General features: G+C 33.8%; 6 protein-coding genes and 1 pseudogene across 12 annotated transcripts; 3 read left to right on the forward strand and 4 right to left on the reverse strand.

Moving 5' to 3' along the window:
- The first annotated feature begins 13,933 nt into the window (after positions 1–13,933).
- Positions 13,934–15,536, forward strand: LOC123908483. The gene is made up of 3 exons (XM_045959136.1): positions 13,934–14,303; positions 14,399–14,544; positions 15,151–15,536. The coding sequence occupies exons 1-3, from the start codon at positions 14,009–14,011 to the stop codon at positions 15,271–15,273; spliced, it is 564 nt and encodes a 187-aa protein (XP_045815092.1). The 5' UTR covers positions 13,934–14,008; the 3' UTR covers positions 15,274–15,536.
- A 2,205-nt stretch (positions 15,537–17,741) lies between these two features.
- Positions 17,742–21,158, reverse strand: LOC123910012 (succinate dehydrogenase subunit 7B, mitochondrial-like). The gene is made up of 4 exons (XM_045961034.1): positions 21,000–21,158; positions 20,829–20,897; positions 19,216–19,318; positions 17,742–17,957 (listed from the first exon to the last, which is right to left on the reverse strand). Exons 1-4 carry the CDS (start codon positions 21,054–21,056, stop codon positions 17,899–17,901), a joined length of 288 nt encoding a protein of 95 aa, XP_045816990.1. The 5' UTR covers positions 21,057–21,158; the 3' UTR covers positions 17,742–17,898.
- A 1,977-nt stretch (positions 21,159–23,135) lies between these two features.
- LOC123905411 lies at positions 23,136–25,463 on the forward strand. The gene is made up of 2 exons (XM_045955010.1): positions 23,136–24,593; positions 24,852–25,463. Exons 1-2 carry the CDS (start codon positions 23,136–23,138, stop codon positions 25,461–25,463), a joined length of 2,070 nt encoding a protein of 689 aa, XP_045810966.1.
- Positions 25,464–30,737: 5,274 nt separating this feature from the next.
- LOC123909791 (uncharacterized protein At5g50100, chloroplastic) lies at positions 30,738–33,790 on the forward strand. The gene is made up of 8 exons (XM_045960693.1): positions 30,738–30,940; positions 31,022–31,164; positions 31,278–31,385; positions 31,787–31,843; positions 32,332–32,397; positions 32,559–32,619; positions 32,998–33,041; positions 33,570–33,790. The coding sequence occupies exons 1-8, from the start codon at positions 30,784–30,786 to the stop codon at positions 33,606–33,608; spliced, it is 675 nt and encodes a 224-aa protein (XP_045816649.1). The 5' UTR covers positions 30,738–30,783; the 3' UTR covers positions 33,609–33,790.
- A 1,880-nt stretch (positions 33,791–35,670) lies between these two features.
- Positions 35,671–38,901, reverse strand: LOC123910976 (glutamate receptor 3.6-like). Of its 7 annotated transcripts, none has more exons than XR_006810356.1 (7): positions 38,365–38,901; positions 37,669–37,977; positions 37,314–37,534; positions 36,951–37,104; positions 36,474–36,723; positions 36,124–36,273; positions 35,671–35,901 (listed from the first exon to the last, which is right to left on the reverse strand). XR_006810356.1 is itself a non-coding variant. In XM_045962274.1 (2 exons), the coding sequence occupies exons 1-2, from the start codon at positions 37,973–37,975 to the stop codon at positions 37,443–37,445; spliced, it is 399 nt and encodes a 132-aa protein (XP_045818230.1). In that variant the 5' UTR covers positions 37,976–38,358; the 3' UTR covers positions 37,111–37,442. The 7 variants fall into 7 exon arrangements, 1 of the variants encoding a protein (XP_045818230.1); XR_006810354.1 differs by having other exon boundaries at positions 37,669–37,870; positions 38,365–38,900; XR_006810358.1 differs by lacking the exon at positions 38,365–38,901 and having other exon boundaries at positions 36,951–37,075; positions 37,669–38,358.
- A 513-nt stretch (positions 38,902–39,414) lies between these two features.
- Positions 39,415–46,116, reverse strand: LOC123905412 (annotated as a pseudogene).
- A 13,379-nt stretch (positions 46,117–59,495) lies between these two features.
- On the reverse strand, positions 59,496–69,357 carry LOC123905413. Its single transcript, XM_045955011.1, has 2 exons — positions 67,600–69,357; positions 59,496–60,182 (listed from the first exon to the last, which is right to left on the reverse strand). Exons 1-2 carry the CDS (start codon positions 69,355–69,357, stop codon positions 59,496–59,498), a joined length of 2,445 nt encoding a protein of 814 aa, XP_045810967.1.
- Positions 69,358–72,089: the final 2,732 nt, after the last annotated feature.

Consider the following 72,089-nt stretch of genomic DNA (forward strand, 5'->3'; position numbering starts at 1 on the left):
TTTGAGAGCAACGCAGGGGCCTAAAAAGTAATTTTCTTCTTCTTTTGTGACGTAAACACGATTAAAAGCTCAAATGCGACACCTACTCATTATTTGTCCTCTCACTATTTTGGTGACGGTCTCCAGGCCCACAAACGTACTAAATAAAATAAAGTCTTTCACATTTTCAATGAATACTAGTAAATAAATAAGATTTGTTGTACCCGTGAACTTAACTCAATAAGTAATGACATCGCACGTGTAGAATCCGAGGTTCAATTTCTAGCCACTAATTTTTTTAAGGGTCTCGTATTAATTGTATTTTTTCAATTCACATTTTTTATTCGAGGTGTCAAATTTGTTGGAAGTGGTGACACATTGAGATATTATTTGAAATAAATTTGTTCATGTAAAGTGTGATTATTTGTTGTTTTTGAATTTAGGAAAATTCAATTTTAAAAATTAGCCACTGAAGATATTACCAGGTCAAGTCGCGGACTAGGTCACTGTCTTGAAGACATTTTGCGGTACCCAAAATTGTGCAAGACAGACTATCAGACTATCATTACTATGAACCACTCAAATATTGATTCAAAAATCAATTCCTCAGGGCAAAGCCAATCTTTGTAACAACAAGAAAACAAAAATATTTAGATGAAGTGAGTAGAGAGAGAAGAGAGATTTCGAAATTTAGAAATATCTGGAGTGAAGAATTCTGAGAAGTGAAGTCATCTGTTTATAGAGGAAGTCTAGAACTGAAAAGGAGAGAATTCAGTGAGACGGATTAACACGGAGTTTGATCAGATCCGTAATTAATTTGGCAATTGATAGGAAAATGTGCGTTAGAGGATATGTATTAGAGATATCCGATTATAAAATTGGAAATGAAGTGAAACGGTAAGAACACATTAAAAACACGTGCACTAATTCTTCATTAATCCGCACACATTAATTAATTAAAAAAAAATTAATTGTCCTGATGAGCATATTGCATAATAAAAAAAACACGTTACACCTTAAGAGTGGAATTTCTGGCCATTAGGCTACTTAACAAAAAAAATTTATTAAAAAAATACTATATCACCAAGGCGGCGGCGGCGTGCACGCGTGATTGTCAACATTATGTGTGGAGGGCCCGTTTACAAAACTAGGTAAACCTTGAGACACACCCCAAGAAGTCACTCTATCATATATAAAAACTGTTAAGGTGAGTGTTTCCTCCGATGTATACGACTTATTGAAACTTGTTTTAATTCACACTTTTTACTTCTCTACTACTTAAGTAATGAATTGAATTTGCTACTTAAGTAGCAGACAAAAACATTTTAATAATTTTGTAAAACACGCGAGAAAATGGATAAAGTAGCAAAAGAAAATCTCATATTTTAAAACTTGTAACTCATATGCTCAAGGAACAAACTATTAAGTATGAGAACCATGAAAGAACAAAATATTCTACCCACCCCTTCACTATTATACCTTAAAATAAAGTAACAATATTGGTCTCATATTCAAGGAATTTAGGAATATTGGGTAAGTACCATAAAGACAAAAAGCAAAATATGTTAGGTCGATTTTGAATACAAAATTCAAACCCCATTTGTTTATTTTTGGTAGTGAGTGAAAGGGATACCAAATTCATTTTCTTTGCAATTAGATTGATATTATCATTTCATTAACAATGGATTGAACGAAGTGGTAAAAATTTCTAGTCTCTTCCTGATTACTTCGAAGCTTCGTACCTATATTTGCAAAAAAAAAAAAGGAAAAAAAAATTTGTACCTATAAAATAATAATATTAAATTATATTATTATATATAAATACAAAACTTATGTGCATTTACTTGGATATTTTTCGTATGAATCTTAACACAGTAAAACAAAAGTGCTATTTTGCTGGGGTTTTTAAGCTGTTTTGCGGGAGTTTCTAACCTTGGCCGAATATTTAGTGGGATTTACAAAAACTGCTGGTATCCTGTGTTCAAACTGCCGCGAATGTTGCTGAGGTTCAATTTCCCCGCAAAACATGAAATATATGTAAAAAAATTAAAAGTCATAATACCAATATTCATTAACAATTTTTTTAGAATATTCAAATAAAAATATAATTATTGATTCATAGTTTTTTTTATACGATTATTGATTCATAGTATATACCTCAAAATTCCTACTAACATTATACCAAAAATTAGGCTTTAAAAATTTATATAAAATAAATATATAAATTAAATAATATCAGTATTGTTTTAGTAAAAAAAAAATCAGTATTTTCGATGAAGAAAAACCAAAAGATAGAAATTAATTATTATAAAAAATTAAATAAAAAGATAGAAAGTCATTGTTTTATATCAATGTTACTATTATATTTTTGAAATATCCCTTGAGGCCAAAGAACTAGAAGAAGTAACAACACAATCCTTGATAAAAGAAATGAAAAATCCACATCTAATTCTTAATTGACTTGAGAGTTTACAAAAATTAGGCTTTAAAAATTTATATCAAAATAAAATTTTATGCTAAATAAATATAAAAAAATCAAACATTCTTCAGCACTAGATGATCATCCACTTGCATCCAATATAAACCAGGCTTAATTTCTCCATGGCAAAGTTAAACAAACTTTAATCAACAGAAAGGGCGCCACTACCACAGCCCCTGCAACCATTGAGCCCACCACAATAAGAAAAGCTTCATTGTTTTTGGCTTATAGTAGGAAAAAAATTGAAATAAATAATCAAACCACCAAATTCAATTTTCAAAATATAGGCACTCTTCAGCTAAGAAATCATTGTTTTTCATAGCAGCAACTAATACATCAATATTACTCATGGAATCCTCCCATATCTTTGGCCCTGTAGTTTCGAAGTGGATCTGTAATTTGTCTTGGAGTCGATTGTCAAGTCCTACATCGCCTAATTTCTTAAATAAAGGAGGTTAAAAAATAGTTAGGAGAAGTCTCACATCGCTTAGAGTGGTGAAGCAAGGGGGAAATCAAGGCTATATATATATATATATATATGGAGAATGTTAACTTGTGCCCTTAAGGGCACATGTTAAGAAGATAAATGTGGAAAAAATTTATTGAACTTGTGTTGTATTCAATTATCTAAACATTAAATTATTTGTATCATTAAATGCTATATTTCTATTATATATATATTGGACCTAAGTTATTTGGTTTTAGATCCACCGGTCAGTGACACTTTAAGCTTATATCTGACTTTTTGTTTTTCTCTTATACTCTTTTATTAGAGTGTGAGTGTGTTCTTTTATTTTCTCTATGCCTGTTTTCCCCCAACAATTTGCAGACATAAATCTTAAAATCTTAATAACATGTAACTAAATGTGTGTTGTAACTTCTATCTTCGTACAAATCATACCATAAAGTTTAAAACACGGAGAAATATGGCACCTCAATCTCGGATTAGGATCACCTGCAGTTGAATTCAATTGCAGGCCCACACAGTAGAGTAAAAATTTCCATTATTATTTAAATAAATTATAAAATAAATAAAAAAACACTCTACAACATTACCCTGAAGTTAAAATTTAACTGCAGGCAATCCACACGCCTCAATCTCAGTCTCTCGTAGCTCCTCCTCATACCTACATTGTCATCAATCACCATCGATTAAATCATGAGTAGTTCAATGAAGCACAACACTCTAATGGTTTTGATATTTAGGTGACCTGATATTTTACAGGTAACAAATAAAAACTAAAAATCAAACATACTTGTGGTAATTGATTGGAATATGGAAATTGAAGAGGAGCAACCCTAAACTCGAAGAATAAAATGAAGCGGCACTGATGGCTCAGAGGTTGCGCCTAGGGTTTCACGATAATGAACGAATCTTCAGCAGTGAACGATTTTGAGAGTGTCGAACAAGGAACTATTGAATCTTCAGTTATGGATGATTACATAGAAGAGCTACGAAATTTGAGGTGGAGCAGAGAAATTGAGGAATCGTGTACGTATTCAAGGTGACACATTTGAGAGAAGAAATTAGGGATGAAAATAAATGAAAGATTGAGGAAAAATGAAAAAAAAAAAAAAGAGAGATAAAAGATGAAAAGTGTTCGATGGTTCATGCTGAAAAATTGAACGAAATGAATTTTTTTTGGAAAAAGAACCGCACTGAATGATGGGGGTTTAAACCGCCTCTAAATTAACAGGGTGTTTTCTTAAAAGTTCTTTTGTCACACAATTTTTGGGGGTTACATTAGGCGGATTCTAGTGGGGAGACCATGATAGGTCTCTCACCAATGAGTCATGTGTTTTGTGGACTGGATTGAATGTGTACATGATATTATGATGTGCTGTTAGTATTATTATTATTATTTTGTGAAAAAAAGTTTTTGATATTTTTTCGGGAAAAAATGATCGATTTTTTTTTTTTTCCAGAAAAAAGTTCCCAATTTTTTAGGGAAAAAGTTTTGATTTCAGATAAAAACAATTCCGGAGTTTTTCTGGAAAAAAAAAAAGATACCGTTCTTTTTTCGGGAAAAAAGTTTCGGATTTTTTCTGAAAAAAAGATTTCGATTTTTTCTGGAAAAAGTTCCGATGTTTTCCGGAAAAAAGTTCCCGATTTTTTGGGGAAAATAGTTTCGAAATGTTCATCTGAAAAAGTATTGCTGATACAAAAAAGAGTGAAAAAACAGAAAATATTTAAAACTTTTTTTCGAATAAAATATTAGAACTTTCCCAGAAAAATATTGGAAACTTATCGAAAAAAAATTTCTGAAAAAATCAGGAAATTTTTTTCAAAAATAATAAAAAAAAATAATGCTGACAGTACACCATAATATCACGTACACATTCAATCCGATCCACAAAACGCATGACTCATTGGTGAGAGACCTATCATAGTCTCCCTCCCTAGAATCCCCGTTACATTATACATCCTAAAAACGGCAATAGTTAATGGGTCTTGCTAACGAGTGCCCCCGGGGCATTCTTTAAGCATTCCATTTAAAGAAATTTTTCTTATGTATAAGCCTTTTCTTATGTATGGTGCATAAGTCATTCACAGCCATCAGATGATTTTACATGTGTAATAATCATAACTGAAGAACTTTCTATTTTTGCTTGCTCAATTTCGGCAATATTTTATATGCGATTCGATCACCGATTTCGAAAACTAATATCGGAAACATTCATAAAATTGAACGACGATCAAAACAGTATAAAGAACGTCGATTTTCGTTGATTATTGAGGGAGAACGAAACGGGTCGACGAACCAGGTCGTCGCGACCCGTTTCTGCAGAAAATGGGTGAGGAAGATGATGAACAGTGATGCGCCTCCACGCCCACTCTCACTGGCGGCGCGTGGGGGCGCGTGCAGTGCCAAGGAGACTCCAAATTTTTTATTGTTTTTACAGAAAAATAGTAAATAATTTTTTGGGAATTTTGGGACCAGTTGTATTTTTCTGAGACCTGAAACTATTTTTAGTTAATTAAATGAGGTAAATATGCTTTTATAAATATCAGATATTAATAAAATTTTCCCAAAATTTTATTTAGAGTATTTTGAATTATTTGGAACGGTTGGGGATACCTCACTCTCTCCGGTTTTATATCGTCTTTAATATTTAAATTTATTTCACAATTTTTATTAAGGGTTAAATATGTTTTTGGAGAACAACTCTTTGAAACCATTCTACAGCAAAAATGGTTTCATACCGTTATACACTGAAACCATTAGTCTAGTTAAATGGTTTCATGGCGTTATACACCGAAACCATTATTATAGTTAAATAGTTTTATATGAGCATTAGTGTCAAGATGTTATACACTGAAACCATTAGTCTTGTTAATTGGTTTCAAGATGTTATACACTGAAACCATTTGTCTAGTTAAATGGTTTGATACTTTTATACACTGAAACCATTATTATAGTTAAATGGTTTTATATGAGCATTAGTGCCAAGATGTTATACACTGAAACCATTAGTCCTTTTAATTGGTTTCAAGATGTTATACACTGAAACCATTTGTCTAGTTAAATGGTTTCATATTGTTATACACTGAAACCATTATTCTAGTTAAATGGTTTCATAGCGTTATACACTGAAACCATTAGTCTTGTTATTTGGTTTCAAGATGTTATACACTAAAACCGTTAGTCTAGTTAAATGGTTTCATAACGTTATACACTGAAACCATTATTTTAGTTAAATGGTTTCATATGGGCATTAGTGCCAAGATGTTATACACTGAAACCATTGTTATTAAGTAAAACATCACATAACCATTTTACAAAACCATGCTACATAAAGCAAAAAAACATATAAAGCAATTATTAGGGTTAGTTTAGTTGAAAAAAATTTGGATAGTATGCATGAGATATTGGATTCGATCATTTTTTTATTGTAAAGAAAAATCGATATATATATATATATATATATATATATATATATATATATATATATGTAATTAATGTATGAGATTTTATTTATATTGTGGTTATGATTGATAAAACTTAAAATTAAATTGTATGTTTGACAAGTATGCTTTATATATACATGAACCATTCGTTATTATGTTGGGCTTCGAGGGGGTGTATGATGAAAATTAATTAAAAATGGATTTTTATAATATATACTTCAAAGGAACAAAAATTATTATTTAATTGGAAACGGGGGGCGCGCTAGAAATTTGGGGGGAGTGCGCTAGAAGTTTGGAGGAGGGAAAAAAATTGGGGGCGCGCTAGAAATCTAGGGGAGGAAAAAAAAAATGGGGGGCTCACAAGAAATCTAGGAGAAAAAGGAAAAAAAAACTGGGGGGTGCGCTAAGCAAAAGGGGGGCGCGCAAGTAATGAGATAGTATATGGGGGGCGCGCGAGTAATGGATTGCCTAATTTTGGGCTTGGGCTGACTTTTGGTATAGGAAGCAAATTTATGCATGGTGCATAAATTTGGGCTTATGCACCATAACTACACCCCCTAAAAACCATCCGCTATTTGGCACGTCTTTTTTTGTAGTGACATAATCAATCATAATTTTTTCAAAATTTATTATAGCAGTGTATGTTATATTTTTTTTTGCCTGTTGGGAATTAGAAAAAGAGAGTCAAAATCCTCTTTATTTTTTATTCTATCTATTTTTGTCATTTTTAATGTTTTAAAAATATAATAATGTGATATTTGGTAGATCCGATTATTTAATATTCCCTCCGGTCCTTTATTATAAGAAAAAAATTACTTTTTAGATCCATTGAATGTTAGATGTATCTTATCTATATTATAGACTAGTAATACACCCGTGCTATCGCACGGGTCGTAACGTTACAGCCGATATTTTTTTTAAGTTACACTTTACTAATTAAAATTAAGAAAATAAAATATTGCATTAAGACAGTCATTTGGAAAAAAAAAACATAAGACTTTCATTAATATTTAATGATTTATTTAGTATATATAATAGCAATTTTGAGATTTTTATAAGTTATAATTTATCACGTATGCAAAAGCATATTTTTTTACCAATGTATATATATTTTGAACTTATAAATATTTAAGTATAGATTAATGTAAATTTTCATATTAAAGTTATCCAGTATATGTTACTTATCCCGTGTAAAATAGTTTTTTTTTTTTTTTTTAAAAAAAAGAGTTAAAATTTGTCTCACATATGATAATTGTTTTGAATTTTTTTTCAGTGATAATTTGTCCTGTATATGATGGTTATTTGAAAATTTATGTCAGTTATAACTTATCCCGTGTAAAATAGTTTTTTGAAATTTTTATTAGTTATAACTTATCTCACATTTGATAATTATTTTTAAATTTTTATGAGTGATGGTTTAAACCTTATATGATAGTTAAAAGAGAGTCAAAATCCTCTTCATTTTTTATTCTCTATTTTTGTCATTGTTAATGTTTTAAAAATATAATAATGTGATATTTGGTAGATCCGATTATTTAATACTCCCTCCGGTCCTTTATTATAAGAAAAAAATTACTTTTTAGATCCACTAAATGTTAGATGTATCTGATCTATATTATAAATTAAGTATATCAACCATTCTATAAATCTGAAAAATTCAATTCTTATAATAAAAACTAGAAGGAAGTATATATTTTAAAAATCTGTTCAAAAAATGGATCGAAAAATGGAGAAAACCTCAACTAAAAAACTAAACCTAAAGCACCTAAGCTGTGTCCTAATTAAATATATTAATATTAATAAGTACATGTTGTCAATATAATATGCCATGCAATATATTAAACCTTATCCTTTATATTTATATTATTTTCACTTATGTCGATTCCATTTCCAAGCAAGCATGATTATATAAAAACATGGAAAATAGTCTCTAAAGTCTAAACAAGTAGTGATGAAGTTCTGAATCCTCATGCAATCCAAGATTTAGTGATAATGATTGGCAATGGTGGTTGTGGTTGAAAAACATGGGATGCAACTCACGGCTGATTATAACTATTTGACCACTGATGCACCATCCTTGTTCTCAAGTTTATGAGACCAAAAGCATTAAGGAATTGATAGTGCCAATATTTTATACATCCATGTTGGAATCTTTTGAAAAACTATAATACTACTAACAAAGTAACAACTATATAATTGAAAATCTGAGTTAAATCAAAATCAGCCCCATCAATTACATCTCAAATTACGTGCAATTGCCTGTGTTCCACAGGACAAAATAAATATTTCACCTAATAAAAATTACCAATAGTATATATAATATATTAAGGAAAATGCTAAACAGTGCCCCGGGGTATTGTTTAAGGAACCAAATATAGTAATATCATATTAAAGTTTGTGCAGTCAACGCCTCGAAAGTCTAAAAAGTGTTATTTTCAATTTTAAAATTTCCTTTTTTGGTTTCCTTAACCACGGGGGCACTGGTTAGCATGACCCATATATTAATTACATATCATATATAATTTCAGTCAATTCTGATAAAAGACGTATCTCAAGATCTAACATATATTACTATTTGATACTAATACGGGATTATATATATTAAATTATATTACTAGTAGTATATATAAAATATATCAATTACTTGTAACCAAAAAAAATAAATATCAATTACATATTATATACGATCTCGGACACTTCAGATCGAAGGTGTATCTCAAGACCTAACATTCATTAATTCTTCTTCAAGCATAGTCTAGAAAGTCACCCTTAAATAAAACTATACTTTCCCATCCCAAATTATAAGGGAAAATTGGTCAAAGAAAATTGATGTATTTGGTTAAAAATTTGGATTAAATACATCAATTTTTGTTGACCAATTTTTTCTTATATTTTGGGACGGAAGGAATATATCGTAGGAGTTAGAAATTTTGAATTAAAGATGGTATGTGGTAACAAGCACCCATGGAAAACATGATAACTTCGTAACGGAACCGACAACAAACAGATATCTTAGGAAAATGGGATGATCACATGCATGACAATATATATTACACTTACACATACATATGGGTCGATATATCATTTACTTAAAACATGGTGGACCAAACTTAAGGGAATGTAACATTTAAGAGGTGCACATCACATCACTTCAGCCACCATGGTCCCACTTTTGTTCCCTCACTTCATCATTCATCCAATCCATGTCTGCCACGTGCACCTACTTTTGGATATCGTGCTAGTTTTCTTCCTTCTTTGTCTTGGTCAAATTTGTTACTGTAATTGACATACTACACCCATGTCTTTCTGTTACACAATTTATCACATTGTCTAACTGTTTCTTTCGACTTCTATATCAAAGTGAAAAAAAAAAGCTTCTTATGTCATGACATATTAATTAAAATTTAAATATTAGGACAACTTATGCATTAAATCATCATTATTATCGGTCCACAGTGGACCGGTACATTAAAGTTGTTTAAAATATTAAAGATGAGTGCTTTTAGAAGTAGAAGTTTACGAGTGTTATTAAAGTAAAAAATAAAATAAAATATCTCTCTGTATTAAAATATAAATAAAAAGGGATCATAAAAGTGATGTATTTGAACTAAATTTTAAACTAAATTCATCAACTTTTGTTGACCACTTTTTGCTTATATGTTAGGACGGAGGGAGTATGTACAAAAAAAACGTAAAAAAAAATAAAAAATTACAACCTTTTTATTTATATTTTATCTATGAATTTCAGATTATATAACTCTTTTTTTTTTAGAATTGGAGGGTTACTATAAAAAAAAGGGGGCTGCTAATTTAGACCCAGTTGGGTCTAAATTAGCAAGGTGCACCTTTTGAGTTGGACAAAAATATCCATTTTTTTAATTTTTGAAACAATAAAGCAAAAGGGGCACTTCTGTAATTTTCCTCTATTTCACACGCACCCCCATTTCTTTTCCCACCCCCAGGACACGTGGCAAGCTGTAAGCCACAAAAAACAGGCGCGTGCAACACACGCGCGGGGGGAGTGAGAAATTTTTTTGCATTGCATGGGACACGTGTCACTTCCTGGTGGCTCGCCTATTTTTTTCCATTTTATACTTTAAACTCGATTATTTCGTCGTAAATTAATTTTTTATTTTTTAATTTTTATACCAAAATTCATAATTTTTTTTTCTCTACAAATAGAGACTTGGTTTGTTTGATTTGGACACCGAAAAAAAAACACAATTTTTCACTACTTTAAACTCGATTATTTCGTCGTAAATTAATTTTTTATTTTTTATTTTTTATACCAAAATTCATAATTTTTTTTTCTCTTCAAATAGAGACTTGGTTCGTTTGATTTGGACACAGAAACAAAAAACTCAATTTTTCACTACCTTAATCTCATCAAATAACTAATAATCAACTTACTGAAACCATTTTACCAGCAAAATGGTTTCAGTTTACAACTCTCTGAAACCATTCTACCAGATAAATGGTTTCAGAAGCAAACACAATTAAATAATTACTCACTGAAACCATTCTACCAGTAAAATGGTTTCAGAATACAACTATGTGCAACCATTCTACAAGGTAAATGGTTTCAGAAGCAAATAACTAATAATCTACTTACTGAAACCATTCTACCAGCAAAATGGTTTCAGATTACAACTCTCTGAAACCATTGTACCAGATAAATGGTTTCAGAAGCAAACACAATTAATAAATTACTCACTGAAACTATTCTACCAGTAAAATGGTTTCAGAATACAACTATGTGCAACCATTCTACAAGCTAAATGGTTTCAGAAGCAAATAACTAATAATCAACTTACTGAAACCATTCTACCAGCAAAATGGTTTCAGATTACAACTCTCTGAAACCATTGTACCAGATAAATGGTTTCAGAAGCAAACATTAGTTTTTAATTATCGTTTTATCTCATTTAATTAACTAAAAATAGTTTCAGGTCTCCAAAAATTTCATAAAATATACCAAAAGTTCCAGAATATTATCTACTATTTTCCTGGTATAATGGTTTCAGTGGGTTGGTTGAGTTTAGAACACACACGTAACGTATTTAGTAAACAATAAAATGAGATTAAGGTAGTGAAAAATTGCGTTTTTTTTTTCGGTGTCCAAATCGAACGAACCAAATCTCTATTTGTAGGAAAAAAAAAATTATGAATTTTGGTATAAAAAATAAAAAAAAAAAAATTAATTTACGACGAAATAATCGAGTTTAAAGTAGTGAAAAATTGCGTTTTTTTTTCGGTGTCCAAATCAAACAAACCAAGTCTCTATTTGTAGAGAAAAAAAAATTATGAATTTTGGTATAAAAATTAAAAAATAAAAAATTAATTTACGATGAAATAATCGAGTTTAAAGCATAAAATGGAAAAAATCAGGCAGACGCAGTCATATGCTGACACGTGGCTGCCTTTTTCAAAAGTAAAATTTTCTCTCTCCAGCTTATAATCTAGTGTGGCGCAGACAGGATGGTAGGATGATATGGGCTGTCTGATCAATCAGACAGCCTTAATGAGATCACATCTTGGCTGTCTGATGGAAATCAACGGTCTGTAACCATGGTCCTTCCGTACGCGCGCGACACTGGATCCACGTCTATTAATTTTTAAGAAGGTGGGGGCGCGTGTCATTATTTTTTTTTTTATGTAAAATTACAGAAATGCCCCTGTTGCTCTATTCTTTCAAAAATTAAAAGAATGGTATTTTGGTCCAATTGAAAAGGTGCACCTTGCTAACTTAGACCTAACTAGGGTCTAAGTTAGAAAACCCCTAAAAAAAACACTAAAAGTTTACCAATTTTAATCTTAGTGGCACATAAAAATTGTTTAAACAATAACATGTGTATTATTTTGGTCTCTTAAACTATTTGTGCAGGATTTGATCTCTTTCTAATGCGTATTGTCTAATGCGTATTGAAAAATATTTGTAGGTAGAGATCAAGTATTTAAATGGATCTCAATTATATAGAAAGATTAATTCCTACATTTGCATGTAAATGATACGTAGTTTATAAAAAAAATATTTAAATTTTATGATTTTTTAAAACACCCGCAACAATTGATATTGTCGTTTAAAAGTAGAAGCTTTACAAATTTGCCGACTTTAGATCTTAATTAGTGATGATTTAAACCTAGTTGTAATTCTTTTTCCTTCGCCGCCTTTATTGCTTTTGTTTTGTTGAGTGATGATCGTAGAGACATGTCTTTCTCTCGTAGTGTTTCTTAATATCTTGATGTAACTTTCCCTTTTATAAAAAAATAATATACAAGGGAAGATTACATACATTCTTCTTCATCCTTTAAGTCGATTGACACCAATTTGACAAAAAATAAGAAAACACAAATATGAGTTGAATTTTGAAGCATGTATAATTATTTTATCTTTAAATTTACATCAATTAGATCACAGTGAATGACGGATCTTCTATTTTCGAAAGCGAACATAGTTATTACTAGTGGCGACTCCAGGATTATTAGGGAGCCTGGGCAAATTTTTGGAGGGAATTTTATCAACCTAAATTTCGAATATAGAAATATTTAAACTCTGTTTTTCAATATTTAATTTTGGAAGAAATTTTTAAACAAGAAATAACATGCAAGAGTATAGTCATGTTTCCAATATAATTAAGGCTCAACTAAATAAGAGACTACAATGAAAACTGAATCCATATCGACGTATATAATTATATTAAACTACTTATTTATACAATCAAAACAACTTAACAAATTTTAAAATTCAAAACACCATCAAGTCATCAAACAAAGATTATAGATTGAGAAGGTTTTAGGTTGTTAAAAATTAGAATTAATTGCATATTTGATATGTTATGTTTATTTTAGGTTTCAATTTGGTCCCTTATTTTTTAAAAGTTTTAAGTTGGTCATTTTCCTCAAATTTTAGTTTAAATCGTCGACTTTTCTAATGAATTTGTGTATGTAGACCACTTAGGAGAGTACTATGTGAATGTTTTAGAAAAATTAACTCAAAATTTAACAAAAAGTTAGAAAAAATTAACTCAAAATTTAACGAAAACGACCAACTTATGTTGAGATCAATAACATAAGGAACCAACTTGAAACTTTTAAAAAATAAGGGACCAAATTAAAACCTAAAATAAATATTAGAGACTAAATATCTTTCGTACGGTACCTTTACGAAATGCGTTTCTTTCTTTTATTTTTATTTTTTCATGTTTCTTATTATTACAAAAAAAAAAAAAAAAAAGGCAGCCCAGGCATGTGCCGGGCTTGCCAGACGACATAATCGCCACTGGTTATTACCCAAGTTTCAAACGATATTTAACTATTCATAATATTTATACAAAAGTGATGTGGTATTGATAAGCAATTATATTTCTTAAGCATGTGATCAAATAATCCTTAAATGTGTATCAAATTAATTTAAAAATATTAATCTCTATTTTTCCCCGCAAAATATACTCTAGAAATAAATATATCAATTAAATAATATAATTTTAATATCCATCAGTTTGGGCCATAATAATGAGTAGGATTGACTATTGAAGGATGCTATTTATAAAGGGTCTTTAACAAGTCCAAGTACTTCAATACACTCTTCTTCATTTTTCCTCTTCTTCTTGAAGTTCCATTATTATAGGAATAAGAAAGAAATGGGAAATTGCCAAGCAATTGATGCTGCAACTCTAGTGATACAACATCCAAATGGGAAAACAGAGAAGTTTTATTCATCTATAAATGCAAACCAAGTTATGAAAATGAATCCTGGTCATTGTGTTGCTCTTCTCATCTCCACCACAATCTATCCAAACAAGAACATTGAAAATTCTCACAAAAATAATAATAGTGACACCAAAACCAACCCCGTTCGATTAACTCGCATAAAGCTTCTTAAACCGACCGATGATCTTCTTCTTGGCCATGTTTATAGACTCATCACAACTCAAGGTTAGTTGTAACCAAATATTTCTGGTTTGGTTTTATGTTTTTATCCTTTCATTTCAAATTTGAGATTGACTCTTTGAAATGTTTGCTGAGTTCAGAGGTTATGAAGGGTCTAAGGGAAAAGAAACAAGCAAAGATGAAACAGAATATGTTAGAATCAGCTCATAAGCATGATCTGGTGAAGGAAAATTTGGGGTTAGAGATGGAGAAAAAATCAAGGAGGTTTGACACACAAGACAATCAGGTAAATCCAAACCGATCGATATCTTATTTAGGTTTTCATAGTTCACAAGTTCGCAAGTAGAATTAGTGCATATTTGGAATCGATATATTTGACATCGATATATTTTATTGCCAAAATCACATTGGCACACCGTAATTCCATCAAACTCAATGTCAATCCATGAGATGCACTTAGCCTAAGTTCCTAAGCTCTATAAGTGACTTAGGGAGCTTGTATATTTGAGCTTATGTGAGCTCCTAAGCTCTTATAAAATTTTCTCCCAAACAGTTGTGCGCACTTATGCTAGTAGATAAGTCAGATAGTCTAACATAAGTCGATCCAAACAAACCCTTAGTCTATAATTTCAGCTTGAGATTTGTCGGTGTAGTTTGTCTAATTATAGCAATCAATTTTGGTCAGGAAACATCATTTTTGCAAACAGTGAATTTTATCATTGGAGTATTTTAAATGATTGGATTTGTAAATTGAATTCAAATCTATTAACACTCACAGGTGTTAACAGAAAAAGAAAAAAAAAAAATTACTCATTAGGATTTGACTTGTTTGTTTTTGAATTTGTTCGCTGCATAATTTTATGCTTATCTGTAATTGTCGTGTTTTTTTCAGGCAACGAAAGCTGAAAGATCGCGATCAAGGACAACTTCATCAACTAATAATGCTGCAAGTGTCACAGCTAAGACAAGATTCTGGCAACCATCTTTACAAAGTATCTCAGAAGTAGCCAGCTGAGAGACAGAGAAGCAAACAACTCAGAACTAAAATCAGCAAATAACAAAATCCCTTAATCCATGATTGCTAAATGATGTGAAAATTAAATATATTGCAATGCATTGAGCTTAAAGGGAGGCCAGAAAACAACTCAGAGATGATAAAATTATTGTCTTATTGGTTTATGCATAATTGTGCATTGTAAAGTTGACACATCCATGTCAGAGTTCATGTAATTAGCTATCAGTATTCTAATGGAATGAATCAATCTTTGTCATCACAAATTGTGTGTGCAGTGTTTTACTGGTTCAGCTGATTAAAAAGACTGAAGATTCAAATAAACTAATTTTAGGATAAATTGCATTTTTGACTCTCTAACTTTCAGAAACTTGCGATTTTGACCCCCTAACTTTTATAATAGCACTTTTAGCCCTCTAACTTTAATGCGAAATAGAAACTCTCAAACCATCGGCAAGTAACATCTGCCTAATCCTAAGAGGGGGACTCTTAAAGAAAGTAGTTCATCACTAAGCTAACGTCTAATGTTAGCAAGAGCATCGATCTTATTCACTACGCCATAAACACAAATAACACTAACATTTTGATCTAAAGACTAAAGCCATGACACAGTGAATACGCGCTGCACCACACTCTAGCCACGAGCACACCAAACAAAATTACCATTCAAGCAACACATAACTAAAAATTGATCCAATTGGTAACGAGTTGACCTATATTCTATAAAGACATGTTTTCAAATCCCGTTGTTAATATTAGAACTTCGTTATTGTTGGACAATCAATATGTAAGTATCTATGTCCTCTTAGAATATATGGAATTGGACCTAACTCAATTTTACAAAACCGACTTTTGTCTTCACTTATAAACATATATTTAGATCATCTCGCAACCGATGTGAGACTAGTGATTGATAGCAGGTGGCCTGATCAGAAACATGATAGCAGGTGGCCCAGCAAATCGTTTAGGAGGAGGCTCTAATACAATCTTAAAATAGAGAGATGAGCCTAACTCAACCTTACAAATCCGTTTTTTTAAGGTGAAGATTGTTTTCACTTATAAGTTATAAATATATGTTCAGGTTACATTGCAACGGATGTAAAACTCTTACTATTACCCTTAATTTTTAAAATGCCTGATCCGACCCTTATAAGCTTTGAGATTTAATTCGCCTAAACTTTATATAAAGGAAAGGAATAAGACAAAATGGAAATGGCTTGCAGCCAGCTCACACCACTCGTGCACTTCCTACGCATGAAAGTTTGTTTCACTCATAGTATATTGTCTCAAAACAATGCATAGAATTCCTTTTCACTTTTGCTTTTTTGTTGTGCTTTAAAATTCAACAACATCAGGCCATTCGTCATTTCATTCTTTATTTATTTTTATTTTTTTGTCTATATCACTTATTCCCTTCTTTATGATGAGCAATCATGGAAGATATGCCAATAGATAATCCAGCGCAACACACTGTTTCTCTTTTAACATTACATTATATATACATCAAAATGAATTTCAGCATAGTCTCAAATAACAAAATATAAGTTGACACTGTTTGTCTTTATTTTCTTTTTAAAAAAGAACACATATCAAGTACATTGTATACAGGCCTTGGCACCTTGCATATCTTATCATCATAACTGTTTTAATTGACGAGTTTACATTATCTTTTACAGCACAGCTTTATTATTTTGACAAAATGCAACAAAACTTAGACTAAAAAGAATGAAAGCATTGAATGTGTAATCAATCAAATACAAAAAGCCTACTGTTTCACAATATATATATATATATATATATATATATATATATATATATAGACCAGCGGCTATAGACTACAGTAAAAAAAAGGATCTATGACATCAGGTAATGAAGTCAACTTGCATGCCACCTTCATTATGAAATTCTTTATCCGGCCAAATGGCATCAACTATAACAATTAAATTGGAAAGCATATGTATAAAGTCTTCTCCAAATTATCAAGATCCCCTTTTCCTAAAAACTAATAGCAAGTTATTAAAAAAAAAAAAAAGAGTCCTTGCGTGCTAAATTTGTCAACAAAAAAAAGTTGTATGTGTGTTAGTGTCTAAAAATTTTAGGATCTTACACCATTTTTGTCTCCCAACAGTGAGGACCTCTAGTAATTTGGAATTTAGTCTAGAGATAGTAAAATTTGATTACACATTGAATTCCTTTGGGTTAATTCCTATCCTTAATAGTCTATCCCACATTGAATTGAATCGACGAGATAGGGGCGACAAAGCCTCAAAATTTGTCTCACGAAAATTATCACATGCAAAAGAAACATAGAGAATTGTTGAATAAAACAGTCCTATTGAATCAACACCCACAACTACTCTCTCGGCTTGCTCACACTTACTTTTGATGGTAGAATGAGTTCTATATATTTCAGATCTACAGTCACAAATTTATGATCTGGCAATCAATATTATAATCAGAACACGCAAATCTTGATCGGTGAAAAAACTACTCATGCACAAGAAATTTGGGTTCAAACCTTTTCAGTTTATTCTAACATGGCTATCATAACATCCAAATTGTTGCCACAAAAATACAATGTAAAGAAAACTAGCATACAAATGGTCATCTCATTCTGCACTTTCAGAATTACTGTTTACGAGCTTCTTCTCTCACAGCTGCCTTGACATATATTTCATAAATGCATCCTGAAAAATCGCAGAAAAGCATACAAGAACGTTAAAGAAATGGAACAAGTAACAAAATTTCAAGAAATATTGTTGCACACTAAGTCACAGAAATTCAAATCTAATCTAAATTAACACATTTTCTCATATTTAAACCATTATCTGGCATTAACTATAGAAAATTTAGAGGCAGTTCCTATTCAAAGTATAATTGGTAATCTACAACGGTATAGGAACTAAAATGGTATTAGACTAACCCGAAAAGGTATTTACTATTTCTTACTTCATAGAAGTGACATAACCCAGATAAATAAAACAGAATACTCAGTCGGTACTGAATTGTCAATTATGAATGCTGTTTTGATGTTATTAATAACATCTATTACTAACTATGTTGTAGACAATGTCAAATACAGGAAAGGTGTCTCCATCAATGTGCAGTGACCGAGAATCCAATAATTCAACTACCTTTATAAAAAAATTAAAAAAACCATTTGAAACATGTTAACTGGCAGTGATTGTATGGATACACTCATAAGTATCCAAACATTTGCTCTCTTAGGCTAGCTATAAAGGGGGAAGAACTAAACCACTTAAATACTCCACCAAACATCTCATACTACTTGATATGGAACCAGGGCACCCATATTACCCAAGTGCCTATCATAGCACCACCCCTGAAAGCTGACAGTCTAGCACTCGCATGCTACAACACTTTATTCAGTCTTTTCAGCCAGCCCTTCCGAAAGCAACCCTTTCAGAGCCACCAACAACCGGCTCTCATACCAATTGATAAGTATCGAAGCACTTGGAAGCCATCCCTTAGAAACTAGCTATCAAGCGGGAAGAACCAAGTCACTTAGATACTCCACTGAGTATCTCATACTACTTGATTTGGGGCTTGGGAAACCCATGATAGTATAATACACAAGTCCCGATCATAGACCTTCAAAACCAACTAGATACGATTTAAGTGATTAAATAACCCAAAATTAAAGTTGCTAAGATATGAGGAAATTATCAAAGCAGAAAGAAAACATACACAAGTTATACTTGGTAAGAAAAATGACCAATTGACTCAATCACAAACAGGCCATGACAATATCTATGTATCAGCTCATTAAAAGAGAATTCAATTTTCAATCCTTGATTGAAGGGTAACAAAGCACCCCTCATGGTTTCATTACTCTACATCAAAATCATTCAACTTCCTGTCACAAATCACAAATACCCAAACCCACATTCATTTCATCAAAAGCAGAATTAAAAGACACCATACCCGCAACAACAACAATAGTTAAAACATCCCCAACTTTTCTGAGCTTTTTCACACTCTGCTTATATGATTTGAATGGCTTGAGAGCTGAATCTTCTGCCAGGAGCTGCAACATAATCCAAGCAGTACAATTGAATGCAAAAACAAATGAAAGAAGGTGCCTACCAAGTGATACAAATATAACAGACAGATTGTGCATCTTAACATTGCAATATTGAAGTTAAATAACAAACTCTTCTGAGACAGGATTCAAAATTCAATTTTTCCGTTGGTGACGGATAAAAGTAATTTTAGAACCATAAAATCAATTTTGACACATCTGCATGTTCTTGATTAGAATTGTTTTTGCCTCCAAAATAGTTTACATGTACTACAGGAAGTTGGGCTGATAGTTTACATGGACTATATAGTGTCAAAAGTGGATATAATCTGTTGCTTAATGGTACAGGAAGGAGTGTTAATGTACATTATGTACTACACCAAGATGGGTGGAATAGCTTTTGGAAAATACATGCTCCTCCAAAGGCCAAACACTTACTTTGGCGTATATGTAAAAACTGTCTCCCTACTCGGACTCGGTTACAAGAGAGATGTGTTCAGTGTCCTATGGAATGTCCACTTTGTAATAATAATGTGGAGGATGATTGGCACTTTCTATTTAACTGTAATGACAGTGTTGAAGCTAGAGTTGCTGCTGGGTTGGATTACGAACCCATCAGATTTTATACTAACTGGTCGAATGGGGCACATGAGAGCAGCTGATGAAGTGATCTTGGATATATGCAAAAATGAGGATAAGGATGTGGCTGGTCAATTTGCTGTGCTGGTTTGGTTATTCAGGAGTAATAGAAATAATAAAGTGTGGAACGGTGAGCATGAAGAGGGGCGCGGGCTAGGCATCAAAGGACATCAGCTTTGGACTGATTGGAAGATAGGGCAGAACTGTCAACAGCTTGGTGCACAAGGAAAAAGCTCTATAATTGAAGGAGAAGCAATAGCCTTACTTTGAAGCAATAAAAGAAATGGAGCATAAAGGCATTACTCATGTCATTTTCGAAACGGATTCTAAGAATGTAGTTGACTCTATTTACAATTTACGTGTTGGTAATTCAGAGTTTAGTACCATCATCTGTAACATTAGGAATGCATTGTCTTGGTATTGGCTTGGGACCTGGGAGTGTGCTCCTCTTGAGGTCTGAGGTTCGATTCTCTTTGGCGCCGCCAATTTGGGTGGGCTAATTTAGCTTCTTCAAAAAAAAAAAAGGAATGCATTGTCTTTAAATTCAAACTTTGTGGTAAAGTTTATTAAGCGACAAGTGAACACGTTACACGGTGGCTCATACATTAGCTAGGGTGGCCATTTCTTGGGCTAGTCGCTATGTCTTTGATGTATTACCTTATTGTATTTCTCCTTTGTTGAATAATGAAATGATATAAGTTATTGTTTGTCAAAATAAAAAAAAATCACTCATAACTCCAGATGTATATGATTAATGTGTTTGGGATTAAATAAAATTAAGATTGAAAAATTGACAAGTTAATATAAATTATTTGAATCGAGGGAAAATTAAGCAAAAACAATAAAAATGGAAAAGTAGAAGAAGCTTATGGCTTACAGCTTTTTCACGAGGACCTGGTTGAACGTGGAATCGACGGCGCGAGAGGGAAACGGAATCTTGAGTGTTCTGGTTTGGATTGAAGAGAGAAATGAATGAGAGATGATAATGATTATGATTATGATTATGATTGGATGTATAATTAATTAAAAGAAAAAGAGAAAGAAATACCTGAGAGGTAGATCGAAGATGGGAAGCAAGGGTTGATTTGTTGAATAAGAATGCCATGGTTTGTGATGAGAAATGGTGTTGGTCAAAGTTCAGAATTGAACAATTTCGGAAGCAAGGGTTACGACTTACGACCCGTGCGTAGTACTAACGAGAGAGCAGATTTGCTCCATTTATACCTTGTTATTCAACAGATAGGTGACATGTGGCAAAAAAAGGAAAGCAACGGCTGAGATTATAACTAAATTCTCTGTGTACTATATTATGAGAATGGATTATATGATTTACACTTGAGAGAATAAAGTGTAATCTAACACCATCTAAATTCATTTTCTCTAAATTTTTATATGTTTCTCTCTCTTGATCAATGGTAACAAACCACACTTTATTCTCTTAAGTGTAAATTACACTTGAGAGAATTCATTCCCACTATATTATTGCCCAGTATAAAAATAAATAAAAATAGTAATTGAAATGTTTTGTTTCTTCTTCTCCTAACTTCTACACCTCTCGCCGCCGCAGCTTTCTCCATCTGTCCCAGTGGCGACGCTCACCATTCAAGCGCCGGTCCAAAAATAATTGAAAACTAGGGTGCCGTTTCATTTATTATTTTTTAGTTACATTTTAAGTTTTTCATATCAGCCTTTAGATTAAACTAGTTACCATGTCCGTTGCACGGGTCAATAATTATACATCAAATATATTATTCTTTTTTTTTTTCCTTGACAAATTTGAAATATATATATATATATATATATATATATATATATATATAATAATTGTTAATGGAATTAATGTATAGTTAGAAGAAAATAATTGGACTATTAGATGTTACCATTTCGAAAAAGCATGAACGCAACAGATCAGGTAGAAGGAGATGATCTTTGAGTCATTTAATAAATATATTAGAAATTGTGATTAATTATGCCGTTCAAACTTTATTGAAAAATAGGGTTAATATTTTGAGTTTTCAACTTTAATCACAATTGAAGCATATGTTTTAGTGATTGAAAGGTTTTTATATAAGTAATCTGACTCGGGAGTCAACTCTGTCATCAAGTAATTCTAGTCTCTTCCCGATCGCAGTTGCGAGGAATCGAACCATGGTCCTCCCCACCAAATCCAACATCAATCACCACTAGACTATCTAACGATCCGTAAATTCTTCTTCATTTTATTCCCTATAAACTAGAAATGATTAGTGATGAGGACATAATCCAAGACATAAGTGATGTAATCCAAAGCTTAGGAGGTCCTATGAAAAGGGCTTGTGCAAGAAGAATCAATGATGTCTTAGTTCACTTCATGATCAAATCCATAGAAGGTCCGGCCCAAGTTGATGAAGGCTTGGCCCAAATTGAAGAAAGAGAACCAAAGTTGAAGATTATCATCCAAGCATGGATAGTGGAAAATAAAGAGCTCCTCCACTAAGCATATGAAAGTGGTGCACCAAGAAATAAAAGAGCACCACTATCTCTTCTTTATTTTGCACTTTCCTTGTAATAAATCAGCCCCACTATCATGATAGTTAGTGGTTGAAATCCTTTTGCTTTCTTAGGAGTTATTTGTTTGCTTATTACATCATCATAAGTCTTTCCTATATAAAGGAGGCATGTAACTCTTGCCAAATCAATGAATTTTGTTAAGTTTTACACCTTGTGTAATTGAGAGCATTTGCTCTTAGGTTCTGGATTGGACCAAAATTGATCTTATCAAGGAATCCTTTTCTTGTGGTGATCTTCATCCATAGGCTTATCATTCTTTCTTGGATTAGAAAGAGTGTGGCGCCCCTTCTACTTATTCCATTTCTTCTATTTTCCTTTACTTTGTTTCAATTTAGTTCCTAAAAGTGTTTGTGTCAAATTCTATCCTAATTTTCATCAAATGGTGTCCATCAAGTGGTAATCAGAGCAAGTTCCAAAAAAAAAAAGGGGCCAAATTGTGGTAAAGTGTCTTTATTCTTGTTTTTCATTATTATTTGTGTTCCAAATATCATTATAAAAAAAAGAAAAAAAAAGAAATTGCTACTCTTTGTGTGTTCTTGCCACACTCTAAAATTTTCTTTGTCTCCTTTGTTATTCATTTTCTCCTTTGTTTTAGAGTTTTTTTTTTTTCTGTTGTTATAAATATTTCACAACCATGTCTAGTCCACCTTCACCTAGAACAACAGCTATGGCTATTCAAATGAGAGCCATGCGTGACCATTTTGAGAGATTGTTAAGAGAACAAGGTGAACAATTCCAACAAAAATTTGATGAGTTAGAAAGGAGGTCTAATGATGGTAGTGGTGATGAGGAGGAAAGAAGGCGTAGGAGGAGACAAGGGAGGGATCCTTTGAGGGGCATAAAAATTAAAGTTCCATCTTTTGTTGGGAAGAGTGATCCGGAGGCGTATCTAGAATGGGAGACTAAAATTGAGCAAATTTTTAATTGTCACAATTATTCTGATGTTGAAAAAGTGCATGTTGCTTCCATTGAGTTCAAGGAGTATGCTTTAGTGTGGTGGGATCAATTGATCAAAGATAGAAGGAGGTATGATGAACGACCAATTGATACTTGGGAAGAGATGAAGAGAATCATGAGGAGAAGGTTTGTTCCTTTCTATTATCATAGGGATTTACACAACAAATTGCAAAGACTCACTCAAGGTTCTAAAAGTGTTGCAGAATATTTCAAGGAGATGGAAGTTGCCAAAATTAGGGCTAATGTGGAGGAGGACAATGAAGCAACCATGGCTAGGTTTCTTCATGGTCTAAATCGTGACATTAGTGACATAGTGGAACTTCATCACTATGTTGAAATGGATGAATTGGTACACCAAGCTATCAAAGTGGAACAACAACTCAAAAGAAAGAGCCAAGCAAGGAGAATTTCCACCAATTTCAATTCTCCAAATTTGAAAGACAAGGAGGGTGCTTCATCTTCATCATCTACGGAGCCCATAGTTGAAAACAAAGGTAAAGCTATTGCACCTTCTCAAAGTGTTTCAACTAAGAAAAAGGTTACATGTTTCAAGTGTCAAGGCAAATGGCATATTGCATCTGAATGTCCAACAAAGAGAACTATGCTTATGGAGGAAAATGAAGAAGAGGAGGAAGGTAATAAGGATGTTGAAGAGAATGACGAAGAAGAAGAAGAAATACCTAGTGGAGAGTTACTCATGGTGAGGAGGATGTTGTGGAACTTGGTCAAAGAAGAAGACACCACTCAAAGAGAAAACCTTTTTCACACAAGATGCCTAGTCCAAAAAAAGGTATGTTCTTTAATTATTGATGGTGGGAGTTGTACCAATGTTGCTAGTACTCGTTTAGTGTCGAAACTTAATTTAGAAACAAAACCTCACCCTAAGCCATATAAACTTCAATGGCTTAATGAAAGTGTTGAAATGGTTGTTAATAGACAAGTTGAGGTTTGTTTTACAATTGGGAAATATGAGGATGTTGTGTTGTGTGATGTAGTACCTATGGAGGCTAGTCATTTGTTGTTAGGAAGACCTTGGCAATTTGACAAGAAGGTTAGTAATGAAGGGTATTCCAACAAATACTCTTTTGTGCATCATGGCCAAAAGATTGTTCTTGTACCATTGAGTCCTAATGAAGTGAGAGAAGATCAAAAGAAAATGAGAGAAAAAAATGAGCAAGAAAAAGAAAAGAATGAAAAAGATAAAGAAAAGAAAAAGAGTGACAAAAGAAATAATGATGAAATGAAAGAGAATTTGATTGCAAAAAAAGGAGAGGTTGGAAATGCAATTGTTTCAAAACAGCACCTATATTTGCTATTTTGCAAAAATGTGGAGCTGCTAGCTAACACTCCTAACCTACAAAAGTTTCCAAGTTGTGTTGAAACTCATTTGCAGGAATTTGAAGACATGTTTCCAAAGGAGGTACCAAGTGATTTACCACCTATAATAGGAATTGAGCATCACAATGACCTCAATCTAAGACCATCCATGTCAACCCGGCCAACTTACCGAATCAATCAACCACAAACTAAAGAATCACAAAAACAAGTGGCTGAATTTGTGAGAAAATTGCATGAGCAAGTGAAAATGAAAAATGGAGAGAAAATTGAAATTTATGCAAAAAAGGCTAACAAAGGATGGATGGTGGTTGTTTTTGATCCCGGGAATTGGATTCGAGTACAAATGAAAAAGGAATTATTGAAATCACAAAAGAAGTCCAAACTTAAGGGTGAAGAATTGTTCAATTCGAGGTCGAATTCTCTTCAAGAAGGAGGGAATGATGAGGACATCATCCAAGACATAAGTGATGCAATCCAAAGCTTAGGAGGTCCTATGAAAAGGGCTTGTGCAAGAAGAATCAATGATGTCTTAGTTCACTTCATGATCAAATCCATAGAAGGTCCGGCCCAAGTTGATGAAGGCTTGGCCCAAATTGAAGAAAGAGAACCAAAGTTGAAGATTATCATCCAAGCATGGATAGTGGAAAATAAAGAGCTCCTCCACTAAGCATATGATAGTGGTGCACCAAGAAATAAAAGAGCACCACTATCTCTTCTTTATTTTGCACTTTCCTTGTAATAAATCAGCCCCACTATCATGATAGTTAGTGGTTGAAATCCTTTTGCTTTCTTAGGAGTTATTTGTTTGCTTATTACATCATCATAAGTCTTTCCTATATAAAGGAGGCATGTAACTCTTGCCAAATCAATGAATTTTGTTAAGTTTTACACATTGTGTAATTGAGAGCATTTGCTCTTAGGTTCTGGATTGGACCAAAATTGATCTTATCAAGGAATCCTTTTCTTGTGGTGATCTTCATCCATAGGCTTATCATTCTCTCTTGGATTAGAAAGAGTGTGGCGCCCCTTCTACTTATTCCATTTCTTCTATTTTCCTTTACTTTGTTTCAATTTAGTTCCTAAAAGTGTTTGTGTCAAATTCTATCCTAATTTTCATCAAATGGTGTCCATCACCAGTTCTGCACGCCTGGGCGTGAGCAGGCAGAATCTCCCAAAAACATGATTTTCTGACTTCTTATTACCGAGATTTCAAGGCATATCCAACAATTCTCCACCTTGCCTTTAAATCGATGGTGATCCGATCAACCACCGTGCTGCTCTCTCCATCTTGAACCTCTATTCAAGATCACCGGATCGTACCTCCCTCTTCATCCTCGGAATGCCTTCTACTCTCATAAGATCTTGCATCCCACTACCATAGGATTTTAGGTTTGATATAAAGATGATCATCCTTTCTAAGCACACACAATGAAGTTTAATCATGTCGCCGACAGCAATTCTCCCTGCCGCCACCAATCTTTTCCACTCGCCACCAATCTTATAATGTTTGTATTGAAAAGAATCACATACGAAAATACACTTTCATATGTTTCCACAGTCATCAACAATCTCAATTGTAATCATTTTCTTCTTAAAAGCTTTCTCACCAAACTCTTCACACGGTACCATCTAGGAAAATAAAAACATAAAATTTGTGCTAGCAGATACAATTATATGTATCACAGTTGTATTATAAATTACATTGTTACAAAACTTACCAAAAACCCTGTGGTAATGTCATAAGCAGTTAATTTTTTCTCGAAAGTAATGTCATCAACACCAATTTCATGAGTATACGACAGAAGATTCGTATCTTATGGGAGACCAGCTACAAAGTCAGACCCAACACGCGATTTATCTAATTTGAATTTCATAGGAGGTTCAAATTTTGGTGGATCTATAACTGCACGAAACATATCCCTTAAAATTATACCAAATTGTCCTCTTCCAGTGTATACCAATGTAACCCAAGCCCCGATACGACTGATATTGTAATAATCTTTTAAAGCATATCAGCCATGCATTAAATAAACATTATTGTTAATTTTTTCGACTAATACTTCAAATTGATTCGCGAACGGATCTACCAAAGTTGCGAAAAAATAAATTTCGTGTCGAAAATCAGCATAAAACATCTTCGGAAGCATCACTGCACCCTATAAAATCAATGAACAATAGAAATGTTAGGAAAAAAGAAATCTGAGCTTATTATTTATTCCTTGTTAAGTATCAATCTAAATCTAAATATAATAGAAATCACTCACTAAATGCAATATTGTGTCGTGTGTGAAAATTCTAATATCAATACTCGGTATCATAATTTTAATAGAAATAACATATAAAATTAAATTAAATTAAATATAAATAATTGAAAATTTTGGTGTAAAAAACAATCTATTAAAAAATTTGGAACTATAGTAACTTCGGTTACGCAAAATTCAATGCAGTAGGTCCGATATCTAATTTGCAATTCATTAACCAACTTCTCCCGATCAGATAAAGGATTGAGATTCAAAAGACCTGTTTATATATATATATATATATATATATATATATATATATATATATATATATATATATATATATATATATATATATATAAAGTTAGGATAAAGTTTTAAAACAATATCGATTTCAGGAATAAAGATAATAAATCACAAAACAGAATGAAAGTTTATGCACACCTCTGAGTAAATTAAGTCGAATTGTGGTGAAATTGTTAACCTGAGACATTGAAATGTGAAAGATGCTTTTTTTTTAATAGATTTCAATATTGTTGAAGGTGTTATAGTATGAGAATTTATATATATAACTTTCCGAATCTCACATGATAATTATTCTCTCAATTTATGATCCGGTAGAAAAAAACATATGTAGACCCGCAACCCTTCGGTGCAAGGCAATATTTCCAACCACTATGGCAAGTATACCAATTGTGATTAAAATTATGTGCAATAATTGATAAGCACCATCAATTTTAAAAGTATATCATATCAAAATTATTTCTGACTATATTATTCATCACGAAATATTTTTATGTCTTTCCTGATCAATTTTTTTTTCTACCGGATTATAAATTTAGAGAGTAATTATCATGTGAGATTTGGAAAGTTATTATCACGTGTGATTTGGAAAATTATTATCATGTGTGATTTGGAAAGTTATTATCAAACTCAATTCTGCTAAATCAATTTTTTTTTGCAATACAACCAAACACAACCATAGTCATGTCACTAATCACATTCATTATTTTGATTTTAACATTGTTAATATTAACCGATGATCAATTAATACAGTATGCAATAGCAGATATTGAGATGATGTTAGTATGTTACGTAGTTGTGGGAAGAGTTTAAAAGATTATCCTCCAATGCCTAGAGCAGACACATTATTAGTTCTTGATATACAAAATAGTTTAATAGACGACGAATTGAATTATAACAAAAAATCATTAGCTGAGGAACATGTTAGATTGATGTCAACTATGACTTCAGAGCAACGTAAAGTATATGACAAAATCATGATAGAGTTAACGAAAACAAACCTGATGTGTTTTTTCTTTATGGTTATGGCGGTACAGGGAGGACATTTATCTGGAGGGCCATGTCAGCCGCATTACGCTCAAAAGGTGAGATAGTTTTAACAGTTGACTCAAGTGAGATCGCTGCATTGCTTATACCTGGCGGTAGAACAACACATTCAAGGTTTTGTATTCCTCTAAATGTTGACGAGTTTTCAACATGTACCATAGTTCCTAAAAGCCCTTTGGCGCTATTAATACAAAAAGCAAAGCTCATTATATGAGATGAAACCCCAATGATGCACAAACACTGTTTCAAAGTTGTTGATCGAACTTTAAAATATATTCTCAAGTCTGTTGATGAAAAAAATAAACATGTTCCCTTCGGTGGAAAAGTTGTTATTTTTGGCGGAGATTTTAGACAAATTCTACCAGTAATACCCAAAGGTACAAGGCCAGAAGTTGTTCATGCTACTATTAATTCTTCGGTTCTTTGGAATATTTGTGAAGTTTTAACATTGAGTAAAAACATGAGGGTTTTGGGTGTTGGCGATGGAGAAATTGGAGATGACAACGACGATGATTTAGAACTTGACATTCCATCAATTTATTGATTCCAAATTCAGGTGATCCTCTTGCTTCTATCGTTGAAAGCACCTATCCCCAACTTTTACAAAACATGAACGATATAACGTATTTCCAAAATAGAGCTATACTAGCTCTTAAAAATTCAATAGTCGACACAATAAATGATTATATGTTGGATTTAATTCCTGGTGAAGAAAAAACATATTTGAAAAAACATATGTAGACGGTCAAACAGTGGATGATGTTCATACTCCCGAATTTTTGAACACGATTTCTACGTCGAGACTTCCAAATCACAAGTTGAGACTTAAAGTTGTAGCTCCAGTTATGCTATTAAGGAATTTGAATAAAAAATTAGGATTACGCAATGGAACAAGACTTATTATTACGAGATTGGGAAAACGTGCTCTTGAAGGAAAAATTATTTCAGGAAGTAATATTGGTGATCAGGTTTTCATACCTAGATTTTCTCTAACACCATCTGACGTGAGAATTCCTTTTAAATTTCAATGGAGACAATTTTCTACAATGATTTCTTTTGCGATGACTATTAATAAGAGTCAAGGACAATCTTTAAAGCATGTTGGGATATATCTTCCGTCGCCAGTATTTTCACATGGTCAGTTTATGTTGCAATTTCAAGAGTTACTTCTAGAAAAAGATTAAAAATATTGATCATCGATGACGACGGTGAAGATACGACTAAGACTTTGAATGTGGTCTATAAGGAAGTCTTCCGTAATATAACATAATTTTCTTTGTATGAATATTTTTCCAAAATAATTGTTGAACTATCGTTTAATGTTACTCAAACTTTTTTCATATACCTTACATTATTGGAATTATCATATCTTATTTAATCGTTATATAACTTACAGCTAATCAGACCCGTGCACCGCACGGGTCGATGCTCTAGTTTTTTAATAAAAATTGCAACATAAAATGGAGGGAAAACAGAGAAAATAAATTAGGGTTTAGGATTTGCTTGTGTATACAAGCTTATAATATAAAAGATTGGTTTGAATGAAGTTTTAACATCCTATTTTCATTATTGTAAAAAAAAAAAAAAATCCTATTTTCATTGAATTTATATTTTAATTTCTCTATTTTAAAATTTTAGTCCCCTATTTTGACTCATTTAGTTTCTCTATTTTAAAATTTTAGCCCCCATTTTTTGAATTTTATCCCTTTTATTTTCAAATTTGGCATTTTAACCCTTTAATTTTGACTAAATTTGAATTTTAACCTTAAAAAAATATGCCATAGCATTTTTCAATTCTAAAATCGAGATTAAATTTGTTCTGGATTAGGCCTGCAGTCCAACAACCGAGGAGATCCACCTCCTCTGTGCTGAATTCGGCCCAAATCGCACTAAGGCCCAAGGAAGTTTGTCCTTCCATAACGACCGACATCGAAATGGTTGGCATAATGGAAATTACTGTCGATCCTTGTTGTTCAGCTATTTTCCGACAGTCATTAATGGCAAGGGCGTCGAATCTGTCCTCCCATTAGTAACCTTGGGGCTCTGTGCCAGGAGCTATATAAAGCTTTCTTATGCAAAAGACACATGTACACAACTCTCACTTTCAAAACATTTACTTTGCACCGTTGGATCACCTACAAGTAGAAAACCGCTCTTCACTCACCGGAGCTGATTAGGTCGACTCTAATCAATGTAAGATCAAAATTCTAGACGGTCTAATCTTGATCTAACGATTGGAACCCAAGTTAGTGTAATGATTATGGGTGACCCCAAAATTGCCACGTATTACGAATATTGGCGGTTATGAATGAAGCGCGAACACAAACACATGAGTCTGGTTTCTTTACACACAAACCTTCCACCTTCATCTCCAACAACTTCAATCACAACAAAGTTATGGCTTTGAGAATCGCAGCAGCTTCTACATCGCGTATTGCAAAACCCTATAACCCATCACCACTCTTTTCAGCTTCATTCCAAAATCTCAATCTCAAATTCAATCTTCCTCCTCGTCTTCCACAGGCCAACGCTTTTTCACCAATTCGCAAACCTGGTATCCCCCAATTGAATATCATCGTTTTTATAATTGAAAATGATTCCAAACCATGTGCTTAATTTGTTGTTTGTTTTGTAGGGTCTCAATGTTACATTCGAGCTATTAGTGATGCAGCTGTAGAATCTACAATTTCTAAGAAACAAGAGGAAGAAGAACAGTCTCCTAAAGATTGGAAGATTAAAATGCTATATGATGGAGATTGTCCACTATGCATGCGAGAGGTTCATCTTTCTCCCAAATTTCCATGTTTTGTTCATAAATATTTCTCTTGGCATGAATTGTTAGTGAGTGATTGATAGTTTTTTTGCTTGTTGTTGTTACTTGTCAATGTTAGGTGAATATGCTACGAGAGAGGAATAAGAGTTATGGCACCATCAAGTTTGTTGATATAGGCTCAGATGATTACTCTCCCCAGGAGAATCAGGGCCTTGACTATCAAACTGTTAGTATCTACTCTGTTTATGTTTGGTATCACGGTGACTATGTCAGAATCATGTGACCTACTGTGATTTTTCAAAAGATACACTCTGTAGCTTCTGCAAAATTACAGTGGATCACCGTGATTCTGACTTACCAAACATACACTAAATTTTATCAAACTTGTTGATATTTTTTATTTATTTATGCTTGGTTTCATACCTCAATTGCTAGGTCTTTGTTTGTTTGGTTCATTAATTTTTCATGAACATCAGCAAATGTGAAAATTTCATTTGTAGATTCCTATTATTTGAAGACTTGCTTTACAAGTAATAATGGACTAATTGGTGCACGAGTGTGTGAGGTTTTCAAGCATTTGCATTTGCTTATAGATACAGTAATATAATTTTTTGTTTTTACTTTTAGGCTATGGGAAGAATTCATGCTATTCTATCGGATGGAACTGTTGTCACCGATGTTGAAGTATGGCTTCTTACCTGTTCTTTACTATCCTAGGATAATTGTTGACATTTCTCTGACTCCTGCTTCAGTAATTTCGTGATCTGGATATAATTGCTTTGTATATGTTTAATTTCTAAGTATGGAATTACCGAGAATTTATAAATTAGAACATTACATATAGTTCTATGATTCCCGTAGTCCATTCTCAATCACAATATAGGCATACTGGTATACACTCGTAAGACTTAAATATCAATATCCAATTTCAACTTTTATGTAATCCCTGATTTGCTGCGGAATTTATGAAATCTTTGTACCCCACAAAACTTGATTTTTGTCTTTGAATAAAAAATGAGATCCTAAAACTCAGATTACTGGTAAATCTTAGTGACACGAATCTGTTTAGTGAAATATGTTTTTTTGTTCAAGTATGAAATTCTAATTTTACTTATCTTTGCAATAAAATTTTATATTTTGTATGATTTCCATGATGGTTTGGTACTCTGCAGGCGTTTAGGAGATTATACGAAGAAGTTGGTCTTGGTTGGGTTTATGCCGTTACAAAATATGAACCAGTAAGTCTTCCTACCATACTTTTGAAGGACTTGTTCAGTTGTTCTGTTGTTGTAACTTGTAGTACAACACAGAAATCTTCATCTTTTGGCTTTACTGTAGAAATGATGGCTTGTGTCGTTATATATATTATGTTATTAATGAAGATAAACAATATTCACAGATTGCAAAAATTGCTGATTCTGTATATGGTTTTTGGGCTAAATACCGTCTTCAAGTTACAGGTAAATGCAAAACTCATACATGATTTTACACCAAAAGTTCCATGTAGTAATATTGTAATTGATCTTTTTGTAGCTCATGCATGCTACTGATGCTAGTGTTTATTAAGTAAAAATGATATGGTCACATAAACGCCGGAGAAACTTAGAATTATTGCGATAAGACTATCATCTGATCTTAAAATTGATGGGAAAAAAAATTCATCCATCAATAAGGTTATCACTTTTAGAGTCATTTCTTATTGCCAAGTATAATTGATGATTAATGTGGCAGGAAATTTACTACCTGAGAGCAATAATTGCCTCCATGGTTATGCTAACCAGAATGATGATGTTAACATCCGTTCAATTTGTGCATTAATTTCCATTGTTGGTTTCCAGGACGGCCACCTATGGAAGAAATTTTAGAAGCTCGAAAGAAGAAGGTATTCATATTCAACTGCATAAAGTATTATGCCAGTATAGAATGTTTCTGCAGAATAAAATCAGGAAAATGAAGACTGCAATGAAAATTGAACATGAATAATATCATTCAGATAATCATCTGAAATTTTTAAGAGAATGATTCTTTAACCTCGTATACATTAAAATAATTGTGATTGAAGTTCTGTCACATTGCCTAGATTAGTCAGCATCCCTTGTAATTTAGGTGTAATTGACCTTATGTTGAAAAATTAACGACTCCTTAACCATGTCGATCTATAATAAACAAAAATAGAGCGTAATGCATTAAATAACGATTTTATCAAATGCCAGTATAACAGCCATTCATATATCACTGCAAAATACCAAAGTATTGTATACACTAATAGGCTCAGTGTTTAGAGTTCTGAAATAATTTGACTCTATTCAAATATTTGTTCAGGCCATTGATCCTAACATAATTTTAACCTTAATATACATGATAATGTACTGCTTATTTTCTGATTTGTATTTTTATGGTGTTTTTACAGGGTGAATTATGCAAAGACAACAATGCTTGCAGGATGTAAATTTTCACAATATCTGACTTTGCTGAAAACTTGGAGAAGGCTTGTCGCTGAAGCAGGTCTATGTATGATCTTATTTATAAAATGCAGTCAATATAGATGGTGTCACGAAATTTTACGTCTCCCTCACATATGCGTATAGATAACCTTTTTCCAAATTTTGCTGCAATGGATCTTGGCTGGCATAAGATTTAGGATTGTATATGATAAAATGTACAAGTATACTATATTAGCAAGTCCCCACATTAGCATTAGCATTAGCAAGTCCCCACAATGGTAGTAAAATGTACAATCTAATCTAGCTATAGTATATGAAAATTATTTACCATTTGTGGTCATATCCATATTAGCAAGTCCCCACACAGCTTCCTGTTTCCTGATGTACCAGGTGGGACACACTTGCTCCTCACACAGAAAGTTCCACATGTTCTATTGGACAAATTGGACCTAAAATGAGCACTGCACCTCAATTTGCACAATGCACCACAATCTAAACCATGCATAGTAAAATTCTTAAGACAAGATTGTTCAAGAAGTTAAGTAAGCCATTTCACATACTAGCATTATATATAGGTGAAAGTACTAGTACAATTTCAGTTGAAATTACTTAGTGACCATTATACTACCATGATACGTTATGCAGTTGAATATTGATACTGTTAGAATATTAGAACATATCTTATAATATATGTTAAGATATGTATATAATTTTTAACAGATATTATAAAATATTTTTTAATATTCTAACACTAGCATGTGTATGTAACAAATTAAACGCATGTTTGAATTGGCATTGACTTTAATTGCTGTAACCAACAGCAGTACGAACTAGTTTTGCTTTCGCCTATATATTATATCGTACTTTTGAAGAGGTAATGGATTAATCTCAATTTACAAAACAACTCCCTAAATCTTGTCACATAAACTCTATCAATGAAATGAGATATAAATTTAATAAAAGTGGCAGCAGCATGTGCATATCAGCATATATAATGATAATTTGAGTGGTAGGAGTAATTATTCAAATTAGTTAAAGAATGTCTAGAACTAGTATACGTACCCGTGCAATGCACGGGGCGACTATAGTTGGTATGATTGAATAATGACATAGCTTGTTTACTATAATATTTAGACCTATGTTAAATACTCTAACAGAATCAATAAATATAATTGTTTATATATTTAAAACTTTAACTGAAAACCAAAAAACAACATTAAACCAATACATAGCATTGTTTAAATCAAAGGTCTAACTTAATAACATAATCAACTACAACACATTAGCCATGATAAGTTCATTTGACATAATACAATTACTGTTGTTGATCCATGACAACAACACTCAAGACTTGAGGTGGATCTTCTAAAGTGAAGCGACATCTTGAGCCAGGTTGTATGTTAGCAAGATTTAGAAATGTATTAAAACCTACAGATATGTACCTCTCATGTTGATTTCTTGCGGCCATTCGAATTTCACAAACAACAGAAATATTTGTGTTCTGAAGAACCATACTAATGTGTTGTTGTTGCGGTGTCAAGAAAGCCTTACTTATTATTGTAGGAAAATGATGAATAGTGGAAACATACAAAATCAAAATACAATTTTAGAAAGCTAAGCAATTTTAACTTATATCAAGAATCACTAGTACAGAAAACACTTTTTACATCTGGCCAAAACCCCATTTTACATCTGACCCCAGTCAGAGGTAGACGTACAAGAAGTAGTAAGTTTACGCTTTTTACATCTGACATTCGCCAGATGTAAAATTATCCCCTTTTACCTCTGTTCTCGTGTTTCAGCTGACCAATTTTTTTTTTATAATTAAATTGGACCTTTTACATCTGACCAAGTCACCAGATGTGAAATAGTAACTTTATTTAATTTTTTTTCTTTCAAAATCCTGCGTTTTTTTTTTTTTTTTATATTTTAAATCCTATTTTGTAATTAAAAAAAACCAAAATAGCATTACAATTCAACATTCAACCAAAATACAATTACATTCAACCAAGTCATTACAATTCAAATAAAATACCAAGTCTTACAATTCAAGCAAAATACCAACAATCTAAAATGTTATAACATTCAAGCAAAATACAAGTCATTACAATTCAAAACATCCTAATTAATGTGAATCCATTGTAACATCACACAAATTAACCTAGCTAGCTCCTAAGCCTCATCATCGGCAACATCATAATCTACCTCGGGATTGTACAGGTCAAGAAAACAAGTAGCCCAGCTGTTTCGCAATTCATACAGCTCCTCCTCGGTTAATGACATGGGATCATCGAACACCTACATTATGTAATATATAATTACTTAAACATACATGGCTCAAATTCATTACGTATACATGATCAACTTATTCATATATATATATATATATATATATATATATTAACATACATTCGGGTAGTATCATACTACATGATCTAGAATCGAAAAAAATGCAACACAACGTGAGCTAAAGGCTGCTGCCTCGAGCGCCCCAGTAATGCAGAAAATGGATGAAGTTACCTTCAGGAAGCATTGGATCCAGCTTCTGTGATAGTGAAAATTTACTTGGATTGGATCCAGCTTCTGTGAATCTGTTGGGCTACTCTCAGATTTTTTGCTGAAGTCTTCTGAACTCAGACGCTCACGACATGCCAAAAGGAATTGAACAACCTGTTGTAGAAAGAATTGAAAAATAAAATGTTAATTCAAAATCAACTAGAACCAAAGGGTGAACAAAAGATAACCCCTATATTTCTATTGAATGAACATTGATACCAGAATGGTCATATGGTGAAATATGATGATTATACACTAAAGACTAAGATAAGCAACTAATTCAAAATTTGTTTGTGCACCATACTTACACTTACTTTGGGAAAAATCCATGTAGCCTTCTTTTTATTACCAAAAGTTGCCAATTGATGAACTTTAAAAGCACTAGAAAAATTTAAACATCAACAAAGTTTTAATAGGCAGTAAGTGGACGAGGTAGCTCCCATTGAACAGAACTTGAAGCATCAAAGTTGAGTACTGAGGTAGCTCCAAAAACACAACATCTTGTGCTGTCAAGAAATCAAGTCCAAAGCACATGTTCCTAGAACCTATTATTGCAATTTTAACCTGAAATGCACATGTAACTATCAAGTCAAAGTAAGTCTAATAAGAAAAGGAGAAATAGTATAAACTTATTTCTATGATGCAAGTGACGTGTAGCACAAAATGCACACAAATACTTGCAGTAAGACACAAAAATAGAAACTATGATAGTAGAAAACCAAGTTCACTGCAGACAAAGCATTGTTAAGGGACAACCAAGTTCACAGACTAATGCAAACACCAACACTTACAAGATATTGACCTGAAGTATATCCCTGACATGCTTCTTTACTAAGTTTGTTCTGCTTGAAATATAGTTCAATTCTTCCTCTCATTTGTGAAAACATACATGTATTAAACTTTTGTCAACAAGTTGCTGCCAAATGGAAAAAATATTAACAAGACCTGAAATAATAAAGTAGAAATCTATCATATAACTATGTCACCAACTCTGACATTGCCATAGGTAACTCAACTTGAAATTACTTCAGTACCATATTGAATGGCAGCAACATTCCATAAATAACAACACAATTAGAAAAATCTTCGAAATAGAGCTTACCTCTAAAACACACTTCGAAACAATTTGCAACTTTTTAGGAGTTCAAGCTTACCTCTAAAACATGTTGTTCTATCCTCCATGAAGGCTGGATATCTCATGAAAGCACAATGCATTCCTCAAAACTATATGATCATAAAGGGTTGATCGAAATAGCCTCCGAGATCCATGTAATGTATACCTTCTACAAAACCTCAAAATGACCAGGTTGTAAAACCTCAAAATGTACACAATCCTCATTCCTCCCTTTCAACTCTAATACAATCCAAACTGAGCCTGATATAAAAATGATGTGCCAAACTTGTCACAACTTATTCAATTCAATTCTGTTACTCTATAATTATGAAATAAAACACATAAACTCAATTTAAAAGCAGGGTATATAATGAAACTATATACTATAGCATTACCATCTAGTCCCCAACCAATGTACAAGAAAGCGATACTATAGCATCTGAGATTGAGTCTATCCACTTCAAGCTTTGCACCTTGTGATCGACAAGCACTGCTCAAAAGCCATTTGTCATGGATTCTTTGTAAATCTCGATTTTCTGCCAACTCCAAAATGGCAGTTGACAGGTCAACCGCTAATGGTGAGTCTGGTGGAAAGGCCTGAAGACAAATTGGAAGATTGATTTCATCAAATCGAAGAAATTCAATCACTCCCTGTTCAAACTCGGCACTTAATCTACTAGCTTTCATCCAACTACGATCCATACCTATGTTGTGAAATTAAGTTAAAACATTGTAACACCAATTAAAGTATTGATTTCGTACCCGATGGGAATATATCCTAATCTTACAATAGGAAACAAAACTAAAAAGAGACTAAAGGATGAAAATAATAAGTGAAAGATGAAGGTATTACAAAGATGGTGACAACACATAAAACGCACAGAATCACAGTGAAAAACGCACATAAAACCCAAAATACATATTCACAACCCCAGAATCACAGTGCAAAAAACGCACATAAACGCACATAAAACCCAGAATACATATTCACAAGCCCAGAAACACAGTGCAAAAAACGCACATAAAACTCCAAAAATTACAAACTTTAACCAAACAAAAAGAAATTAAAAAATTGATAATAGAATCAGTACCTGTTTGTGTTTTCAGTTGTTGGGAGAAAGAACGATTTGAGAGAAGCTTCAATTTGTTTCACCCACCTTCGATTTGGGACCTAGGGTTCGCGAACCACCGAGAGAGATGACGAAATTGAGAGAACGAGTGAGAGAGGACGAGTGAGAGTGAGGGATTGTCGTGATTGAGAGAGTTTCGAATCGAGAGAGGAATTGAGAGTTTGTTGTTCTTGAGGATTTGGGAAAATCGCGTGAGTGTTGTTGACTGTTCTTGAGGGTTTGTTTGCGAAGATGTATATGAATCGTACGCGTTTCTCACTTAAGCACTTAACACAGTTTGTCCAATTTTTTTTTTTTTTTTACTCAACATGACATCTTACATCTGACTCTAAATATGGTCAGATATATATTTATTTTAGATCATTTTCGCCATAATTACAATATTGCCACCGCGTTCAGTTTTGTTTCTGGTGATATTAGAACCAGATGTAAAACGTTATGTCTATATATTTTTCCCTTCCGTGGATATTAGTACCAGATGTAAAGGCTACTCTATATAGCGTTTTACATCTGACATATGCTCGTCAGATGTAAACTACTAGTGTAATATGTCATATTTGTACTAGTGAATATTAAAACACAAATACTATATTCTTACCAAGAATGCTCTTTGATCTACATGATGTTGACTGATGTTTATTTCCCAATACCTTTCAAGTTCAATACCGTCATCTTGAATCAAATTCATCTGGTATACATATCAGAGACATATGATTATTATATGATATTCATAAAAGAAATTGAAAGTGAATATAAATGTTGTATTAAGAAGTTACTATTAATGCAGCTTTGCTATAATCTTGAATCCAATTCACTCACAAAATCTGATAATCATTCTAAAAGAAATTGTTGTATTAAGAAGTTATAATTGCTAACCGAAAATTAATGTACTTGGATTGCAAGGAACATCCCAATATCATATAATCCATGCTAAAGTTCACTCACAATTCTAGCTTCATTTTTTTTATGTGTTTTTCTAGATTTGAAAACACATCCAAAAAGTATTAAGCATCATAATACATCTTCCAATTCATTGACTAAATCTGCTAATCAATTCACATTATAAAATAAACAACTAAAAAATGCAAAATGTTTAATGAGTGTATTATGTAAATCAGATTGCTATTCAGCAAGCAATAACACAACATTGAACTTCATATTTTAATTAATGTTGCAATGTTTCTATGCAAATAGCTTTGATATATATATATATATTATAGAAGTTGTGTTATAAAAAGATTAGAATTTGAAGTCCATCATGGGTTGAAGAAGAGCTTCGAAATAAAGAAAACATAAGTCACTTACCTTGTCTCAATTCTACTGCTGGTTGAACTCCCAATATGGCTGGCTGCTCCAATTGCTCCTTGTTGCTCCTGTCAACCCTAGTTGCAACTTCACAATCCAAAATAGGCAAGGAAATTTCGGGTATGGACTCCCTTATTTGAGTCAATTTGGATTGGACCTATTATTTGTTAGTGGCCCAAAATAAATAGCAGTGGCAAAGGTTGTCATATAAAGTAATTATTGGTACAACAAATACAATAATAATAATAATAATAATAATAATAATAATAATAATAATAATAATAATAATAATAATGATTATAATAATAAAATGACAATGTAAATTAAGCTTGCATTGTTTGCATCAAAATAAGGCAATCATCCTTAAACAAATGTTAAGTCAAAGTAAAACAATTAATCTACTTAAACACATATTAATCCTTACAAATGAAGACTTTAAGTGTAAAACATGTTGAGAACAAAAATCCTCATATTTGTCCCAAAAGTTGCAATAAATAAATTAGACACATGACATTACATTGACCATAAGAGATGGACACTTCCTCATGAGAGAGTCAAAATATGAGTCATTAATTATGTTATAAACCTGCAAGTACATATGGACATATGTTAGAATAATATAAATGAATATAAACAATCATTTATTGGTATTATATGATTGAAAATTAAATTATCATGTAATTACCTTTTGTTAGTTCCATCAACTAACTATGGTATGCAAGGATTCAAAAATCTCAAGAAATACCACATTTAGAGTGGTGGTGCAAGGCTTTCCATCTTCATCTAAAATAAGCATCTTCAATCCTTTCTTGGTTGTAACTCTAGAAATGGCTACATAAAGCTGACCATGTGTAAAAACCGGCCGAGGTAAATAAAGTTCGACCTTTGACATAGACTGTCCTTGGCTTTTGTTGATTGACATTGCAAAACATAAGCTTATAGGAAATTGACGGCGGCCAAACTTGAAAGGGAGACCTGAATCAGTAGGTATCAAGTCCATTCTTGGAAGAAAAATAGTTTCACCAGCATGTTTTCCATTGATAAATATTGCTTTTATAATATTCTTCCCCAAATCCCTAACTTGTAGTCTAGTACCATTACAAAGTCCGCCAGCTTGATCAATATTTCGCAACAACATAATAGGCACACCAACTTTTAGTGTCAAGCGATGATTAGGTATCCCGGAACATTTAATGTCATTTAAAAATTCTGATGTAAACCAATCGCTTTGAACTTCATAATCTTCATCAGATTTGCACGGTGTATCACAACTAAAATAGGTTTTTTCTTCACGGGGAATCAGAGACAACACATAATCGTTTACATCTTCAACAACTTCTAAAGTTGGAGCAAGTATTGCTTGATCTTCAAAAAAAGCTGGTTGCCCATAATTGGTTACAACCTTTGGATAAACAAAATTAACCAAAGAAAGCAACGGGTCATCGACTTCTAAATTACATAAATCTTCAGGAATTTGAATTTGCGCCTCTCCATTTTCATCTGAATCTATGAGTCCATCTCCAATTTTCAAAATCCAATCAGCAAATTCTTTAAGCTCAGATTGCGACTTGTCCGCGGAATCACCTTTCAGCCTCATATTTTTTGTCAACTCTAAAACATTGCAATGCTTCCATAATTTTGATGAGCACAATGTTTTATTCACAACATCTCCTCTTGTACCTCTTCTAATTACAGGCAAGATTTGTCTAAAGTCTCCACCTAAAACAACAACCTTTCCACCGAATGGCTTAGTGTTCAAGTCCTTATCTACCTTCGACATCAAATCCCTCATTGTACGATCAAATGCTTCAAAACAATATCGATTCATCATGGGAGCTTCGTCCCATATGATCAGACTTGTTGCCCTCAACAAATTGGCTCTATGACAATCTTGTTTAACATTGCAAGTAGATTTATCATTTATTTCTAATGGGATGCAAAAAGTTGAATGAGCGGTTTTTCCATTAGGAAGCAACAGTGAAGCAATTCCGCTGGAAGCAACATTAAGCACAATTTTACCTTGAGATCTTAAGGCAGCTGATAGTGTCCTCCATAAGAAAGTCTTCCCGGTACCTCCATATCCGTACAAAAAGTAAAACTCACCAGTTTCAGATAAAACAGAAGTCATGATCTTTTGATAGACAGAAAGTTGCTCTTGAGTTAATTGCTCAACTAAAGTTGCATGCAGAACACCTAATTCATCTCTATTGTAGCTCAGTTCCTCTGCTATGAGTCTATTTTCAAAATTATTGACATCTCCATCTACTGGTACAGACATGGTCTTGTAATCACTTAATGTTCTTCCATTTAAAAGCAACAATTTTTGAATCTCAATTAGACAAAGATTTTGCAACTCTTTATCACTTAATTGCAATTCTACAACAAAATATAAATTTTATAAGATGTAAATTAAATTGATAGAATATATCATAAACAAGGTAATAAAGATAAGAAACAAATTAATACCTGGAAGATTTAGTTCTCTTCTTTTACTGTAAAGTATACCATCGACTAATAAGTGCCAAGTAGAAAACCAAACATCATATGGATTATTCATTGTATTCATGTTCAATAATCTAACAAACAACCTTCTCATCTGACCACCTGTAGCTGTTTCATAAGCTTCGATAAGTCCATCTTTGAATTCCTGATCATCTTTTAAAAGCCCCAATTCACTGCATGCCTCTTGAAATGTTTTGCATAATTTTCCGTTCACCGTTTTGATACTTTCATAACTTGTGCAACCCCTGACTTTTGTCAACAAAACTCTCAAGTAATACAGTTCACCAGCTCCAACAGGCACATATGAAAGTCTTCCGATGCTAAAACCCTTCTTCCTTGGTTCCCAACGGTGATCTCTAGGATGAAAAACAAACTTTGAAGGAAATTCTGCATAAGTCAGATCACGGCCTTCTTCATATTGAATATTTGCATTAAACCAAGCAAGAAACATTGTGTCGATCATTTCATGATAACTCACGACATTATGAAGTTTACTATTATCATCAAACTTGACACATTGTTGATTTTGTAAATGAATAGACAATCTAATAGCAGCTGGAAATTTTTGATGAATGTCAAATTTAAATAGTCTCCAAACAGCTTCAGACGGAGATAAATATCGACACTCATAATATTTTTTTATTTCATCAACACATTCTGTGTTCTTTGCAACCCTTTTGCCATTTGAGATCTCAATATTTGACCGGTCATGACCTTTATTAACATATTTAAATAAGTACTATATTTCTTTGGAAAGAATTTTGAGCATTGAAGCGTGCCATTTATGCAAGGAGAACTAAGATTAGATTTGCCACATGGACCATGCATCATATATGAAGCAACCGCATCATGGAGTTTTGGATATAATTTAGGATGAGGAATTTCAGCAGAGATTAACTTGTCAATATCAGGACCAGAAGTTATCTTATGTTCACCATCTAACCACAATAACATATGTGCATGTGGTAGTCCTCTCTTTTGGAACTCAGCGGTATACATGCCTATCATAATACATAATAACAATAAGATTTTAAAAATTCAATCATTATGAAAATTAAACAACGTAATCTAACAACGATCGTATATAAATGTTTTTAATTAAACTTCCAGAATATTTACCTCCTATGACCTTGCCGAATATCTGATTTTTTTTGAAGTCAATCAACATTTCATCTAACTTCATCTTGAACACTCTACAGACGATATCCGGTCAATCGGATGGTTGAAAACCTTTAGGACGAATGAAGTCGCGTATTTCTGGCCAATTTGCATTACATGTAACTGTGATGAATAGATCAGGATAACCAAACCTCTTACAAATTCCCATAGCATCTTGACAATTATTGAACATATATCTTGGACCTCCGGTGAAAGAATCAGGAATAATAACACGCTTCCCTACTAATGACGCATCTACATCACCTCTATCAATAGCTTCTTGTAGACCACTAAGAACATCATTACGGATTTTGGATTGGTTTTCTCTTATGAATGACAGGCGTTGGGCTTCTAACATGGTGTAACAATCAACAACAAACTGTTGAAACAACCTTTTACCATAAAGAATGTTGCCAAATTCAACTTTTCTATCTTGAAGTCGAAAAGCAATAAATTCTCTAATTGAAACTCTCTCTCTCTCTCTTTTTTTCCTTTGATACTTCTTCTGTAAAAAAATGTGGAATATCTGGTTCCCAACCATTTTCACCACGTGGAAAGAGTAAAGGATATTGAAGAGGCAAGAACAACACATGAGTTTCATGAATCCTTGTCAATCCATATTTCCTTTCATTGACAATGACATCTCTTCCAATATCAGAATCATCAAAATCTCCTACAATCATACCTGCCACCTCATCAGCCGTAGGAATATTATGCATTCTTGAATCTTTTTCACGGTTTCGATATAATCTTAAAGATAGTTGACATTCACTGCCGTTTTGTAGTGCATCTCTGACTCTCCTATAAGCTTGGGCAAGACCATTGTAATTATCTACCATATGCTGAATGTCTTTAACTAAAGTGCGATCAATGGGATCTTTTTGTTTCTTATCAGACCTAATTTTTTTTTCATAATGTGCTTATATTAGTATGATATATATAGGTTTGCGACTGAAAATTTGTAAAGAATCAAACTGGACAACATTATAAAAAATATAAAGAATTACCTAAAACATGCAGCTCTGTTATTTACTTCGTTCTGCGTATCATACACATACAACTGTGCAAACTTCGGAGTCATTCCTACCTCAGGTAACAAAGAACCAATTCTATGGTAATTTTGACCACCTAATATAAATTGCGGAGGTCCTAAGCCATCGTTGATTTTATCGTTTATTTGACCACCCATGGAAGTAAATGCAAACATGCTATTGTAAAATGTTATCCTTAAAATGTCTGCTCCTACGATCTTGACCACTAATTAAATCCATCAATAGTTTTGGAGGTTTCTTTAAAAGAGGCAACTTAACTTCTCCTTTTTGGCAACACATGGAAAATTCAATTTGAAGACCATTTCTTGTTTTTTCTGATCTTTCCTCATACTACATTTCAGCAAAGCACTTTGTGCATGTAAATTCAGGAAGCCCGAAATCAAGGATAGCTACATGTTTTTAAGAAAGACATTTATATTAGTGTAGTTTCTCATATTGTAATGCTTTATAAAAATACTTAAAGGAGATTAAATACATACGCTCGATTTCAGAAGCTGCATATAAAGTCGATTTGAAATGATCAACATTATTATCCACGTCAACAGAAGAACCTGCTTTGGAAATTAAGATAATGTCAGTTTGTAATAGCATTAACTGAAATTTTATTCTTGTATAAACAAGTTAAAATGTTTTAAAATTACATACCTTGTGTGTCATCCTCAAAATCCAATCTTTGAACACCAATATATTTAGAGTGTAGTGGAAATTTCCTGGAGTATTTTCCATCTGAACTTTTGAAAGTTGGATTGATAACCTCAGAGTAAGCTGAATTGTTCACTTTATTATTAGAAGCCGAAGTGGATCCTGACACAATAACTATTTTATTAGGAATAACATACATAGTTATATTTAAAACATATAAATAAATGTAGTTTTGCATTGTAACCTTTTTGATATTGACTTGGTTGTCTTGATTTTGAAGTAATGACTGAATCCTCAGTGAGAGAATTAACGAAACATGACGTAGGAGAAAAGTACTTAGGATTTGGAGTTCGGATTCTTTTAGATGGTATGGTTGAATTCACATTTTGAGATGAATTTGTTGTGAGAATAGAACCTGTTTATTCAATCAATAAGAACTAAAATAATAAATGTACTTCACCTTATGTATTGGTTTTATTTTTCATCATATTATTATAAAGGAAATTTATATATATATATATACACATCAATCATATATATTAAAAAAAATTCAATACATACTTGGATTCAAAGGTGATAGAGGAATCCTATCTGCTTTCCTCTTAGCAATTGGAGTGTTGCAAACAATGTTGTAGTTGGGACTTATGTCCATTGGTTGAACATTCTCTATATTTGAATATTTTAGTTAAACAACTATTAAATAAATTTAATATTAAATTGAAGGTTTGATTGAAAGTTATGCATACCTAAATTTGAATAAGATATTTCCATTGAATCTTGTGTTATTGAACTCATTCCATTAAACCTTGAATTCTTTCTTTGGGTTGCATCCATTGGTCTAACATTTTCTATTCAAAAAAACAAATGTGTATCATTCAATAACTTGATGAATAATAATGAAACTATTTGTACATTTTTTGATGAAATTATGAAATAAGACACATAGTAGTATATATATACATAAACCTGAAGATGAGACGTTGTTATTCTTTGCTTGCTTCTTTAGTTGTTGCTTTCTACTAAATCTTGCTAGTTTAGCTTGAGAAAACTCCATAGTTTTCCCAACAATGAGTGGTTCCTTTTAGTTTTTTGTTAACAATTCATAGTGTAATGAAAATATAACTTTTGTTTGCATCATAGAACCAAGGAAAATATAGTTTTTTATGACTACTTTGAGAAAGATAAAAGGAACAAATGTTGGTCAACTTATTTGTGTCATAAACTTTGTTTGTATGTGATTTGTTTGAAAGTGATTTGTCAATGAATAAAACAAATGTTATCAATGTGTTAAAGTAATATACTAACATTAGCATGTGTTTCCATGGTATTGTCTCTATCAAAGTAAAATATTTGAGAGACCAAATTAGAGTTGTCATTTTCAATGCTAATATTACACATAAAAGGTAATAAATTGAAAAGATAATTTATTAGACTATCATAGATATTGCATGTATGAAAATGTAATATGAAAAGGAATTTTTCATATAGGATATTTTACCTATATAAAAATGTAAATTGATTTCTATAAAATGTATGCATATCATGCACTCATATATAACTATCATTTGTATATATAGTGAAATCATGATATTGCATTCCCATCTATATGTTACAAAATAAAATTGAAGTTTTGGCTTTGGCTTGGTAGACATAGAACTATTTTGTTTTCGATTGATAAGTTGGAACTTGCTAAAATCTATAATCACAGCATTAATATAAATACAAATTCCATAACATACATTGATGCATACCACAATAAAACAAAGGTGAGACAAATAAAACAACCTCGTCATGAAGATTACAACAACGGTATTAACTACCACATTTTAATAATATCTGAATTAGATAATATGAATATAAATTGTGCATTACAAAGGTAAAACTTCGCGCTTGATGACAGTAGCCTCAACGAAGTCAGGTGGAACTGAGACAGTGAGACAAAGTGTGTCTCCAATACCGAGCTCTGCGTCTTGTACAAAATCATAGAATTCTTGTTAGATGTATGTCCGCCTCATATAATCGCGATTATATGACAATAACTTACAATGATAAATCAGATCTTTATCTTCATTGACCAAAGTAATTTCTTGTTGATCTTCACGAAAACAATTCTTTACAATATGTCTTGGGATATGCTATCAATATAGATAAGTAATAAAGTTAGTAATATGGATGCTTAGGTGCGTCTCTTATACCGGTTTATTAAAATATAAACAATATTTTTTAAAATATAACCCCAGTATGAAGGATGTAGTAAATACCAATACTTTTTTGCCACTCCAAATAGCTCTTGAAACTACTATCTGCCAGCTTTGTATCCTTTCACTACATTCAACTTGCAGATCTGGACTGTAAACCATCTCATCAGCATGGATTGCATCAATTTGGTCTTCAATATTGTCAGAATGAGCATCCATTTCATCTTGCCTAATATATATAAATAAAGGAAATGACTTGCTTGAAAAAAAAGTGTTGTATATTATCATAAAACCCTAAAATATAATAAATTTGTAAATACAATAGTTTTTCTATGCAGTGGTGTGGGGACATAGTATAAATTATGTTTATGCACTTTGAAACATGTAGGGTATGATTTTGTTTGTTAGTTGAGTTCCACATGCATGTGTTTATTTAATTTTATCTTTTTCCATTGTACAAAACACATAGCAAAAAATAGTCCAACTTATAGTAAATGACATGACACTTACCCATTATTTGGTTCCAAAATTTCTAGAAATAAAATCTAAGGAGGGAGGCTCATCTTTGAGACAAATGGAGGGGCGGTTGCTGTGAAGATAGAAGAGATTGTGTGAAAGTTAATAACATAACCCTAATTTTACCTTATATATCTATGAATATGTGGGCCACAACCCTATTTTTTGTCTCAACATGTTAAAAAGATATATGATTGTTTAAGTGTAGGCCCAACATGGATTTATAATATAACTCATATTGTGAGTTTAGTGTTGGGCTTGCAGCCCAAAATAAACATTAATTAATATGTAAAAAAATAGTAAAATGTAAATTACCTTTTCAATGTTCTTCCAATTAGCTTTTAAAACTATTCTTTTGCTGCTCCAAATAGCTCTTGTACTCCATTGATATATACTTTCTCTGCATATATTTTGTTGTCCTGCAGCAATGTGAAAAGTTTAACCTTTATCAACTGCATGTAATATAATGAGTCAAATTTCAAATTATGTTATATAAAACATAAAGATATTTGCATACAAAATAAATAAAATATAGTGGGTTGGACAATTAAATAATATTACCTCATGTCTGTTATAAAGCTCTAAATATATGGTGCATGCTTACACCTAAGAAGTTATGGTTCATAACATGAACACACTTTCATAAGATATGACACAATGAAACATTCAATATACTAATGTATGTAGGAAAATAATATGCATAAAACATAAATAAGTACGTGTCATCATCATATTACAGACCAAGTTGTTCAACATAAAACACCAATTGAAATAGTCTAGATCCATCTATAGAGATCTCAAAAAAAAAAAAAAAAGATGTTCAACATTCATACATAAAAAAGCAACATTAACATTTGCTTGCAATCACGATGATTATTCTAATCCTTCCACACAGTAAGAACCGTAGGAGGATTGTCGAGTAGGAACGACAACTTGTCTTTTTCTTTTAGGTTCATCCTCTTGACAAAACCATACCATGCACCTCCAAGTTGAAATTGTGGAATCTTGGTATTGGCCTTTGCAACAGTGCATGTGATTGTGTAATTTGTGTCACGATTAATAACTTTCAGCTGATGATCTAGTGAGAATGGATAGTCGTTGCACACATAGCTTGGAAAGTGCTGAAAAAGTAACATATGTAAATGTTGATGTAAAATTTTTATTGGCTTTCTCTTCAAACAAAGTATTTTAAAAACTAAAATGGATAGCTACGAAGCCAATGTAAATTTAAATTCATAATATGACAATGTAAATAATAATACATCCATATATTGGACAAATGGTATAAATAGAATAATGATTAACGATATAAGACGATATTATAAAATTTCTAAGACAAACTTACCAAAACAGACTTGCCTTTTGCAAAGGCATCGCTATTCACAGCTTGTTGTTGCACTTCGTTGACAGCTTGTTGTTGCACTCGCTCGTCCCTATTCACAGATTCTCCTTCATCTTTTTTTTCCAACGATTCAAGTGATCTAGCAAATGAGACAATTTCTTCAAGCTTCCTGTCAATGCTTCCATCTGATTCACTACTATTATCATCCGAAGGGATTTTGATTGGTATGTCCGTAGAAGAAGGGTTTTCCTTAGTGGGTTCAAGCTCATACATGCGGAAGTTGTTTCCGTCATGTTCATACTGAAGACATACTTCAGTCGGTACCCTAAACTCATTCACAATGGCCACTGCTATACCACATCTTATAAAACAGAATAAGAGGCTTTACATTTTTTGTGTTAATAATATATCCATGTCTTTCGAAATTAATTTTGTGACCCCAATTGGTAAGAAACTCTGGACAGATTTTTATCTCTTCCTATCATATAAGAAAGAGGTTAATAACATGAAATATAACCAACAAAAAACATATTACAAAAACTAAAACTATCTTATCACGGTATATCATGGTTGTGAACCAATCCTTTGCTCCAACTAAGTATGCTCCGACATTCCTTATATAGACAAAGTAACTCACATTTAGTTAGACAATAATTTCACAAAAATACATTGACTTTGAACAATTATTGTTTCCTTTATATTTAACTTTTTTTAACTACAATGAGTTTTAAAATGCAAACAAATTAAATAATAATTTGAAACAACTAAAAATGTCAATATTTCTCATGGTTGTCCTCGTGATAGTGTCTACTATTATGAATTTTATAATAAGGTAAGTTTGCAACATTCTCCCAAACAGTTAAGGATTCAGTGGTCCCTAAAATACAATTTAATTCGAAAAATTAACACTTACAAAACATGCATCCTATAAATAAACATGAAAAATTGCTCTTCTAGCACTCATTAATTTGAGAAACATGAAATTTTTGGGTAGATCTGATATTTTTTCATGTGTATGTGTAGATACATTCCAACACATGATATGTACTTGTAGATCTGACAACAGTTCATTGGTGATGTTTTTTAACAAAGATGGAAGTTTGCAATATAGTTGAAAATAGGAAGAAAGTTGAAAAAGTTGAAGAATTCATACCTGTTTCTAGATGAAGCCATGATTTTTGTTTCCTGTGGTCCCTCCTTGTCGCAAATTGATCGGAGGGCAACGTGACTGCAAGTATACAGTCGTGTCGTGTAGTTTTAAAAGATATCGAACCCAAATGACCAATAATCGACCTACCGTATTCTAGTGTTGCTTTGTAAATCCATGATGAAACAATTTAAAATCCTTTACTTCATTGTCACCGATTGTGACCATACCACATCAACATCCACGATACATCTAACAAAACTAGTCTCTACCGACTCTTCCATTCCATGAATCCAAATTCCTTAGCAAATACTTACTCACTCTTATCTTTTGGGCACTACAAAATGCTCTCCGATACTTACCTTAGGCATCGCCTTCAACTCCTTACTATATGTGCTCAAACACAACATCTACTCACATGTGCGATAATCCTTTTCGCAAACTCCCACCTAACACAAGTCACTTCCAACATGACCTCCTATTACTCACTCTCAACACGTTCTCCAACGGCTAACTTTCTTATTCTTCATCATTCAAAAATAATACCTCTCTTTTAGCTTCATCTCCACCTCTAGGATCTCTACGTTCTCATTCAACATGTGACACCAATTGTCCGGTCATTATCCAAATCCAATTACCCTTTCTTCGGCAAGCTCTCACAAAATCTTTCGAATTGTTATCCTATTTCCATCTTCGAATACACTCGACTACTCATACAATCCTCACTTCCAACGATTCAACAAACATACCAAACCTATTATGATACTTCTCAATTCCATTCTCATTTACTTTAAAACCTACTTCACTTCATCGATTAATGAACACCAACGGTTCACTAATCTTCACATCTCTCATGAAAATTACTTCACACACCAGACTTAGAACTCCAAATTGTTCAACCAATTTAACCTACTACCAAATGCACGACTCACGTAAAACTTCTTACTCCAACATCCGGTACAACATCCGATCCCCTTGGATGACAACTTACTTCAAAATCATCACCTCTCAAGAATCATAATCACTTCCTCTTCCTCATATTCGACTCCTTCCGATCAAACAGGTACTTCAACCTTGGTCCACAAAAATGATGCCTTCAAACTTTTAGTGTAAGACACAATCTCCAACCGTTCCGAATACTCTTCATCTCACTTAACCAATCTCACTAACGCCCCACGATGAAACACTTGGTCCGACAACTTCTCTTCTAGTAGTTTCTCACAACTTGTTGCGCCCATTCATTCCACTTCGAACAATGTCGCCAATTCCTGAATATTCCGCTTCAAGAACATCTCTACTCATCTCATCTTCTCACGTTCGAAACATCTGTGAGGGATATAACCTTCTCCCCCACTTATCTCAGACTCACTCGTACTCTTCCACTAGAACTTTTGGTGCTCACACCTAACGGTTCTATCGTCTCTAAACATATTCTTCCTAAGAAGAAACTAGTATCGACATCGTTTACACGCATGTCGCATACAAGGGACAAAACCTAACCCACGATACCTAAACACTAACACAAATTCATGCAAGCATTCAAGTAACCGATACTTCCCTCACTTTTCAAAGTTAGGAAATCAAAGCAACACAAGAAAAATGAACATTGCATAGCAATAATTCATATTCACATCTAATCAACTTAGAACAAGACATCAACAAAATAAATTTCTTGTCTGGCTCCCTCGCTTAGCAAAAGCTAGCGAGCTCCCGGCGAGACAAGTCGCAAACATTCACAGGATTTAGCAAGACTTGGCGAGATTTAGCGAGGTTCATTCTTCGCCTAGCGAGCACATCCAAAAATCTGGGTGCTCTGCTACGGTTTTGAACTTACGCTCACTAAACTCTCGTTTTCTCGACTCACTAATCCACAAAATCCAAATCTTCAAGCATATAACATCATTATAAACTTGAAAGCACAATTAGAATCATGCATCAACAATCACAACATAGAATTATGAGATCTTCATGTTTTTACTCATAAAACGCATAGCAATTCAAATCCCTAGTAATCCTCTAACACATGTTATAAACAAACATATAACAAACACATACAAGGACACATTAATATCCTAATCTTCTCACCATTTTGAAAATTTAATTTTCACTTACTCAAAGAAAATAACTCTATATTTTCACCAAAATCTTCATCATCAAGAAAATAACATTAGTTTTTCTTTTAAAATTATTTCAAATCATTACCACATGCAGTTTTATATCATGCCGGATCATCACATGCAGTTTTACATCATGCCGGATCATCAACAATTAGCAATAAGCATCAACCCATCAAGTTTAAACTACCAAAAGGTTAAACTCTAAGCATATACAACTATTATAAACATAGAAGCATAGCACTCATACAATCACTCAACAAAAGAGTGGATCAATTAATCCAATTCACATCACTCATAGTCCCTAAATGAACAACATGAATGATTTCACAAAACAACACAAAATTGTTAGACAAACGCGACTAACACACAATACTCACTTGGTCTGACTGCACAGACCTGCTCTGATCGACACATAACCCACACAGTCCGAAGACAACGGGGCTCTGATACCAATTGTAACACCCAAACCCATTATTTATATATTTATACTTTTAGTAAAATCTTTTTCAAAATACGCAACGGAAAATCACATTTAATTTATTGAATATTGGTTCGAGTATTACACTCCTCTACCCAAATAATACTAATGTAGTTAATTAGTAAAAATACTTGTTTATACAAATGTTAAATCAACTAATGTATTTATTAGCTATACAAAACAACCTAGATAAGGAGACTCTATATACATATAAAACCCCTTTTTCCCGTGTCACAATCAGAGCGGAGCTTCACCGACGACTCGACATCGAATACCACAAAACCTGTAAATCTGGACCCCCAACGATCCAGCACATAACACATAAAAGAGAGTTAGATAACATACTCAAAATATACAAGTGTAAGTAAATGGTACTTAAACACTTCTTCATAAAAACATGCATAATCATACATTATACATATACATCACCATCATTCATGCATATTCATATATCATGCATATACTTCATTTATCACATAATCAATCATCCACAATTATACAACAAACATATAGTTTCACGTCGTCTCGGACAATACCAAAACATCAACAAATACATTGTTCAGATTATGGTCATGACGGACCCTGCGTTGTTCATTTTATAGTCATGACGGACTCTGCTCCTCACATACGGATTAACAATCAACATTTACCAAGTATGTGTCAAACATCATTTATTATAAAATGCACACATAATCCCTAATGCAATCTAATGCTTCACATTCATGTTATGTCCTCTAGACACCTCTAATGCATGTGGTACCATCGTCTTTATCAGAGTATTTCACCTCCGATATCCGTCTTTATCAAACAAATATAGTTCGATATCCTTCTTTATTGGACAAGCCAATATCCCTAAATATTCATGATGCATGCACTCAAAACTCATGAATATATTCATCAACAATTTTGGCATATAGCCCGTCAACAATAACGTGGAACACTATCCAACGTCCGTCTTTATTAAGATAATCAATACCTTAATATCCGTCTTTATTAGAATAACATAATTCTAATATCCTTCTTTATTAAGTTGATTAACACCTTAATATACTTCATTTATACTTCATACATGATTAACAATCGTTATAAGCATCAACAAGCATCAACAAGCATCAACAAGCATCAACAATCATGTAAGAATAAGACACTGATTGAAAATACATGCAAAGGAAGATAGCAGATGAAAAATTGGTGAAATCTGCAGCATTTCCGCCTGGGGCGGAAATATTTACGTTTGAGGCGGAAGTTTACGTTTGAGGCGGAAATTTTTACGCCTGAGGCGGAAAAACATCTGAAAGGCTGGCTGCTCACTGTTCTGCCGTTTCAGGCGGAAATTATTGTGCCTGAGGCGGAAAAACATGCGTTTTCTACACAAAAACGCCCAAAAATCCCATTTTTCATGTTATAAACCCCAAATGAGTTTGTATTCAAGTGCTACAAACATATCTAAACACAAAAGGACGGTTCATTTCACCGATCTACCATTTTTACTACGAAAAAGTAGAGATTTAACACTTTTACTCAAAACTCTCAAGAACACAAAGTTCTTGAGTTTAATCTTTCATAAACTCGTTTTTTAATCATTAAATCCGTTCATTAATCATGTTAAAAGCATGTTAAACATATTAAGAACCTTAGGAACGATTTCCATCAAGAAAATCCATTCACAACTAAAACGAAAATGGGGTGGAGGAAGTTCGGGTGAGGAGAAATCGACCTTCTCCCCTTCCTCGAGTCACCCACGAATATGAAATCTACTCTCTTACCTGGATTCGAAGAAAACACGACGAAGATCTCGAATCTCTAGCTCTCCCCTTGCTCTAGCTCCCAAGCTCTCCTCTTCTCCTCTCTCAAGAACATAAGAACATGAGAAAAATGAATTTCTCTTCTCCCTCTCATGGCCATATGGCGCCACACACACACACAAGGCCCATTGGGCCTCAAGCCCAATTGGCTTGGCCCAATAACACGTTAACTCTCACTATTCGCTTAATAACTAAAGTACTCGATAAATAACTCTAGTTATTAACTTAATTAAAATTCCACGTTAAATAAAATATTTTAACACATAAAAATAATAATACGAAAATTGGGTCGTTACGGTGAGCATGACGGTCTCATCATCCTTGATCTTTTTCTTATTAGTCAAGATATCTTTAAGGAACTTAGCATATGAGGGCATTTGTGTGATAGCTTCCGTAAAAGGTATTGTGATGTTTAGTTTTTGTAGAAGCTCTACAAATTTCTTAAATTGCCCTACATTTTTGGATTGTACTAATCTTTGAGGATATGGGATGGGTGGTTTATATGGTGGGGGAGGAACGTAAGGTTTCTCTTTCTCTTTGGTTTCCTCTCCACTATCCTGCTTTTCTTTTGGTTCACTCTCCTTCTCGGTTGTCTTATCGAAATTGGGTTGCATGGCAGGATATTTAGTTCTAGGATCAGCTGGTCCATCATATTGTGTCCCACTTCGTAATATAACAGCATTCACATGTCCCCTAGGGTTTGGCTGAGGCTGGCCAGGAAATATGCCTGTAGGAGCAGAGGTAGATGCTTGTTGTTGTGCCACTTGTGCGATTTGTGTCTCTAACATCTTATTATGAGTGGTCAAGACATCTAACTTGCTTGTTATTTGCTTAATTTGCTCACTAGTTTGAAGGTTGGTTTGAGCTTGGGTAGTTATAAAGTTTTCCATTAATAGTTCAAGGTTAGACTTCCTAGGAGCAGGGTATGTAGTATTTTGGAAACCTGGTGGTGCTTGAGCAGGTGCTTGGGCGGGTGCATATAGAGCGTTGTTACTTTTGTACGAAAGGTATGGGTGGTTCCTCGAACCTTGGTTGTAAGGGTTTCCTTGAGTATAGTTCACTTGGTCTGGGGGAACTTCCATCAAGAGTTGACATTCAGCGATAGTGTGCCCTTGAATTCCACACAGTTCGCAGTTTGTAATTGTTGCAGCCACGGTGGCTGCAGGTGTTGTGGTCATACTCTCCATCTTTTGAGTTAGAGCTTCAAATTTGGCTTTAACAAGGTCAAGCTCGTTTACTTCGTACATACCGCCTTTCGTTTGAGGTTTCTCTACGGATGTTCTCTCGTTTCCCCACTGATAATGGTTCTGAGCCATGCTCTCGATAAGCTGATAGGCTTGGTTGTATGGTTTATCCATAAGTGCGCCACCAGCTGCGGCGTCTATGGTCAATCTTGTGTTGTACAAGAGACCATTGTAAAAGGTGTGGATAATTAGCCAATTTTCGAGTCCATGATATGGGCATAGCCTAATCATGTCTTTGTATCTTTCCCATGCTTCGAAAAGAGACTCGTTGTCTTTTTTTTTAAATCCATTAATTTGCGCTCTTAACATAGCAGTTTTGCTGGGTGGGAAATATCTGGCTAAAAAGACTTTCTTTAACTCATCCCATGAGGTGACTGAGTTAGATGGTAGGGACTGGAGCCAAGCTCTAGCTCTATCTCTTAACAAGAAAGGGAATAAACGAAGTCTTATAGCTTCGGGACTGACACCATTTGCCTTCACGGTATCTGCGTATTGCAAGAATATGGACAAATGTAAATTGGGGTCGTCCGTGGGGTTTCCGGAGAATTGGTTTTGTTGTACGGCCGACAACAGCGAAGGTTTAAGCTCAAAGTTATTTGCTTCAATAGCGGGGGCAGCGATGCTATTGTGCGGTTCTTCTTGCGAAGGAGTAGCGTAGGACCTTAGTGGTCGTTCTTGTGGGACTTCAGCCATAACTAAATCGGGAAGAGGAATCTCTAATTGATTTTCTAAATTTCTACGTCTTAAAAGACGTTCGGGTTCGCTAACTAGTTGCACCAATCTTTCGCCTCTAGAGCGAGTGCTTGGCATGCAACAAACGAACTATTCGGGGTAAAATAAAAATAAAATAAAATTGCCTTAGTCTCTACGGTGTAACACTGGAGTTACGATATCGACTAAATTGGTCCCCGGCAACGGCGCCAAAAACTTGATCGGAGGGCAACGTGACTGCAAGTATACAGTCGTGTCGTGTAGTTTTAAAAGATATCGAACCCAAAGGACCAATAATCGACCTACCGTATTCTAGTGTTGCTTTGTAAATCTAAGGCTAATGATTTAAAGGGTTTTGATTAATTGAATAATTAAAATAAGAGAAATAAATATATTTTTTTTAGATTTTTTATATGTAAATAAAATATTGCTAGGACGTGCTATTAGTTGCTTCAGAGGGTTCAATGCTTAATTCGCGCTAGACAAACTGTTAAATTTTCGAAACTATATTGATTTAAAAATACCAATCTCAGCTCTCGCAAATCTTGACTAGCATTATAAATTATAAAGGTGGTGCTTAACTCTCGTCCTCACACCCGCTAATAAAATACTCTTTGAAAAGCAATATAATTTAATTAACTCTAATCCCAACTCTCGTTGCGAATTAGATTTAATGTTCAGTTTTTACTATCTAGTAGAAATCTCACGCTCTCGCTCTATTGATTTTTACTTTAATTAATTCTCACTCTCGTGACAAATTATAATCAACGTTTAATTAAAAACTGCTTAAGAAAATAAAACAGTCGCCAGTTTTCAAGAATTATATTTGATTTAAAAACACTAATCTCAGCTCTCGCAAATCTTGACTAGCGTTATACTTAGATAAAATAAATGCTCAGCTCTCACGCGCTCACTTACCTATATAAGTATCTTTGAAAACCAATATAAAACTCATTAATCCTAAATAGCTCTCGCGGACTTTAGAACTAACGGTCAGTTTTAACTATCCGACAATAAACCTCAACTCTCGTCAATGTTGGTTTATTGCCTTTCAAACAATCCTCACTCTCGTGACGAATTATTTGAAAACGTATTTATTTAAAACTGGTGGTTGAAAACTATTAAGCACGAATTAACTACCGAACTCCTATTAGCTACTAACTACACATCCTAGCAACGCTAAATTTAGCTAGACATAACTAAAACTAAAGACATAAAAATAAAATAAGCAAATAAATAAATAGACATAATAAAAATAAAAACAAAAATTAAAAGCATAAAATAAAAGCAATAAAATAAAGACAAGAAATAAATAAGACCATAAAATAAAATAAGAACCTGAAATATAAAAGAAATCTCGAGTACGGATTCCGACAGCGTAACGGCAGGAAATAAAAAAAACTTATTAAATTCTCAACGGAGAATAAAATAATACTAAACTCTCAACTTTAGAGAAGAGAACCTTGTGGTACTAAGCCTAGTTCTCAATTCTCCAAGTCAAGTGTTCTATTTTTGAGTGAAGAGAACTAGCCTATTTATACTAAAATACAAGGAGGAAAAGAACAAAACTGGCCGATGTGGGACTTTGTTAAATTAGCGCGTGTCCGTTTGATACAGTGAATGGCCAGGATGAAAAGGAAGTGGCGAGGGCCACTTGGATGCAGCTGGCGGTCAGCACCAATGGCCAGCTGGTGGGCGCCATTTTGGGCTGCTTGGCGGGCGTCATTGCTTGATGATGGGCTGCACATGTGTGGCCCTTTTTCGTCCGTTTTTGCTCCTTTTTAGTCCATTTTTGCTCCTTTCTTCAATTCGTGCACTTTTTATCTGTTTATTTAAAATATGAGAAATAAGTAACTATTTATATAATAAAACTTCGGAATCGAAATAAAAACATATAAAATATAATAGTAAATTAACTAAATAAATAGCATATTTTTAGGCGTATCAAACTCCCCTAAACTTGAACCATTGCTTGTCCTCAAGCAATTTAGCTTGCATATAGAAAACATTTGAAATGCGAAGCAACTCACACGCACAGACTTAGAGAAAAATAACATCACAAGTACTCATACGTGGTCAGAAATTCAAATCGGCTAAGACTAATTAGTTAGGTTCTTTACACAATCAAGAAGGGTATTTCAACGACACACAAAGTTCTCCCTCTTATACATATCGAATTTGGATCATGCCGTTGTACTAAAATCTAAATCTTCTCCTTTGTTTCATCTTTTTTCATTCTAGACAGTCACATTAAGACCCTTTATCTATGTCACACACTTGGTAAGAAAATCGGTTAGCGTCTTTATTCATCTTTTTCAACTCGCAATTAGCTTGATGATGCAAAAAAAAATTTGTATGAGCATTCAGAGCTGCTGTATGACATTGTCGAGCTGCTGTTGACGGTGCTCTTCTGAACTCTCTCATTGGTTGTGATAGCCCTGCATTTGATGTTGGCTTTTGAAGAATTTGTGCTTATTGGGCTTGCATGAATTCCATTCGTTCCAACATCTCCTCTTGTTGCTGATGCATCGCATAAAAGAGTCCATCGCGCTCCTCGTTGATAGCATTTAGAGCGCGCATTTCATAGAACACATCATCAACGGTACTCTATCTTGATGAGGAAGAACTGCCTGCAAAAGTGTTAGAAAAATGTGTAGTGTGTGCAGGTGGAACGATGTTGGCGCCCCCACCAGCGGCAACATTTTGAGAAATGTGCGTGGGAGCTCTATTAGTCACAGGATCATCAGAGATAGTCATAAAAAAATCAAAAATAAAAGAAAGCAAAAATTAAACAAGAATTAAAGAAAACTCATGGGTTGCCTCCCATGCAGCGCTTTGTTTAACGTCGGTTAGCTCGACTTCTTAACCCTTTAGATTAGTATGGTGCCTCTTCCAAACTCACGTTCTTAAAATTATGCCCAACATCCTTAGGTCTCCATTTGAACATGTCAAACCATCTCATAGGTGTTTTCCTTTTTCTTTTCTTTTTCTTGGAGGCAAACAGAGATGTTTTATTTTGGAAGATATTACTTTCTGGGTGGGCTTTTAGTATGTCGGGAGGTACTCGTTTAAAGGGTGTGTTATCGACATTTGTTTCAGCTATGTCGAGTCTATAGCAAGAGCTTTTCTTTAAACATTTAGCTAGGTCGTCATTACCATTTTTATGAGTCGGAGGGATGAGAGTTTTTAGAATTTCAGAATTTTTGGTTTTATCTTTCTCCATCTCTTTTCTACATTCTTTGACGACGTCTAACATATAGCAACTATCTTCAATGGCCGATGCGTTCATGAATTGTGTTAAGATAAATTCAACTTTTTCTTCACCTACTTCAAAGGTGAGCTTTCCTTTTTTCACATCTATTATGGCACCGGCGGTTGCTAAGAATGGCCTTCCTAAGATTATGGGTGCATTGGAATCTTCCCTAATGTCCATGACTATAAAATCAGTTGGGATAAAGAATTGACCTATACGTACTGGCACGTTTTCTAGTATACCTAAGGGGTATTTGACAGAACGGTCAGCGAATTGTATTGACATTTTAGTTGGTCTCAATTCTCCTAACTTAAGTTTTTCACATAAGGCTACGGTCATTAAACTGATACTGGCTCCTAGATCACATAGTGCTCTATCTATTACGTACTTTCCAATGACACAGGGTATGGAGAAACTTCCTGGGTCTTTTAACTTAGGGGGCATTTCGTTTTGTAATATGGCGCTACACTCGGCAGTGAGTGTAACACCCAAACCCATTATTTATATATTTATACTTTTAGTAAAATCTTTTTCAAAATACGCAACGGAAAATCACATTTAATTTATTGAATATTGGTTCGAGTATTACACTCCTCTACCAAAATAATACTATTGTAGTTAATTAGTAAAAATACTTGTTTATACAAATGTTAAATCAACTAATGTATTTATTAGCTATACAAAACAACCTAGATAAGGAGACTCTATATACATATAAAACCCCTTTTTCCCGTGTCACAATCAGAGCGGAGCTTCACCGACGACTCGACATCGAATACCACAAAACCTGTAAATCTGGACCCCCAACGATCCAGCACATAACACATAAAAGAGAGTTAGATAACATACTCAAAATATACAAGTGTAAGTAAATGGTACTTAAACACTTCTTCATAAAAACATGCATAATCATACATTATACATATACATCACCATCATTCATGCATATTCATATATCATGCATATACTTCATTTATCACATAATCAATCATCCACAATTATACAACAAACATATAGTTTCACGTCGTCTCGGACAATACCAAAACATCAACAAATACATTGTTCAGATTATGGTCATGACGGACCCTGCGTTGTTCATTTTATAGTCATGACGGACTCTGCTCCTCACATACGGATTAACAATCAACATTTACCAAGTATGTGTCAAACATCATTTATTATAAAATGCACACATAATCCCTAATGCAATCTAATGCTTCACATTCATGTTATGTCCTCTAGACACCTCTAATGCATGTGGTACCATCGTCTTTATCAGAGTATTTCACCTCCGATATCCGTCTTTATCAAACAAATATAGTTCGATATCCTTCTTTATTGGACAAGCCAATATCCCTAAATATTCATGATGCATGCACTCAAAACTCATGAATATATTCATCAACAATTTTGGCATATAGCCCGTCAACAATAACGTGGAACACTATCCAACGTCCGTCTTTATTAAGATAATCAATACCTTAATATCCGTCTTTATTAGAATAACATAATTCTAATATCCTTCTTTATTAAGTTGATTAACACCTTAATATACTTCATTTATACTTCATACATGATTAACAATCGTTATAAGCATCAACAAGCATCAACAAGAATCAACAAGCATCAACAATCATGTAAGAATAAGACACTGATTGAAAATACATGCAAAGGAAGATAGCAGATGAAAAATTGGTGAAATCTGCAGCATTTCCGCCTGGGACGGAAATATTTACGTTTGAGGCGGAAGTTTACGTTTGAGGCGGAAATTTTTACGCCTGAGGCGGAAAAACATCTGAAAGGCTGGCTGCTCACTGTTCTGCCGTTTCAGGCGGAAATTATTGTGCCTGAGGCGGAAAAACATGCGTTTTCTACACAAAAACGCCCAAAAATCTCATTTTTCATGTTATAAACCCCAAATGAGTTTGTATTCAAGTGCTACAAACATATCTAAACACAAAAGGACGGTTCATTTCACCGATCTACCATTTTTACTACGAAAAAGTAGAGATTTAACACTTTTACTCAAAACTCTCAAGAACACAAAGTTCTTGAGTTTAATCTTTCATAAACTCGTTTTTTAATCATTAAATCCGTTCATTAATCATGTTAAAAGCATGTTAAACATATTAAGAACCTTAGGAACGATTTCCATCAAGAAAATCCATTCACAACTAAAACGAAAATGGGGTGGAGGAAGTTCGGGTGAGGAGAAATCGACATTCTCCCCTTCCTCGAGTCACCCACGAATATGAAATCTACTCTCTTACCTGGATTCGAAGAAAACACGACGAAGATCTCGAATCTCTAGCTCTCCCCTTGCTCTAGCTCCCAAGCTCTCCTCTTCTCCTCTCTCAAGAACATAAGAACATGAGAAAAATGAATTTCTCTTCTCCCTCTCATGGCCATATGGCGCCACACACACACACAAGGCCCATTGGGCCTCAAGCCCAATTGGCTTGGCCCAATAACACGTTAACTCTCACTATTCGCTTAATAACTAAAGTACTCGATAAATAACTCTAGTTATTAACTTAATTAAAATTCCACGTTAAATAAAATATTTTAACACATAAAAATAATAATACGAAAATTGGGTCGTTACAACTCTCCCCCACTTAAAAGATTTTCGCCCTCGAAAATTACGCTACTAAAACAACTCCGGATAACTCCTGTATCCGACCTTCCAACGAAACGTTCAAAACGCTACACATTACTAAGTTTGACAAAATTAGTTTATCCCATCCAACACAATTTTTGTCCATTTATCAACAAGAGATCAAGGACGGCCAGTTCCTCAATTTGTCAATAAATATTCAACAATCATGATATCGGCACAAACCATTCTTATCAAACCGCTAAAACGTCCACTCCGCACGAAACATCCATAGATTCACATTCTACGATACTCACAACTCTACTCCAAAACAGGTACAAACAATCAAACTCTCCGAAAGATACTTCCGTGGAATACTTCCACAACTCCGTAATTCTCATAAATCTTTGATTCCCTCATGAATCACTTAACCGTGTTACATCACTTATTCATATCCGAATCTTATTCCAACATGTCACTCGATAATTCAATTCCAAAAATCACTTGATGACCAACATTCTCAAACTTCATTGACACAAGCTAAAAACTACCGTCTCTAACCGTCAAATTCCTTTTAAGTTATGCACCAAATCACTACCGTTCCATCATCCATGATGAAACAATTTAAAATCCTTTACTTCATTGTCACCGATTGTGACCATACCACATCAACATCCACGATACATCTAACAAAACTAGTCTCTACCGACTCTTCCATTCCATGAATCCAAATTCCTTAGCAAATACTTACTCACTCTTATCTTTTGGGCACTACAAAATGCTCTCCGATACTTACCTTAGGCATCGCCTTCAACTCCTTACTATATGTGCTCAAACACAACATCTACTCACATGTGCGATAATCCTTTTCGCAAACTCCCACCTAACACAAGTCACTTCCAACATGACCTCCTATTACTCACTCTCAACACGTTCTCCAACGGCTAACTTTCTTATTCTTCATCATTCAAAAATAATACCTCTCTTTTAGCTTCATCTCCACCTCTAGGATCTCTACGTTCTCATTCAACATGTGACACCAATTGTCCGGTCATTATCCAAATCCAATTACCCTTTCTTCGGCAAGCTCTCACAAAATCTTTCGAATTGTTATCCTATTTCCATCTTCGAATACACTCGACTACTCATACAATCCTCACTTCCAACGATTCAACAAACATACCAAACCTATTATGATACTTCTCAATTCCATTCTCATTTACTTTAAAACCTACTTCACTTCATCGATTAATGAACACCAACGGTTCACTAATCTTCACATCTCTCATGAAAATTACTTCACACACTAGACTTAGAACTCCAAATTGTTCAACCAATTCAACCTACTACCAAATGCACGACTCACGTAAAACTTCTTACTCCAACATCCGGTACAACATCCGATCCCCTTGGATGACAACTTACTTCAAAATCATCACCTCTCAAGAATCATAATCACTTCCTCTTCCTCATATTCGACTCCTTCCGATCAAACAGGTACTTCAACCTTGGTCCACAAAAATGATGCCTTCAAACTTTTAGTGTAAGACACAATCTCCAACCGTTCCGAATACTCTTCATCTCACTTAACCAATCTCACTAACGCCCCACGATGAAACACTTGGTCCGACAACTTCTCTTCTAGTAGTTTCTCACAACTTGTTGCGCCCATTCATTCCACTTCGAACAATGTCGCCAATTCCTAAATATTCCGCTTCAAGAACATCTCTACTCATCTCATCTTCTCACGTTCGAAACATCTGTGAGGGATATAACCTTCTCCCCCACTTATCTCAGACTCACTCGTACTCTTCCACTAGAACTTTTGGTGCTCACACCTAACGGTTCTATCGTCTCTAAACATATTCTTCCTAAGAAGAAACTAGTATCGACATCGTTTACACGCATGTCGCATACAAGGGACAAAACCTAACCCACGATACCTAAACACTAACACAAATTCATGCAAGCATTCAAGTAACCGATACTTCCCTCACTTTTCAAAGTTAGGAAATCAAAGCAACACAAGAAAAATGAACATTGCATAGCAATAATTCATATTCACATCTAATCAACTTAGAACAAGACATCAACAAAATAAATTTCTTGTCTGGCTCCCTCGCTTAGCAAAAGCTAGCGAGCTCCCGGCGAGACAAGTCGCAAACATTCACAGGATTTAGCAAGACTTGGCGAGATTTAGCGAGGTTCATTCTTCGCCTAGCGAGCACATCCAAAAATCTGGGTGCTCTGCTACGGTTTTGAACTTACGCTCACTAAACTCTCGTTTTCTCGACTCACTAATCCACAAAATCCAAATCTTCAAGCATATAACATCATTATAAACTTGAAAGCACAATTAGAATCATGCATCAACAATCACAACATAGAATTATGAGATCTTCATGTTTTTACTCATAAAACGCATAGCAATTCAAATCCCTAGTAATCCTCTAACACATGTTATAAACAAACATATAACAAACACATACAAGGACACATTAATATCCTAATCTTCTCACCATTTTGAAAATTTAATTTTCACTTACTCAAAGAAAATAACTCTATATTTTCACCAAAATCTTCATCATCAAGAAAATAACATTAGTTTTTCTTTTAAAATTATTTCAAATCATTACCACATGCAGTTTTATATCATGCCGGATCATCACATGCAGTTTTACATCATGCCGGATCATCAACAATTAGCAATAAGCATCAACCCATCAAGTTTAAACTACCAAAAGGTTAAACTCTAAGCATATACAACTATTATAAACATAGAAGCATAGCACTCATACAATCACTCAACAAAAGAGTGGATCAATTAATCCAATTCACATCACTCATAGTCCCTAAATGAACAACATGAATGATTTCACAAAACAACACAAAATTGTTAGACAAACGCGACTAACACACAATACTCACTTGGTCTGACTGCACAGACCTGCTCTGATCGACACATAACCCACACAGTCCGAAGACAACGGGGCTCTGATACCAATTGTAACACCCAAACCCATTATTTATATATTTATACTTTTAGTAAAATCTTTTTCAAAATACGCAACGGAAAATCACATTTAATTTATTGAATATTGGTTCGAGTATTACACTCCTCTACCCAAATAATACTAATGTAGTTAATTAGTAAAAATACTTGTTTATACAAATGTTAAATCAACTAATGTATTTATTAGCTATACAAAACAACCTAGATAAGGAGACTCTATATACATATAAAACCCCTTTTTCCCGTGTCACAATCAGAGCGGAGCTTCACCGACGACTCGACATCGAATACCACAAAACCTGTAAATCTGGACCCCCAACGATCCAGCACATAACACATAAAAGAGAGTTAGATAACATACTCAAAATATACAAGTGTAAGTAAATGGTACTTAAACACTTCTTCATAAAAACATGCATAATCATACATTATACATATACATCACCATCATTCATGCATATTCATATATCATGCATATACTTCATTTATCACATAATCAATCATCCACAATTATACAACAAACATATAGTTTCACGTCGTCTCGGACAATACCAAAACATCAACAAATACATTGTTCAGATTATGGTCATGACGGACCCTGCGTTGTTCATTTTATAGTCATGACGGACTCTGCTCCTCACATACGGATTAACAATCAACATTTACCAAGTATGTGTCAAACATCATTTATTATAAAATGCACACATAATCCCTAATGCAATCTAATGCTTCACATTCATGTTATGTCCTCTAGACACCTCTAATGCATGTGGTACCATCGTCTTTATCAGAGTATTTCACCTCCGATATCCGTCTTTATCAAACAAATATAGTTCGATATCCTTCTTTATTGGACAAGCCAATATCCCTAAATATTCATGATGCATGCACTCAAAACTCATGAATATATTCATCAACAATTTTGGCATATAGCCCGTCAACAATAACGTGGAACACTATCCAACGTCCGTCTTTATTAAGATAATCAATACCTTAATATCCGTCTTTATTAGAATAACATAATTCTAATATCCTTCTTTATTAAGTTGATTAACACCTTAATATACTTCATTTATACTTCATACATGATTAACAATCGTTATAAGCATCAACAAGCATCAACAAGCATCAACAAGCATCAACAATCATGTAAGAATAAGACACTGATTGAAAATACATGCAAAGGAAGATAGCAGATGAAAAATTGGTGAAATCTGCAGCATTTCCGCCTGGGGCGGAAATATTTACGTTTGAGGTGGAAGTTTACGTTTGAGGCGGAAATTTTTACGCCTGAGGCGGAAAAACATCTGAAAGGCTGGCTGCTCACTGTTCTGCCGTTTCAGGCGGAAATTATTGTGCCTGAGGCGGAAAAACATGCGTTTTCTACACAAAAACGCCCAAAAATCCCATTTTTCATGTTATAAACCCCAAATGAGTTTGTATTCAAGTGCTACAAACATATCTAAACACAAAAGGACGGTTCATTTCACCGATCTACCATTTTTACTACGAAAAAGTAGAGATTTAACACTTTTACTCAAAACTCTCAAGAACACAAAGTTCTTGAGTTTAATCTTTCATAAACTCGTTTTTTAATCATTAAATCCGTTCATTAATCATGTTAAAAGCATGTTAAACATATTAAGAACCTTAGGAACGATTTCCATCAAGAAAATCCATTCACAACTAAAACGAAAATGGGGTGGAGGAAGTTCGGGTGAGGAGAAATCGACCTTCTCCCCTTCCTCGAGTCACCCACGAATATGAAATCTACTCTCTTACCTGGATTCGAAGAAAACACGACGAAGATCTCGAATCTCTAGCTCTCCCCTTGCTCTAGCTCCCAAGCTCTCCTCTTCTCCTCTCTCAAGAACATAAGAACATGAGAAAAATGAATTTCTCTTCTCCCTCTCATGGCCATATGGCGCCACACACACACACAAGGCCCATTGGGCCTCAAGCCCAATTGGCTTGGCCCAATAACACGTTAACTCTCACTATTCGCTTAATAACTAAAGTACTCGATAAATAACTCTAGTTATTAACTTAATTAAAATTCCACGTTAAATAAAATATTTTAACACATAAAAATAATAATACGAAAATTGGGTCGTTACGGTGAGCATGACGGTCTCATCATCCTTGATCTTTTTCTTATTAGTCAAGATATCTTTAAGGAACTTAGCATATGAGGGCATTTGTGTGATAGCTTCCGTAAAAGGTATTGTGATGTTTAGTTTTTGTAGAAGCTCTACAAATTTCTTAAATTGCCCTACATTTTTGGATTGTACTAATCTTTGAGGATATGGGATGGGTGGTTTATATGGTGGGGGAGGAACGTAAGGTTTCTCTTTCTCTTTGGTTTCCTCTCCACTATCCTGCTTTTCTTTTGGTTCACTCTCCTTCTCGGTTGTCTTATCGAAATTGGGTTGCATGGCAGGATATTTAGTTCTAGGATCAGCTGGTCCATCATATTGTGTCCCACTTCGTAATATAACAGCATTCACATGTCCCCTAGGGTTTGGCTGAGGCTGGCCAGGAAATATGCCTGTAGGAGCAGAGGTAGATGCTTGTTGTTGTGCCACTTGTGCGATTTGTGTCTCTAACATCTTATTATGAGTGGTCAAGACATCTAACTTGCTTGTTATTTGCTTAATTTGCTCACTAGTTTGAAGGTTGGTTTGAGCTTGGGTAGTTATAAAGTTTTCCATTAATAGTTCAAGGTTAGACTTCCTAGGAGCAGGGTATGTAGTATTTTGGAAACCTGGTGGTGCTTGAGCAGGTGCTTGGGCGGGTGCATATAGAGCGTTGTTACTTTTGTACGAAAGGTATGGGTGGTTCCTCGAACCTTGGTTGTAAGGGTTTCCTTGAGTATAGTTCACTTGGTCTGGGGGAACTTCCATCAAGAGTTGACATTCAGCGATAGTGTGCCCTTGAATTCCACACAGTTCGCAGTTTGTAATTGTTGCAGCCACGGTGGCTGCAGGTGTTGTGGTCATACTCTCCATCTTTTGAGTTAGAGCTTCAAATTTGGCTTTAACAAGGTCAAGCTCGTTTACTTCGTACATACCGCCTTTCGTTTGAGGTTTCTCTACGGATGTTCTCTCGTTTCCCCACTGATAATGGTTCTGAGCCATGCTCTCGATAAGCTGATAGGCTTGGTTGTATGGTTTATCCATAAGTGCGCCACCAGCTGCGGCGTCTATGGTCAATCTTGTGTTGTACAAGAGACCATTGTAAAAGGTGTGGATAATTAGCCAATTTTCGAGTCCATGATATGGGCATAGCCTAATCATGTCTTTGTATCTTTCCCATGCTTCGAAAAGAGACTCGTTGTCTTTTTTTTTAAATCCATTAATTTGCGCTCTTAACATAGCAGTTTTGCTGGGTGGGAAATATCTGGCTAAAAAGACTTTCTTTAACTCATCCCATGAGGTGACTGAGTTAGATGGTAGGGACTGGAGCCAAGCTCTAGCTCTATCTCTTAACAAGAAAGGGAATAAACGAAGTCTTATAGCTTCGGGACTGACACCATTTGCCTTCACGGTATCTGCGTATTGCAAGAATATGGACAAATGTAAATTGGGGTCGTCCGTGGGGTTTCCGGAGAATTGGTTTTGTTGTACGGCCGACAACAGCGAAGGTTTAAGCTCAAAGTTATTTGCTTCAATAGCGGGGGCAGCGATGCTATTGTGCGGTTCTTCTTGCGAAGGAGTAGCGTAGGACCTTAGTGGTCGTTCTTGTGGGACTTCAGCCATAACTAAATCGGGAAGAGGAATCTCTAATTGATTTTCTAAATTTCTACGTCTTAAAAGACGTTCGGGTTCGCTAACTAGTTGCACCAATCTTTCGCCTCTAGAGCGAGTGCTTGGCATGCAACAAACGAACTATTCGGGGTAAAATAAAAATAAAATAAAATTGCCTTAGTCTCTACGGTGTAACACTGGAGTTACGATATCGACTAAATTGGTCCCCGGCAACGGCGCCAAAAACTTGATCGGAGGGCAACGTGACTGCAAGTATACAGTCGTGTCGTGTAGTTTTAAAAGATATCGAACCCAAAGGACCAATAATCGACCTACCGTATTCTAGTGTTGCTTTGTAAATCTAAGGCTAATGATTTAAAGGGTTTTGATTAATTGAATAATTAAAATAAGAGAAATAAATATATTTTTTTTAGATTTTTTATATGTAAATAAAATATTGCTAGGACGTGCTATTAGTTGCTTCAGAGGGTTCAATGCTTAATTCGCGCTAGACAAACTGTTAAATTTTCGAAACTATATTGATTTAAAAATACCAATCTCAGCTCTCGCAAATCTTGACTAGCATTATAAATTATAAAGGTGGTGCTTAACTCTCGTCCTCACACCCGCTAATAAAATACTCTTTGAAAAGCAATATAATTTAATTAACTCTAATCCCAACTCTCGTTGCGAATTAGATTTAATGTTCAGTTTTTACTATCTAGTAGAAATCTCACGCTCTCGCTCTATTGATTTTTACTTTAATTAATTCTCACTCTCGTGACAAATTATAATCAACGTTTAATTAAAAACTGCTTAAGAAAATAAAACAGTCGCCAGTTTTCAAGAATTATATTTGATTTAAAAACACTAATCTCAGCTCTCGCAAATCTTGACTAGCGTTATACTTAGATAAAATAAATGCTCAGCTCTCACGCGCTCACTTACCTATATAAGTATCTTTGAAAACCAATATAAAACTCATTAATCCTAAATAGCTCTCGCGGACTTTAGAACTAACGGTCAGTTTTAACTATCCGACAATAAACCTCAACTCTCGTCAATGTTGGTTTATTGCCTTTCAAACAATCCTCACTCTCGTGACGAATTATTTGAAAACGTATTTATTTAAAACTGGTGGTTGAAAACTATTAAGCACGAATTAACTACCGAACTCCTATTAGCTACTAACTACACATCCTAGCAACGCTAAATTTAGCTAGACATAACTAAAACTAAAGACATAAAAATAAAATAAGCAAATAAATAAATAGACATAATAAAAATAAAAACAAAAATTAAAAGCATAAAATAAAAGCAATAAAATAAAGACAAGAAATAAATAAGACCATAAAATAAAATAAGAACCTGAAATATAAAAGAAATCTCGAGTACGGATTCCGACAGCGTAACGGCAGGAAATAAAAAAAACTTATTAAATTCTCAACGGAGAATAAAATAATACTAAACTCTCAACTTTAGAGAAGAGAACCTTGTGGTACTAAGCCTAGTTCTCAATTCTCCAAGTCAAGTGTTCTATTTTTGAGTGAAGAGAACTAGCCTATTTATACTAAAATACAAGGAGGAAAAGAACAAAACTGGCCGATGTGGGACTTTGTTAAATTAGCGCGTGTCCGTTTGATACAGTGAATGGCCAGGATGAAAAGGAAGTGGCGAGGGCCACTTGGATGCAGCTGGCGGTCAGCACCAATGGCCAGCTGGTGGGCGCCATTTTGGGCTGCTTGGCGGGCGTCATTGCTTGATGATGGGCTGCACATGTGTGGCCCTTTTTCGTCCGTTTTTGCTCCTTTTTAGTCCATTTTTGCTCCTTTCTTCAATTCGTGCACTTTTTATCTGTTTATTTAAAATATGAGAAATAAGTAACTATTTATATAATAAAACTTCGGAATCGAAATAAAAACATATAAAATATAATAGTAAATTAACTAAATAAATAGCATATTTTTAGGCGTATCAAACTCCCCTAAACTTGAACCATTGCTTGTCCTCAAGCAATTTAGCTTGCATATAGAAAACATTTGAAATGCGAAGCAACTCACACGCACAGACTTAGAGAAAAATAACATCACAAGTACTCATACGTGGTCAGAAATTCAAATCGGCTAAGACTAATTAGTTAGGTTCTTTACACAATCAAGAAGGGTATTTCAACGACACACAAAGTTCTCCCTCTTATACATATCGAATTTGGATCATGCCGTTGTACTAAAATCTAAATCTTCTCCTTTGTTTCATCTTTTTTCATTCTAGACAGTCACATTAAGACCCTTTATCTATGTCACACACTTGGTAAGAAAATCGGTTAGCGTCTTTATTCATCTTTTTCAACTCGCAATTAGCTTGATGATGCAAAAAAAAATTTGTATGAGCATTCAGAGCTGCTGTATGACATTGTCGAGCTGCTGTTGACGGTGCTCTTCTGAACTCTCTCATTGGTTGTGATAGCCCTGCATTTGATGTTGGCTTTTGAAGAATTTGTGCTTATTGGGCTTGCATGAATTCCATTCGTTCCAACATCTCCTCTTGTTGCTGATGCATCGCATAAAAGAGTCCATCGCGCTCCTCGTTGATAGCATTTAGAGCGCGCATTTCATAGAACACATCATCAACGGTACTCTATCTTGATGAGGAAGAACTGCCTGCAAAAGTGTTAGAAAAATGTGTAGTGTGTGCAGGTGGAACGATGTTGGCGCCCCCACCAGCGGCAACATTTTGAGAAATGTGCGTGGGAGCTCTATTAGTCACAGGATCATCAGAGATAGTCATAAAAAAATCAAAAATAAAAGAAAGCAAAAATTAAACAAGAATTAAAGAAAACTCATGGGTTGCCTCCCATGCAG

The sequence above is a fragment of the Trifolium pratense genome, linkage group LG2 (genome assembly GCF_020283565.1).
Source record: "Trifolium pratense cultivar HEN17-A07 linkage group LG2, ARS_RC_1.1, whole genome shotgun sequence".
Taxonomy (NCBI): domain Eukaryota; kingdom Viridiplantae; phylum Streptophyta; class Magnoliopsida; order Fabales; family Fabaceae; genus Trifolium; species Trifolium pratense.

Excerpts from the sequence above, each read along its gene's own strand:
- LOC123908483 (XM_045959136.1), top strand. The coding sequence starts at position 14,009 with ATGGGAAATTGCCAAGCAATTGATGCTGCAACTCTAGTGATACAACAT. Across the intron at positions 14,304-14,398 it reads TAGACTCATCACAACTCAAG|AGGTTATGAAGGGTCTAAGG; the intron begins GTTAGTTGTAAC and ends TGCTGAGTTCAG. Across the intron at positions 14,545-15,150 it reads TTGACACACAAGACAATCAG|GCAACGAAAGCTGAAAGATC; the intron begins GTAAATCCAAAC and ends TGTTTTTTTCAG.
- LOC123910012 (XM_045961034.1), bottom strand. The coding sequence starts at position 21,056 with ATGGCATTCTTATTCAACAAATCAACCCTTGCTTCCCATCTTCGATCT. Across the intron at positions 19,319-20,828 it reads CAGGTCCTCGTGAAAAAGCT|CTCCTGGCAGAAGATTCAGC; the intron begins GTAAGCCATAAG and ends ATTATGTTGCAG. Across the intron at positions 17,958-19,215 it reads AACTATTGTTGTTGTTGCGG|GATGCATTTATGAAATATAT; the intron begins GTATGGTGTCTT and ends GCGATTTTTCAG.
- LOC123905411 (XM_045955010.1), top strand. The coding sequence starts at position 23,136 with ATGTCTAGTCCACCTTCACCTAGAACAACAGCTATGGCTATTCAAATG. Across the intron at positions 24,594-24,851 it reads TACCATTGAGTCCTAATGAA|GAATTTGAAGACATGTTTCC; the intron begins GTGAGAGAAGAT and ends ACTCATTTGCAG.
- LOC123909791 (XM_045960693.1), top strand. The coding sequence starts at position 30,784 with ATGGCTTTGAGAATCGCAGCAGCTTCTACATCGCGTATTGCAAAACCC. Across the intron at positions 31,165-31,277 it reads GTCCACTATGCATGCGAGAG|GTGAATATGCTACGAGAGAG; the intron begins GTTCATCTTTCT and ends TGTCAATGTTAG. Across the intron at positions 32,398-32,558 it reads CCGTTACAAAATATGAACCA|ATTGCAAAAATTGCTGATTC; the intron begins GTAAGTCTTCCT and ends CAATATTCACAG.
- LOC123910976 (XM_045962274.1), bottom strand. The coding sequence starts at position 37,975 with ATGGATCGTAGTTGGATGAAAGCTAGTAGATTAAGTGCCGAGTTTGAA. Across the intron at positions 37,535-37,668 it reads CATTGGTTGGGGACTAGATG|GCTCAGTTTGGATTGTATTA; the intron begins GTAATGCTATAG and ends TTTTTATATCAG.
- LOC123905413 (XM_045955011.1), bottom strand. The coding sequence starts at position 69,357 with ATGCCAAGCACTCGCTCTAGAGGCGAAAGATTGGTGCAACTAGTTAGC. Across the intron at positions 60,183-67,599 it reads ATGAGACCGTCATGCTCACC|TTAGGAGAATTGAGACCAAC; the intron begins GTAACGACCCAA and ends GAAAAACTTAAG.